Source organism: Mytilus edulis, chromosome 9 (assembly GCF_963676685.1).
Source record: "Mytilus edulis chromosome 9, xbMytEdul2.2, whole genome shotgun sequence".
NCBI lineage: Eukaryota > Metazoa > Mollusca > Bivalvia > Mytilida > Mytilidae > Mytilus > Mytilus edulis.
Genome location: NC_092352.1, coordinates 27,181,944 through 27,250,391, shown reverse-complemented (window position 1 = coordinate 27,250,391; position 68,448 = coordinate 27,181,944). Strand labels below are relative to the sequence as shown.

At 34.2% G+C, this 68,448-nt stretch overlaps 1 protein-coding gene and 1 long non-coding RNA gene across 2 annotated transcripts; both read left to right on the top strand.

The window, feature by feature from the left end:
- Positions 1-8,594: 8,594 nt before the first annotated feature.
- Positions 8,595-67,524, top strand: LOC139489892 (testis-specific serine/threonine-protein kinase 1-like). Its single transcript, XM_071276738.1, has 8 exons — positions 8,595-8,950; positions 9,483-9,723; positions 10,222-10,353; positions 11,321-11,434; positions 13,342-13,485; positions 61,490-61,613; positions 66,368-66,517; positions 67,088-67,524. Exons 1-8 carry the CDS (start codon positions 8,654-8,656, stop codon positions 67,509-67,511), a joined length of 1,626 nt encoding a protein of 541 aa, XP_071132839.1. The 5' UTR covers positions 8,595-8,653; the 3' UTR covers positions 67,512-67,524.
- LOC139487961 (uncharacterized) lies at positions 14,447-27,335 on the top strand. Its single transcript, XR_011655904.1, has 3 exons — positions 14,447-14,830; positions 17,970-18,086; positions 27,177-27,335. It is a non-coding gene; the product is annotated as an uncharacterized lncRNA (long non-coding RNA).
- Positions 67,525-68,448: the final 924 nt, after the last annotated feature.

Here is a 68,448-nt window from a genome sequence, read left to right as displayed (position 1 = left end):
ATAGTTACTAAGTTATAGTAAGTACCACTTATTAAGGTTCTGGTATGTTTCTATTATCAAGGTTATTGTATGTACTAATCATCAAGTTTATGGTATGTACCAGTTATCAAAGTTATGGGATGTATCACTTATCAAGGTTCTGGTATAAAACAATGAATAGTTACTAAGTTATAGTAAGTATCACTTATCAAGGTTCTGGTATGTTTCTATTATCAAGGTTATTGTATGTACTAATCATCAAGGTTTAGTTATGTACCAATTATCAAAGTTATGGGATGTATCACTTATCAAGGTTCTGGTATAAAACAATGAATAGTTACCAAGTTATAGTAAGTATCACTTATCAAGGTTCTGGTATGTTTCTATTATCAAGGTTATTGTAGGTACCAATCATCAAGTTTATGGTATGTACCAGTTATCAAAGTTCTGCTATGAAACAATGAGCAAGGTGTTGGTATGTTCCACTTATCAAGATTATGGTAAGTACAATTTATCAAGATATTAGTATATACCAATTATAAATGTTATGGTATGTACCAATTATCGAGATATTAGTATACACCAATGCTATGAAACAATGAGCAAGGTGTTAGTGTGTTCCACTAACATAGTTACCAAGTTATAGTAAGTACCACTTATTAAGGTTCTGGTATGTTTCTATTATCAAGGTTATTGTAGGTACCAATCATCAAGTTTATGGTATGTACCAGTTATCAAAGTTCTGCTATGAAACAATGAGCAAGGTGTTGGTATGTTCCACTTATCAAGATTATGGTAAGTACAATTTATCAAGATATTAGTATAAACCAATTATAAATGTTATGGTATGTACCAATTATCGAGATATTAGTATACACCAATGCTATGAAACAATGAGCAAGGTGTTAGTGTGTTCCACTTATCAAAATAATGGTAAGTACCAATTATCAAGGTTATGGTATCTTACATTTATCAAGATATTATTATATATACCAATTATAAATGTTTTGGTATGTACCAATTATGAAGGTTATGGTATGTACCAATTATAAATGTTATGGTATGTACCAATTATCAAGATATTAGTATATATCAATGATATGAAACAGTGAGCAATGTGTTAGTATGTTCCAGTTATCAATATTATGGTAAGTACCAATTATCAAGATATTAGTATATTACAATTATAAATGTTATGGTATGTACTAATCATCAAAATATTAGTATGTACCAATGATAAAAGTATTGGTATGTACCAATTATCAAGGTATGGTTATGTACCGATTATCAATGTTATGGTATGTATTAATTATCAAGGTTATGGCATGTACCAATGATCAATGTTATCGATTGCAGCAATTATCAAGGGTCGATGCCACTGCTGGTGGACGTTTCGTCCCCGAGGGTATCACCAGCCCAGTAGTCAACACTTCGGTGTTGACATGAATTTCAATAATGTGGTCATTTTTATAAATTTCCTGTTTACAAAACTTTGAATTTTTCGAAAAACTAAGGATTTTCTTATCCCAGGCATAAATTACCTTAGATGTATTTGGCACAACGTTTTGGAATTTTGGATCCTCAATGCTCTTCAACTTTGTACTTGTTTGGCTTTATAAATATTTTGATATGAGCGTCACTGATGAGTCTTATGTAGACGAAACGCGCGTCTGGCGTACTAAATTATAATCCTGGTACCTTTGATAACTAATTATGGTATGTGCCAATTATCGAGATATTAGTATATACCAATGCTATGAAACAATGAGCAAGTTGTTAGTATGTTCCATTTATCAATACTATGGTTAGTACCAATTATCAAGGTTATGGTATGTACCAATTATCAAGGTTATCGATTGCACCACTTATCAAGGTTCTTGTATGTACGAATTATCAAGCTTTTTGTATGTTCGAATCATCAAGATTTTTGTATGTACCATTAATCAAGGTTTACGATTTACCAATTATCATGGTTATGGGATGTTCAAATTATCAAGGTTATTGTTTGTACCAATTCTTAAGTTTATGGGATGTACCAATTATCAAGGTTTAGTTATGTACCAATTATCAAAGTTATGGGATGTATCACTTATCAAGGTTCTGGTATAAAACAATGAATAGTTACCAAGTTATAGTAAGTATCACTTATCAAGGTTCTGGTATGTTTCTATTATCAAGGTTATTGTATGTACTAATCATCAAGGTTTAGTTATGTACCAATTATCAAAGTTATGGGATGTATCACTTATCAAGGTTCTGGTATAAAACAATGAATAGTTACTAAGTTATAGTAAGTACCACTTATTAAGGTTCTGGTATGTTTCTATTATCAAGGTTATTGTAGGTACCAATCATCAAGTTTATGGTATGTACCAGTTATCAAAGTTCTGCTATGAAACAATGAGCAAGGTGTTGGTATGTTCCACTTATCAAGATTATGGTCAGTACCATTTATCAAGATATTAGTATATACCAATTATAAATGTTATGGTATGTACCAATTATCGAGATATTAGTATACACCAATGCTACGAAACAATGAGCAAGGTGTATCTTACATTTATCAAGATATTATTATATATACCAATTATAAATGTTTTGGTATGTACCAATTATGAAGGTTATGGTATGTACCAATTATAAATGTTATGGTATGTACCAATTATCAAGATATTAGTATATACCAATGCTATGAAACAATTAGCAAGGTGTTAGTATGTTCCAGTTATCAATATTATGGTAAGTACCAATTATCAAGATATTAGTATATTACAATTATAAATGTTATGGTATGTACTAATTATCAAAATATTAGTATTTACCAATGATAAAAGTATTGGTATGTACCAATTATCAAGGTATTGTTATGTACCGATTATCAATGTTATGGTATGTATTAATTATCAAGGTTATGGCATGTACCAATGATCAATGTTATCGATTGCAGCAATTATCAAGGTTATGGTATGTGCCAATTATCGAGATATTAGTATATACCAATGCTATGAAACAATGAGCAAGGTGTTAGTATGTTCCAGTTATCAATATTATGGTAAGTACCAATTATCAAGATATTAGTATATTACAATTATAAATGTTATGGTATGTACTAATTATCAAAATATTAGTATGTACCAATGATAAAAGTATTGGTATGTACCAATTATCAAGGTATTGTTATGTACCGATTATCAATGTTATGGTATGTATTAATTATCAAGGTTATGGCATGTACCAATGATCAATGTTATCGATTGCAGCAATTATCAAGGTTATGGCATGTACCAATGATCAATATTATCGATTGCAGCAATTATCAAGGTTATGGTATGTGCCAATTATCGAGATATTAGTATATACCAATGCTATGAAACAATGAGCAAGGTGTTAGTATGTTCCATTTATCAATATTATGGTAAGTACCAATTATCAAGGTTATGGTATGTACCAATTATCAAGGTTATGGTATGTACCAATTATCAAGGTTATCGATTGCACCACTTATCAATGTTCTTGTATGTACGAATTATCAAGCTTCTTGTATGTTCGAATCATCAAGATTTTTGTATGTACCATTAATCAAGGTTTACGATTTACCAATTATCATAGTTATGGGATGTTCAAATTATCAAGGTTATTGTTTGTACCAATTATTAAGTTTATGGGATGTACCAATTATCAAGGTTTAGTTATGTACCAATTATCAAAGTTATGGGATGTATCACTTATCAAGGTTCTGGTATAAAACAATGAATAGTTACTAAGTTATAGTAAGTATCACTTATCAAGGTTCTGGTATGTTTCTATTATCAAGGTTATTGTAGGTACCAATCATCAAGTTTATGGTATGTACCAATTATCAAAGTTCTGCTATGAAACAATGAGCAAGGTGTTGGTATGTTCCACTTATCAAGATTATGGTCAGTACCATTTATCAAGATATCAGTATATACCAATTATAAATGTTATGGTACGTACCAATTATCGAGATATTAGTATACACCAATGCTATGAAACAATGAGCAAGGTGTTAGTGTGTTCCACTTATCAAAATAATGGTAAGTACCAATTATCAAGGTTATGGTATCTTACATTTATAAAGATATAATAATATATACCAATTATAAATGTTTTGGTATGTACCAATTATGAAGGTTATGGTATGTACCAATTATAAATGTTATGGTATGTACCAATTATCAAGATATTAGTATATACCAATGTTATGAAACAATGAGCAAGGTGTTAGTATGTTCCAGTTATCAATATTATGGTTAGTACCAATTATCAAGATATTAGTATATTGCAATTATAAATGTTATGGTATGTACTAATTATCAAAATATTAGTATGTACCAATGATAAAAGTATTGGTATGTACCAATTATCAAGGTATTGTTATGTACCGATTATCAATGTTATGGTATGTATTAATTATCAAGGTTATGGCATGTACCAATGATCAATGTTATCGATTGCAGCAATTATCAAGGTTATAGTATGTGCCAATTATTAGGTTAATGGGATGTACCAATTATCAAGGTTTAGTTATGTACCAATTATCAAAGTTATGGGATGTATCACTTATCAAGGTTCTGGTATAAAACAATGAATAGTTAACAAGTTATAGTAAGTACCACTTATTAAGGTTCTGGTATGTTTCTATTATCAAGGTTATTGTAGGTACTAATCATCAAGTTTATGGTATGTACCAGTTATCAAAGTTATGGGATGAATCACTTATCAAAGTTCTGGTATAAAACAATGAATAGTTACCAAGTTATAGTAAGTATCACTTATCAAGGTTCTGGTATGTTTCTATTATCAAGGTTATTGTAGGTACCAATCATCAAGTTTATGGTATGTACCAGTTATCAAAGTTCTGCTATGAAACAATGAGCAAGGTGTTGGTATGTTCCACTTATCAAGATTATGGTAAGTACCATTTATCAAGATATTAGTATAAACCAATTATAAATGTTATGGTATGTACCAATTATCGAGATATTAGTATACGCCAATGCTATGAAACAATGAGCAAGGTGTTAGTGTGTTCCACTTATCAATATTATGGTAAGTACCAATTATCAAGGTTATGGTATGTACCAATTATCAAGGTTATCGATTGCACCACTTATCAAGTTTCTTGTATGTACGAATTATCAAGCTTCTTGTATGTTCGAATCATCAAGATTTTTGTATGTACGATTAATCAAGGTTTACGATTTACCAATTATCATGGTTATGGGATGTTTAAATTATCAAGGTTATTGTTTGTATCAATTATTAAGTTTACGGGATGTACCAATTATCAAGGTTTAGTTATGTACCAATTATCAAAGTTATGGGATGTATCACTTTTGAAGGTTCTGGTATAAAACAATGAATAAGGTGTTAGTATGTTCCACTTACCAACATTATGGTATGTACTAATTATCAAGATATTAGTATATTCTAATGATAAAAGTATTGTTATATACCAATTATCAATTTTATGGTATGTATTAATTATCAAGGTTATGATATGATATAATGAACAAGGGGTTATCATGTTCCACTTATCAATGTAATGGTATGTACCGATTGTTAAGGTATTGGTGTGTACCAGTTATCAAGATATTGGTATGTAACAATTATCAAGAAATTGGTATGTACTAATTATCAATGTTATGGTATATATTAATTATCAAGGTAATGGTTTGTACCAATTATCTAAGTTGTCGATTGTACCACTTATCAAGGTTTTTGATATTTTGTATTTACATTGTGTCATAGATCAAATTTATTCATTCGGTGTATGTTCACTTGTTTTTGTTACTATGTCTTTTGACTCAGTTGAGCAATTTCGATTTATATTTTATAATGTGTCGTTCTATGTTATAATGTGTCTCTATTGTTCCAAATAAGGGTGAAGGTTGGTGACTATTAAAATTTTTAAACCCGCTGCATTTATTTGCACCTGTCCTAAGTCAGGAACCTGATGTTCAGTAGTTGTCGTTTGTTGATGTGTTTCGCGTTTCTTGTTTTTTTATGAATAGATTAGACCGTTGGTTTTCCTGTTTTACACTAGTACTGTTTGTGCCCTTTATAGCTTGCTGTTCGATGTGAGCCAAGGCTCCGTGTTGAAGGTCGTACTTTGATAATATAATGGAACTTTATGGGACTGTCATACAAGTAAGAAATGTCTGTTTTAAGGCTGGAATATGACCGTTGTTTTCCATTCGTTTGATAAGTGTTTTTAGATTTTGACTTTGCCATTTGAAAAGGTACTTTCTGAATCTTCCTTGTAGTTTTTATTTTTTTTTTTTTTTTTTTTATACTTTTTGTATTTCTGTGTTGCATGTTTATAGTATCGGTTGCTGGACCCCAATCATTGTCATAATAACCTGTTATGTCTGTTTTGCTAGTTCATATGATCAAATTGTCAATAACTGTCATACACGTTTGGGTTAAGTTAGCTGTAAAACCATGTTAACCTTGGAGCATTTTTGTTGCATTTTTTTATTTTTCATTGTGAACAACTGACAATAACTTTGGTTTTAACCCTTTTACGTTCAGCCAATTTAGAAAATAAACTAAGAGAACATGCTTTATCCAAAGGTCACAAAATAGCCATTTTGGATCCATATGAAATATGTTTGATTGAATTGGTAGTAGTCTAGTCTACCATTAACATAGTGAGAGGGGGACGCATTTTTCGTTCAGAAATTCTGAGTTGAGATAATATATAATTGTTTCCAATTCCATTATTTTATGCAAAAATAGGAGGATACATTGTCTATCTTTAACAACATATTGAATTCAATGAAAATCTATGAATTAAAATTCTGAGAACGCTTTTCAGCGATTTTATTTGACGTTCTTTACCCAATGTGCATTATATTTTTTCATTCTCATTGACTGATATTTTACCCGATTAAATGTTAAATGAAATATTTATTCCTAATTTCTAACTGAATATAAAAAAAGAAGATGTGGTAGATGAATTTCAGGTCAAAGTAGTCATGTGTAAATCCTTGACATCGCCCAGTTTTAAGCCTAAGTATATTTATTCAAAATAAGGGTTAACAGTGAGTGTTTTGGTGGGATTAAGGCCACAGCAAATCTATTGCTGTCTACAATCTAATTGGCCCCCAATCAACAAAAATGCTTACCTTAATTGTATTGAGATGATACCCTCCCTCGAAGAGGACACAATGAGAGGATTTTCTAATCTGCCAGTGCGTGTTAATCTCAATATTGTTTTGATGACTTGGTACAATTTTATAGACAAGGTTCGTGGTCATTAAATGGGGATTAAATATGAACATGAAACTGAGACTTATTTGCGGTGCTAAAAATGAAAAATATCAACAGCGAAGGATTAGCGGATTTCACGATATCATTTTTCAAATAGGTGTGACATTTTCTATAATTTATCATATATAATTTAAGCTTAATTCGTAAACTAGTAGAAATATCTAACCATCGTTAACATAATTATTTGGAAGTGCTTGCCTACCAATTTTGTTCCTACAAGCAGTCGATATGTCGTTGAACTTCACATTTGCACTTTTTTTTTTATAAACCTTGCATTGCTGATCATTTTCCTGTTAAACTGTTCTGCTCCTCTTATATAACTTTCATGATGACAGGCAAAAATGTTAGAATCAGTTTTTAAAAAATGGTAATGTGAGGACAATAATTCCTTTAGAGCGTCAGTCTTATATGATCTGGATGGGGTTTGCAGAAGAGAGAAGATACAATGCCCTAATGATATTATGAATAGAGACAAATAAGCAAAAAGAAAAAAGAATAGAAAACACTGTGGCAAATAAAAGAATACATTGATACAATACTGATTACAAAATGAACAATATATAGAATAAAGAAATCATATAATTGCAGAAAAATTAAAAGTAAAATCATTTTTATAAGAATTTTGCGAATAAGTTTTTTTTTTTTTTTAAACTTAATGACAATATCCTATTTTTTATTTAATACAGAACCTCAATCCAGAATCTCATCTATATCAGTCATGGTGATCATTTGCTTATTGCAATTTTATTTATCTCGGTGCAAAGATATATAAGTATATATTCGGTAAAAAACATCAAAGTATATTGGCAAACACTATATTCAGTGACAACTGCATCTGGACCGTAACACATCATCATTTAAGTTTTTTCCAGATGACGCCTTTTCACTCTTTTATCGGGATAAATTGATTTTTACTGAAAATTTTCATTTTATGACTACATAAAAATTTAACAAATTCAATATCTTTAAAACCAGAGACATATAATTGTATTATATGTCTCTGTTAAAACGGATATTTTCATAGCAATAGCTTGTTATATTTATACGAAACTCTGTCGACATGTTTTCGAACAACCATATAACTTGTTTTTCTTTATCTACATTCTACACACATACATAGATCTGTTTTCGGACTTTTCCATTTTCAATTTGTTTGTATATAAGGGAGTTCAAATGCTACATATATCAAAATAAATGTTCGATATTTCTTAGCTCTTGATACTTGCACAATTTCATATATATCCGAAATATTGCGAATCTACATATTCTTTGCCAATCTTTTTCTTAATCTATTTTTGTTGCGTCATAAAGCTAGGAGACGTCACATAACGTTACCTAGAAGCAGGTCTTGGGGAATGAGGGAGCACACGAAAGAATGGCGAAATGGGACTTATCAGTAACGAGACTTAACAATGTACTGGCGTTAAAGGAGAAAAATGGCGGATGGAAACCAGATAAAACTAACTTAAACATACTGGAAACAAAAGGATTTATCATAGGAAAAACTATTGGCGAGGGGAAGTATTCAAAAGTAAAGAAAGCATTTTGCACCCGTACGAAAGAGACGGTTGCAATTAAAATTATCCACAAGTCCCGATTGCACCCAGGAGATTGTCAGAAGTTCATCCCAAGAGAACTAGAAATTTTGAGAACATTGCAGCACCATGGATTGGTAATCCTAGTTTTTACACTTTACATATATGATCCTACACTTTTTCAGTTCACAAGATATAATATTCTACTTTGACCAAATTTAAGTGTGTGCATTACTCTTGAATCTCTTACTGAAACTATATTTTCTTTGTTTGGTAATTTTAGAATCTGGCAGTGATTCAGCTGCAGCTTTTATTTTTTCTCTATTTCACTTTCATTAATACATACAAATAGAAGGAAAACATTGTGTATCTATAAGACAACAACTTAATAGTATACTAGCACAAACGACATGCATGTGAACTCTAGATTGAACCCCGAGTCTTTTTGGTTTTATCGAAGAATAAGAAAATAAAAGTTGTTATGGTACCCGATTATACGATTTGGTCAACTTCAGATAACTGTCAAGAGAAATATAGTTTCATAAGTTATTCGACAACTTTTACAAATTTTTGACAAAAAGGTGGAAAATATGGGGGATATGCTACTATACCCTTTACTCTGCCACCTATTTGAGCACTTAGAGTGATATCATATTTATTCTTTTTCAGTTAGATGTAATGCAGTTGTTTGAATGTGACCGAATGTTCTACATCACTATGGAATATGCACCCAATGGAGACTTAACAACTTTCATAAATAAACTTGGTTGTTTAGGGGAAGCAGATGCACGACGTTTGTTCAAGCAACTGCTAGATATTGTTGCTTACCTCCATGAGAGTGAAATATGTCATCGTGACATTAAATGTGACAATATTCTGTTAGATAGATATTTTAATGTTAAGCTGGCAGGTACGTCTCTCACAAATAATTTAAACACATCATCAGATACTTAATTATAACTAACATATTATAATTAATTTGTAATATTTTAGAACTTAACTACTCAACCATGATTTCTTATTTTAAAAATGAAAATCATATTTGTAGAGTGTTACTGTAGTAGTGCACATAAGTTAATGTGTCTTCAGGTTTTGATTTATTTTTTTTGCTACTTCGTGTATACTACAATACGCAATAAGTATTTTAGGGCTTGAATAACATTTGACTATATTTGTTGACAGCTTCTCAATCAATTCTCGTTACATATTGAATAAATCACCAAAAAATGTTATGAAAATATAAAAAAAAAAAGAAGATTTGGTATGATTGCCAATGAGTTAACTCTCCACAAGACCCAGACATTAACAACTATAGGTCATCGTACGGCCTTCAACAATGAGCAAGGCCCATACCGCATAGTCAGCAATAACATTTTATTTCATAAACTGATCATTTTTTTTCATTTAGATTTCGGTTTTGCGAGGACTATGCCAAGCAACGAGTTGCTGGAAACCAATTGTGGTTCTTATGTTTATACGGCACCGGAAGTCATGGATGGCAATCACTATGATGGAGTCACAGCGGACATATGGAGCATGGGTAATAAATAATACACATATGTTCTTTTCTAAGGATTAATTGCATTGCAAGTTCGCATAAAAAATAAATAATACATATTCAAAGCTGACCTTCTTATCTGTTATGATTAAAATGCTTCTTTCTGTAATTTTATTGAGGTGTAAACGCGTTGACCAGAGCTGATTCGTATGTTCATTCTGTTTGTTGTATAGTATTTTACGATTTACTTTGCGAGGAGTATGTTTGATCTGTATGCTCTGTGGTATATATGCGTGATTCATATGTTCATTTCTTGTGTTATATAGTATTTTCTATTTACTTTTTCAGGAGTATGTTTATTCTGTATACACCGTGGCATATATGCGTGTGTCTTGTGTTCATTCTGTGAGATTGTATACTAGTAGTATTTTACAATTTACTTTTTTCAGGAACATGTTTGTTCTGTATGCTTTGTGGTATAAATGCGTGTTTCTGATGCTAGTTCTATATGTTGTATTGTATTTTACGATTTACTTTGCAAGGATTATGTTTGTTCTCTATGCTGTGTGTTATAGATCTAAATGCGTGTTTCGTATGATAATTCTGTGTGTTGTATAGTTTTTTATGCCCCACCTACGATAGTAGAGGGGCATTATGTTTTCTGGTCTGTGCGTCCGTTCGTCCGTCTGTCCCGCTTCAGGTTAAAGTTTTTGGTCAAGGTAGTTTTTGATGAAGTTGAAGTCCAATCGACTTCAAACTTAGTATACATGTTCCCTATGATATTATCTTTTTAATTTTAATGGCAAATTAGAGGGTTTTACCCCAATTTCACAGTCCACTGAACATAGAAAATGATAGTGCGAGTGGGGCATTCGTGTACTGGGGACACATTCTTGTTTTAAATATACTTTTTCAGGAGTATAATTGTTTTGAGTGCACCTTGGTATATATGCGTGTTTCGTATGTTCATTATGTATGTTGTAAAGTATTTTGCGGTTTACTTTTTCAGGAATATGTTTGTACTCTATGCTGTGTGGTAGATTACCGTATCGTGACGAAGATATCGATATCCTCAGGTGTTGCATGTCAGAAAAGTTACAGTTCTTCAAATATGTTTCCAAAGGTGAGTGGATTTTTTTTTATTGCTTGATAAATGTAATTAACAAAAGTCTGAATATAAACTTACTTTACCAAAAGCAATAATTTAGAGCAGTTGTTGCAAAGCTTGCTTATACTCACAAAAAACATCCTCTTACTCCAATTAGATCAGGTCTTTTTTCTTTCTTTTTTTTCAAGTAAAATTTTTAAAACAGCCAATCAGAAAATAAAACACACACACAAAAAAAACCTAAACATATCATACAATTTGAAAAGCAAAATCTCTTTCATTGTATAAATACAAGTGAAAGGGGAGATAATAACTAGCGTAATATAAGCAAATTCTTCTTTTGATTCCAATCAAGTTATCTTTTAACAGTTTAATGTGTTTATAAAATCATTAATATGTCATTTTATTTTTTTCTCATATATTCACACACTAAAGTAAATAAAACCACTTTGTCCATTTTATTTTTAAAAATAATTACCAAAAACAAATCAGTCCGTAAGGGTACTCTATTAGCACATTGGCGAATGCTTCGGTGTTGATATCAATCGTATGATACGTAAAAATCTATGTTTAAACTTTGACCTTACATTATATCTCCTAATAATGGCTACAACTGAGAGATATTAATCTGCTTATTAGGAAGAAATAATATATCTATATACTAATTTAATAGCATTTTTATATGCAGTTGATTAAGCAAGTTGTTAAATGCAAGTTTTATTCCCTTTTTTTTTTATTACCTTCACGAATTTTATATATAACATCATTAATTTTGTTTTATAACAATATTCGAGATCGTTATTTTTCTGAAGAAAATTAGATATTTCATGTCTATGAGAAATACCATGATATCAACAGTACGTGTATGATGGAGATATAGTAAGCATAACTGTAATTTTAAAGCATAACGTCAACATAAACAAAACTATAGAGAAAACAAATTGCCTGATTTCATTTACTTGATAATTTTTTTTTACTGACGACATACTACAACAACCACTGGACTTAACGCTTCTGTATACTAAGATCAGATGTGACAGTAATACACATGCTTGTGACCATGCACTCACCTCACACCTTGCCTCATATAGCAATGCGACAGCTTAATACCACACCAAATGGTAAAAAATACTCACCAATTCAGTTTACAAAGAAATAACAACACAGAAAGACACAAAGTACCAATTTACGAGTATTCTTGGTCGCCAAAAGCAATTCCAGACTTAAACTTCATTAAACAAATAGATCATGGTGTTCTTATCCCAGGCATAGATTCCCTTATCCCTATTTGGCACAACTTTTTGGAATTTTTGGTCCTTAATGCTCTTCAACTTCATGCTTTTTTGCTTTGTTAAATATTTTGATCTTAGCGTCACTGATGAGTCGTATGTAGACAAAACGCGCGTCTTTAATTATAAGCCTGATACCTTCGATAATTTATCAAACAGATATATATCAATCAAAACGCTTCTAATGGATTCAGCTCAAAAACATCAAAAGCCCAATAAAAGTAGATCTCTTGCAATGCCAACATGGAAATAACGACAAGACTCAAAATAATAAGTATCAACAATTGGACATTTGCATACGTCCAGTCATGATTTTTAAATTGTTGAAAACATGATCAATGTCAATAAAGAAAATATTAAAAAATCTGCCAACAGTGCTCTTAGATTTTGTTTACCTTATTTACCAATAATTCTGCGTGAATCATATCTTAATTCACTAACTCTTTAAGCAACATCAGCACCGAAAATGAAATATTTATTGAAGCTTACATATAAGGGACTATTTTCTTTTTTTAATTTTGACTTATTTGATTAAACTTTAACTTTAGGACCAGTTTAAAGTTGGTTATATCATCTTGTCCATCGTCGTCTTCAACTTTTACTAATATCGTTCTTGGTTTATTTTTCCTTGAGATGGTCGGGATTTGATAAAGCAGATGTTGAACATCGAGCCTGGAAAACGTCCACTAATATCTTCCATATACAAACACAGATGGATGTGTAAACCTCTCAAAGGAACAGGAGATTCGTCTGTGTCAGCTATGGCTATGAAGGCTGGTAAGTGTAAATCTCTTTAAAGGAAAAAAAGAACATGAGAATCGTATGTTTCATCTATGACGACGAAGGCTGCATGTTAAGTTTAAACCTCCAAACGGAACAGGAGAATCATCTGTGTCACTCAGTTATGGCTATGCAAGCATGTGAGCAAAACTCTATTAAAGAAACATGAGATTTTTATGTGTCAGGTATGGATCAGAAGTCTGGTGTGTTAACATATAAAAGGAACGGGAGATTCGTCTGTGTCAACAATGGCTATGATGGTTGGTAGGTGTAAACCTTTAAAAGGAGCAGGTGTATCTTACAGCCGATTTCATTGAGTGTGTAGCTATAAAGATTTTATCTTTTTTACCTAACCTAATGATGACTTACCGGTTCAGTTATTACCTTTAGCTACACACTCTATGAAATCGGCTGTAAAAGAAATTCGTTAATGTGTTATTGTACAGGAATATGAGGCGATGAGGCAAAGACAGAGTGATACATTCAACTAAATATAATGGAAATCACTATTCAATAAATAAAATACATTTTTAATGATAAAATTTCTGAGGTTAACCTTGTACATTAAACCCAAATCCGAGCAGGCAAAAAAGTTGTTAATAAATAAAATTGAGAATGGAAATGGGGAATGTGTCAAAGCGACAACAACCCGACCATGAAGCAGCATGACGTGGCTGTTTCAAGGTAATTGTACTTGGTAATTTCTACATACACATTCTGGGTAGTTTGGCACCGACTATTCAACTACTGTGTGAGAAGGACATGTTTTGTGTTTGAATAAATGGTTTGTCGCGAGATAAAAAAAAATGTCGTGAAGGAAATAATTTTCTATTATCTACAGCAAGGTACGAGTCTAAAAACAAAGATACTCTATATAAATTTGAGGTAGGCACTTAAAGTTAACCATCGAGAGACGTTAACCACCGAGAGTCGGTTTTTAGACCCGCCCAGTGCACCTAAGCACGCCTACTTTTGAAGCTCTTTAGTATGAAGATAAGAAAAATATACGAAATTACGGAACTGTATACCCTGTTTTATGCTTGTTGTTGGTGTTTCTTGCGCATGCGCACAAAGCACGGTGATAGTTACGGTTACTGACTCAGGAACCTTGTATATTACATACGTTTACTAAACTGGATCCTTGTTGTGTTCAGTTATCGATACACTACGATGGAATTACGGACCAGTTTAACATAAACATGGTAAATAGATAGACAGCTGATAATCATAATTGATTAAGAAATAACCTGGAAGAAGAAATGAGTTAACTATTGATTACAACAGAGACGAGAATGCCATCGTGTTTGTTCTCCTAAAAAAAGCAGGAACATTGGAGTTTATGGTTAGATTTTAAATATTTATTGTCTCCAAACTGGGTAAATTTGATATAGTAACACCCCCCCCCCCCCCCCTTTTTTTTTTAAATAACTCGAGAACCACACATCTCGCTCGCTTAATAAAGTAACAATAAGAAATAATTATTGTTAGTTTCAAGAATAATTAATCGTCAAAACTCATCCCCTCCCCGACATCAAAGGAAGTTAAATGTATTATCCCAAAATTAGACCAAATTTTTATACGACCGCAAATTTTGAAAAAATTTTCGTCGTATATTGCTATCACGTTGGCGTCGGCGTCGTCGTCGTCGTCGTCGTCGGCGTCGTCGTCGTCGGCGTCGTCGTCCGGCGTCCGAATACTTTTAGTTTTCGCACTCTAACTTTAGTAAAAGTGAATCGAAATCTATGAAATTTTAACACAAGGTTTATGACCACAAAAGGAAGGTTGGTATTGATTTTGGGAGTTTTGGTCCCAACATTTTAGGAATTAGGGGCCAAAAAGGGCCCAAATAAGCATTTTCTTGGTTTTCGCACTATAACTTTAGTTTAAGTTAATAGAAATCTATGAAATTTTGACACAAGGTTTATGACCACAAAAGAACGGTTGGGATTGATTTTGGGAGTTTTGGTCTCAACAGTTTAGGAATTAGGGGCCAAAAAAGGGCCCAAATAAGCATTATTCTTGGTTTTCGCACAATAACATTAGTTTAAGTAAATAGAAATCAATGAAATTTAAACACAATGTTAATGACTACAAAAGGAAGGTTGGTATTGATTTTGGGAGTTTAGGTCCCAACAGTTTAGGAATTAGGGGCCAAAAAGGGACCCAAATAAGCATTTTTCTTGGTTTTCGCACCATAACGTTAGTATAAGTAAATAGAAATCTATGAAATTTAAACACAAGGTTTATGACCATAAAAGAAAGGTTGGGTTTGATTTTGGGAGTTTTGGTCCCAATATAATAAGGGGCCCAAAGGGTCCAAAATTAAACTTTTGTTTGATTTCATCAAAATTGAATAATTGGGGTTCTTTGATATGCTGAATCTAACTGTCATGACTGTGTATGTAGATTCTTAACTTTTGGTCCCGTTTTCAAATTGGTCTACATTAAGGTCCAAAGGGTCCAAAATTAAACTTAGTTTGATTTTGACAAAAAATGAATCAGTTAGGTTCTTTGATATGCTGAATCTAAAAATGTACTTAGATTCTTGATTATTGGCCCAGTTTTCAAGTTGGTCCAAATCGGGGTCCAAAATTAAACTTTGTTTGATTTCATCAAAAATTGAATAAATGGGGTTCTTTGATATACCAAATCTAACTGTGTATGTAGATTCTTCATTTTTGGTCCTGTTTTCAAATTGGTCTACACTAAAGTCCAAAGGGTCCAAAATTAAACTTAGTCTGATTTTAACAAAAATTGAAATCTTGAAGTTCTTTGATATGCTGAATTCAAAAATGTACTTAGATTTTTTATTATGGGCCCAGTTTTCAAGTTGGTCCAAATCAGGATCTAAAATTATTATATTAAGTATTGTGCAATAGCAAGTCTTTTCAATTGCACAGTATTGCGCAATGGCAAGAAATATCTAATTGCACAATATTGTGAAATATCAAAAAAAAAATTAATTAGAGTTATCTTTCTTTGTCCAGAATAGTAAGCAAGAAATATCTAATTGCAAAATATTGTGCAATAGCAAGATTTTTTTTTAATTGGAGTTATCTTTCTTTGTCCAGAATCAACTTAAATCTTTGTTATATACAATATACAATGTATATTCACTTTTTACTACCAACTGATAAATTAAAATAATCTTTACCATTCAGTGATAACAAGCAGTTTTTTTACATCTTAATATTTTATGATGTATTTAAATGAGTAGTTATTGTTGCAAACTCCATTAGAAATTTTAATTGAGATTAGTTTTGGAATAAGGGAAAGGGGGATGTGATTAAAAAAATTGGGTTCAATTTTTCTCATTTGAAATTTCATAAATAAAAAAGAAAATTTCTTCAAACATTTTTTTGAGAGTATTAATATTCAACAGCATAGTGAATTGCTCTAAGAGAAACAAAAATTTTAAGTTCATTAGAACACATTCATTCTGTGTCAGAAACCTATGCTGTGTCAACTATTTAATCACAATCCAAATTTAGAGCTGAATCCAGCTTGAATGTTGTGTCCATACTTGCCCTAACCGTTCAGGGTTCAACCTCTGCGGTCGTATAAAGCTACGCCCTGCGGAGCATCTGGTTATGATATAAGGACGTCTTGACAGGCTATTATTTTATTTTGTTTTGTTGGGTTTTTTTTTGCTTTGACGTCTTCCTCCTGTATGAAAAAAAAACCATAATAGACCCCCCCCCTTTTTCCCCATAATATAGCTTTTTAAGAAGTCATAATTATTTGGACTACCCCTGAATATATTTCAGACAGACTCTTCTCTAAAAAAATGTAAACATGATTTGAGAGAAATCTTTGGAATAGTTTTTTAAATGATTTAATTATTATGTCATGTATATAATTGACATTAACATAGTTATAAACTGAGACTACTAGTATAACACATAGTGTTATAGTAGTCTCAGCTATAAACTTTCCATTGTATTGACCAATATGACTAACTCATATGCTCTTTCCCATAAATTTCACAATATCAATATATTACAGTAAAACTCATAGTTTGATGACATTGTTTAAGACTATTGACCTCAGGTCAGCCTAAACTGAGTTTAAAACTGTAATTTATTCATTAAAACAGTTCAAGACATGTACCTTCTGAAATGTGATTGCATCAAAATTAAACCTAAGGCATAACATACTTAGTGTGCAGGAAGTGCCACCAAATAAATACTGATTTGTAAAATTAGATGATGATATTTGTGAAGTCAAAGATATTATAGCTAGTTATAACTGGTTTTAGATATAAATCTGAGTAAAAGGTTGATTTATATGTGCTCTTTCATGTTTTAGATTATAATTTAAATTTAATCTTTTGAAGTTTTTTTTATAATATTAAGACATTAAAATCACAATTATTTATTTATACACAAAAAAATAATTTTTGTCCTTTTTTAGTTGAATGACTGTACACAAACATTATACACACATAATTTTGATAATTCTGTAATGTTTTTTTTCTATAGCCCAAGAATGTGACAAAAGACTTATTAATCCAGATTTACAAAAAATAGAAATAGTTCAGCTACCATAAGCATGATAAGACTGCTATGACAAAAATTTTGCATTTTCCAGAATTTGAGGTAGAGTATAGTTAGGAATAGTTTGATTATGCAGATGCTTAGTTTGCCATAAACAATTATGCCCTTGATACAAAAGCAGAGGAAACAAAAAAGTATGAAAATAGTTGAAAAAAGTAATCATTATTACCTAGTCATATACTGTAAATAGAAAAAGAGAAAAGTACTGGTTATGATTTGGTATTTTTAATAGCATTATCATTCGTCCATAACTTGGAATATATACTGGATTGAGCTTGACATTTATTTAATATCATTGACACATGGTTGCAAGAAATGAAAGATGGTAATTTAAACCTAGCAATTTTATTAAGATTTAAAAAAAAAAGCTTTTGATTTGGTAGAATATGACTTTCTTTGTTTAAAGCTCGACATGTATGGATTTAGTGAGACTACTGTTAGTTTTTATAAGTCGTTCCTGAATAACAAAAGGTATACATTTGTAATGTTAACTCTGAACAACAACATGTAAAATTTGGTGTTCCCCAATGTTCTATACCTTGTCCTCTATTGTTTGTGCTATTTATAAATGACCTTCCCTTATGCATTAAAAATTGTGAAACAGACCTATATCGTTGTATATGCTGATGACACCACTATTCATAAATCAAGGGGAAACATCTAGAAAATATAAATGATGATGTTCAAGAAGATTTATACAGGGTTGAAGAGTGGTGTAAAATGAATAACATGATCATAGATGCAAATGAAACAAAATGTTTGATTACTGGAACAAAGCAGAAACTATTCAGACTTTTCAACCAAACTTGATAATAAATTAAAGTATTACAAAATTCTTCATGTGAAAAAATATTAGTTTCAAAATTGACAGCCCACTAAGCATGCTAAGTAACTGGAGAAATCAAATTGACCAAGGTTGTGCTAATATATCATCCAGAATATACCATCTTTCTTAAATACATTTTTTTTTATATAACTGCAAGAAAACATAATACAATGGGTGTTCTGCCTCTAATTGACTACTGTTGTATTATTTGGGATGAATGTAAAAATTTAGGGATAACAAGAATTTTAAAAATCCAAAAAAAGGGCAGCATGATAAATTCTAGATGCAGATCCGTTATCCCTCTTGGTATATAGGAGCACTATATTCTATGTTAACCCCCGCCAGTAGGTATCAACAAATACTGTTGATAGACGGTATATAGGAGCACTATATTCCATGTTAACCACCGACGGTAGGTATAGACAAATACTGGTGATAGACGGTATATAGGAGCACTAAATTGTATGTTAACCACCGACGGTAGGTATAGACAAATACTGTTGATAGACGGTATATAGCACTATATTGTATGTTAACTACCGACGGTAGGTATAGACAAATACTGTTGATAGACGGTATATAGGAGCACTATATTGTATGTTAACCACCGACACTAGGTATAGACAAATACTGTTGATAGACGGTATATGGGAGCACTATATTGTATGTTAACCACCGACGGTAGGTATAGACAAATACTGTTGATAGACGGTTTATGGGAGCACTATATTGTATGTTAACCACCGAGGGTAGGTATAGACAAATTCTGTTGATAGACGGTATATAGGAGCACTATATTGTATGTTAACCACCGACGGTAGGTATAGACAAATACTGTTGATAGACGGTATATAGGAGCACTATATTGTATGTTAACTACCGACGGTAGGTATAGACAAATACTGTTGATAGACGGTATATAGGAGCACTATATTGTATGTTAACTACGTATACCGGCAATAGATATAGACAAATACTGTTGATAGACGGTATATGGGAGCACTATATTGTATGTTAACCACCGACGGTAGGTATAGACAAATACTGTTGATAGACGGTATATAGGAGCACTATATTGTATGTTAACTACCGACACTAGGTATAGACAAATACTGTTGATAGACGGTATATGGGAGCACTATATTGTATGTTAACCAACGACGGTAGGAATAGACAAATACTGTTGATAGACGGTATATAGGAGCACTATATTGTATGTTAACCACCGACGGTAGGTATAGACAAATACTGTTGATAGACGGTTTATGTGAGCACTATATTGTATGTTAACCACCGACGGTAGGTATAGACATATACGGTTGATAGACGGTATATAGGAGCACAATATTGTATGTTAACCACTGACGGAAGGTATAGACAAATACTGTTGATAGACGGTATATAGGAGCACTGTATTGTATTTTAACTACCGACGGTAGGTAGAGACAAATACTGTTGTTAGACGGTATTTAGGAGCACTATATTGTATGTTAACTACCGACAGTAGGTATAGACAAATACTGTTGATAGACGGTATATGGGAGCACTATGTTGTATGTTAACAACCGACGGTAGGAATAGACAAATACTGTTGATAGACGGTATATAGGAGCACTATATTGTATGTTAACCACCGACGGTAGGTTTAGACAAATACTGTTGATAGACGGTATATAGAAGCACTATATTGTATGTTAACTACCGACAGTAGGTATAGACAAATACTGTTGATAGACGGTATATAGGAGCATTATATTGTATGTTAACCACCGACTGTAGGTATAGACATATACTGTTGATAGATGGTATATAGGAGCAACTACCGATAGTAGGTATAGACAGATACTGTTGATAGACGGTATCAAAGAGCACTATATTGTATGTAAACCAGCGACGGTAGGTATAGACAAATACTGTTGATAAACGGTATATAGTAGCACTATATTGTATGTTAACTACCGACAGTAGGTATAGACAAATACTGTTGATAGACGGTATATGGGAGCACTATTTTGTATGTTAACCACCGACGGTAGGTATAGACAAATACTGTTGATAGACGGTATATAGGAGCACTACATCTTATGTCAACCACCGACGGTAGGTATAGACAAATACTGGTGATAGACAGTATATAGGAGCAACTACCGATAGTAGGTATAGACAGATACTGTTGATAGACGGTATCAAAGAGCACTATATTGTATGTAAACCAGCGACGGTAGGTATAGACAAATACTGTTGATAAACGGTATATAGTAGTACTATATTGTATGTTAACTACCGACAGTAGGTATAGACAAATACTGTTGATAGACGGTATATGGGAGCACTATTTTGTATGTTAACCACCGACGGTAGGTATAGACAAATACTGTTGATAGACGGTATATAGGAGCACTATATTGTATGTTAACCACCGACGGTAGGTATAGACAAATACTGTTGATAGACGGTATAAAGGAGCACTATATTGTATGTTAACTACCGACGGTAGGTATAGACAAATACTGTTGATAGACGGTATATAGGAGCACTATATTGTATGTTAACCACTGACGGTAGGTATAGACATATACTGTTGATAGACGGTATATAGGAGCACTATATTGTATGTTAACCAGCGACGGTAGGTATAGACAAATACTGTTGATAGACGGTATATAGAAGCACTATATTGTATGTTAACTACCGACAGTAGGTGTAGACAAATACTGTTGATAGACGGTTTATGGGAGCACTATATTGTATGATAACCACCGACGGTAGGTATAGACAAATTCTGTTGATAGACGGTATATAGGAGCACTATATTGTATGTTAACCACCGACGGTAGGTATAGACAAATACTGTTGATAGACGGTATATAGGAGCACTATATTGTATGTTAACTACCGACGGTAGGTATAGACAAATACTGTTGATAGACGGTATATAGGAGCACTATATTGTATGTTAACTACCGACAATAGATATAGACAAATACTGTTGATAGACGGTATATGGGAGCACTATATTGTATGTTAACCACCGACGGTAGGTATAGACAAATACTGTTGATAGACGGTATATAGGAGCACTATATTGTATGTTAACCACCGACGGTAGGTATAGACAAATACTGTTGATAGACGGTATATAGGAGCACTATATTGTATGTTAACTACCGACACTAGGTATAGACAAATACTGTTGATAGACGGTATATGGGAGCACTATATTGTATGTTAACCACCGACGGTAGGTATAGACATATACTGTTGATAGACGGTATATAGGAGCACAATATTGTATGTTAACCACTGACGGAAGGTATAGACAAATACTGTTGATAGACGGTATATATGAGCACTATATTGTATTTTAACTACCGACGGTAGGTATAGACAAATACTGTTGATAGACGGTATTTAGGAGCACTATATTGTATGTTAACTACCGACAGTAGGTATAGACAAATACTGTTGATAGACGGTATATGGGAGCACTATGTTGTATGTTAACAACCGACGGTAGGAATAGACAAATACTGTTGATAGACGGTATATAGGAGCACTATATTGTATGTTAACCACCGACGGTAGGTTTAGACAAATACTGTTGATAGACGGTATATAGAAGCACTCTATTGTATGTTAACTACCGACAGTAGGTATAGACAAATACTGTTGATAGACGGTATATAGGAGCATTATATTGTATGTTAACCACCGACTGTACATGTAGGTATAGACATATACTGTTGATAGATGGTATATAGGAGCACTATATTGTATGTTAACCACTGATGGTAGGTATAGCCAAATACTGTTGATAGACGGTATATAGGAGCACTATATCTTATGTTAACCACCGACGGTAGGTATAGACAAATACTGGTGATAGACAGTATATAGGAGCAACTACCGATAGTAGGTATAGACAGATACTGTTGATAGACGGTATCAAAGAGCACTATATTGTATGTAAACCAGCGACGGTAGGTATAGACAAATACTGTTGATAAACGGTATATAGTAGCACTATATTGTATGTTAACTACCGACAGTAGGTATAGACAAATATTGTTGATAGACGGTATATGGGAGCACTATTTTGTATGTTAACCACCGACGGTAGGTATAGACAAATACTGTTGATAGACGGTATATAGGAGCACTATATTGTATGTTAACCACCGACGGTAGGTATAGACAAATACTGTTGATAGACGGTATATAGGAGCACTATATTGTATGTTAACCACTGACGGTAGGTATAGACATATACTGTTGATAGACGGTATATAGGAGCACTATATTGTATGTTAACTACCGACAGTAGGTATAGACAAATATTGTTGATAGACGGTATATGGGAGCACTATTTTGTATGTTAACCACCGACGGTAGGTATAGACAAATACTATTGATAGACGGTATAAAGGAGCACTATATTGTATGTTAACTACCGACGGTAGGTATAGACAAATACTGTTGATAGACGGTATATAGGAGCACTATATTGTATGTTAACCACTGACGGTAGGTATAGACATATACTGTTGATAGACGGTATATAGGAGCACTATATTGTATGTTTACCAGCGACGGTAGGTATAGACAAATACTGTTGATAGACGGTATATAGAAGCACTATATTGTATGTTAACTACCGACAGTAGGTATAGACAAATACTGTTGATAGACGGTATATAGGAGCATTATATTGTATGTTAACCACCGACGGTAGGTATAGACATATACTGTTGATAGATGGTATATAGAAGCACTATATTGTATGTTAACTACCGACAGTAGGTATAGACAAATACTGTTGATAGACGGTATATAGGAGCACTATATTGTATGTTAACTACCGACAGTAGGTATAGACAAATACTGTTGATAGACGGTATTTAGGAGCACTATATTGTATGTTAACTACCGACAGTAGGTATAGACAAATACTGTTGATAGACGGTATATGGGAGCACTATGTTGTATGTTAACAACCGACGGTAGGAATAGACAAATACTGTTGATAGACGGTATATAGGAGCACTATATTTTATGTTAACCACCGACGGTAGGTTTAGACAAATACTGTTGATAGACGGTATATAGAAGCACTATATTGTATGTTAACTACCGACAGTAGGTATAGACATATACTGCTGAAAGACGGTATATAGGAGCACTATATTGTATGTTAACTACCGACAGTAGGTATAGACAAATACTGTTGATAGACGGTATATAGGAGCACTATATTGTATGTTAACTACCGACACTAGGTATAGACAAATACTGTTGATAGACGGTATATGGGAGCACTATATTGTATGTTAACCAACGACGGTAGGAATAGACAAATACTGTTGATAGACGGTATATAGGAGCACTATATTGTATGTTAACCACCGACGGTAGGTATAGACAAATACTGTTGATAGACGGTATATAGAAGCACTATATTGTATGTTAACTACCGACAGTAGGTATAGACAAATACTGTTGATAGACGGTTTATGGGAGCACTATATTGTATGTTAACCACCGACGGTAGGTATAGACATATACTGTTGATAGACGGTATATAGGAGCACAATATTGTATGTTAACCACTGACGGAAGGTATAGACAAATACTGTTGATAGACGGTATATAGGAACACTATATTGTATTTTAACTACCGACGGTAGGTATAGACAAATACTGTTGATAGACGGTATTTAGGAGCACTATATTGTATGTTAACTACCGACAGTAGGTATAGACAAATACTGTTGATAGACGGTATATGGGAGTACTATGTTGTATGTTAACAACCGACGGTAGGAATAGACAAATGCTGTTGATAGACGGTATATAGGAGCACTATATGGTATGTTAACCACCGACGGTAGGTTTAGACAAATACTGTTGATAGACGGTATATAGAAGCACTATATTGTATGTTAACTACCGACAGTAGGTATAGACAAATACTGTTGATAGACGGTATATAGGAGCATTATATTGTATGTTAACCACCGACGGTAGGTATAGACATATACTGTTGATAGATGGTATATAGAAGCACTATATTGTATGTTAAGTACCGACAGTAGGTATAGACAAATACTGTTGATAGACGGTATATAGAAGCACTATATTGTATGTTAACTACCGACAGTAGGTATAGACAAATACTGTTGATAGACGGTATTTAGGAGCACTATATTGTATGTTAACTACCGACAGTAGGTATAGACAAATACTGTTGATAGACGGTATATGGGAGCACTATGTTGTATGTTAACAACCGACGGTAGGAATAGACAAATACTGTTGATAGACGGTATATAGGAGCACTATATTTTATGTTAACCACCGACGGTAGGTTTAGACAAATACTGTTGATAGACGGTATATAGAAGCACTATATTGTATGTTAACTACCGACAGTAGGTATAGACATATACTGCTGATAGACGGTATATAGGAGCACTATATTGTATGTTAACTACCGACAGTAGGTATAGACAAATACTGTTGATAGACGGTATATAGGAGCACTATATTGTATGTTAACTACCGACACTAGGTATAGACAAATACTGTTGATAGACGGTATATGGGAGCACTATATTGTATGTTAACCAACGACGGTAGGAATAGACAAATACTGTTGATAGACGGTATATAGGAGCACTATATTGTATGTTAACCACCGACGGTAGGTATAGACAAATACTGTTGATAGACGGTATATAGAAGCACTATATTGTATGTTAACTACCGACATACTGTTGATAGACGGTATATAGGAGCACTATATTGTATGTTAACCAGCGACGGTAGGTATAGACAAATACTGTTGATAGACGGTATATAGAAGCACTATATTGTATGTTAACTACCGACAGTAGATATAGACAAATACTGTTGATAGACGGTATATAGGAGCATTATATTGTATATTAACCACCGACGGTAGGTATAGACATATACTGTTGATAGATGGTATATAGAAGCACTATATTGTATGTTAACTACCGACAGTAGGTATAGACAAATACTGCTGATAGACGGTATAAAGAAGCACTATATTGTATGTTAACTACCGACAGTAGGTATAGACAAATACTGTTGATAGACGGTATATAGGAGCATTATATTGTATGTTAACCACCGACGGTAGGTATAGACATATACTGTTGATAGATGGTATATAGGAGCATTATATTGTATGTTAACCACCGACGGTAGGTATAGACATGTACTGTTGATAGATGATATATAGGAGCACTATATTGTATGTTAACCACTGACGGTAGGTATAGCCAAATACTGTTGATAGACGGTATATAGGAGCACTATATCTTATGGTAACCACCGACGGTAGGTATAGACAAATACTGGTGATAGACGGTATATAGAAGCAACTACCGACAGTAGGTATAGACAGATACTGTTGATAGACGGTATCAAAGAGCACTATATTGTATTTAAACCACCGACGGTAGGTATAGACAAATACTGTTGATAGACGATATATAGGAGCACTATATTGTATGTTAACCATCGACGGTAGGTATAGACAAATACTGTTGATAGATGGTATAGAGGAGCACTATATTGTATGTTAACTACCGACGGTAGGTATAGACAAATACTGTTGATAGACAGTATATAGGAGCAGTATATTGTATGTTAACTACCGACAGTAGGTATAGACAAATACTGTTGATAGACGGTATATGGGAGCACTATGTTGTATGTTAACCACCGACGGTAGGTATAGACAAATACTGTTGATAGACGGTATATACATTGTAGGAGCACTATATTGTATGTTAACCACCGACGGTAGGTATAGACAAATACTGTTGATGGACGGTGCAAAGGAGTACTATATCGTATGTTAACCACTGACGGTAGGTATAGACAAATACTGTTGATAGACGGTATATAGGAGGACTGTATTGTATGTTAACCACCGACGGTAGGTATAGACAAATACTGTTGATATACGGTATAGGCGTATTGTATCTTATGTCAAACATCGACGATAGGTATGGACAAAATCCGACAAATACTGTATACAGACAGTGTATAGAAGTACTGTATTGTATGGTAAACACTGACGGTTGGTATGGACAATTTCTGTATCATGCATCAATTGTAAATAAAAGTATCATGTGAGTGACACAGGATCATTGAAGCCTCTAGTTTTGATATTATTAATGTGGAGATCTGGTCTAATTTATCATTTTCTCTATTACATGCATGATAACTACAACAATTGAATTGAAATAAAAGTGATAATATTTCTGTTGTAGGTTATCAAGATTTAGTGTTTCCATACAAGTGACAAAGATTGAACAACAAAAACATCTCAAACTTTACAGGACAGAGTAGACTTTTTTCACTGTGCTTAGTTTTGTCTTTATGTCTAAATTATGATACCTTTGAAAAAACCAATAAAATATGGAATAACATTTATTTCTATCTTATAAAGTGGAGTGAAGAAATAAGGGGTCATTGAAAACATAAGAATATATTGCTATCATATATGCAGATCAGCAGCCCATACATTTGCTATAGCACATAAATATGGGACCAATAATTTCAAGTTGCCTTTTAAAAAAGACCTTATTAATGTTATGCGAGATACCACCAAAGACCACTAGGTGTTGATCAAATGATATTGTAAATAAGAGGGTTGTCCAAAATATTTCCAACAGCTGTTTGATATACACTACCTTAATCAAACCACAATGGTAAAAAAACAGTTTTGGTCAGTCTTAAAAGAAGCAAATATAATTTAGAAAAAGTGCAAGCTGTTTATAAAAACTACAAATAACTGCCAGTCCTAAATGTGGGTGGAGATTACCATTTAGCACAAATGAGTTTCTGGACTAAAGAAAGTAATTTCGGCACAAACCGATTAATCCCTTTCAAAAACTATGTGTAGTCCCTTTTATAAAAGTGGCAGATTATCTTTCTATCTAGAGTATCTATGACAACTAACTGCTGCTCCTAGTGACGTTAGTCTTTGGTTTTTGAAAAGATTGGATATATTGTCACAATTCTTTTCTAAGGTACCGGTCTGATAAACAGGAAGTAGCCAGATTAGCTACTAAATATATGCACACTGAAATATAGTCCCTTAAAATTCCCATGGCTGTGTACATGTTCAGATACGAACTATGAAAATTTTGTTTATATCTTTAGAGAAGTAAAATCAAGTATGTATGTCTTTAGTTTTGTCAAATTGCTGTCTTGTTTTGTCCTGTTATTAGGTAACAGTACTGATACAATACTGTAAAAATACGGAGATGTGGTATGATTGCCAATGAGACGCCTACATGTATCCACTCAAGTTCAAATAAAGTGGATGTAAGCAGTTATATGCAACCATACAGCCTTCAACAATGAGAAAAATCATATCAAATAGACCCTTGTAAATAGTTGTTGATCAAATGATATTGTAAATAAGAGGGTTGTATATTTCATGACGGTATAATACTAAACCCCTAACAGGAGGGATTGTGCCTGATATTCATATGATGAAGACATAATCTTTCAATCAGTTTAATTAAGGTCTGGTTCTGGCATGTCAATAACTGCTAGTAGTCTGTTGTTATTTATGTATTATTGTCATTTTGTTTATTTTCTTTTGTTTCATATTGTTTTTTGGAAAATGACGCAGTCATTGTTCCATAACTGCCGACCTGAACTTCATTACATTTCTCTGCCTACCGCGCTTGGTTTCGTATTTCCTATTTTCCATACAAACTGGAATCTGCTTGTGTTATCATTATGCATCATTGTGTAGTATTAAATCAGCCAGGACCCAGTTTACACTGGTTTTTGCTTGTATTCCACTACACTCGAACAAAGTGTTGTAGTTTGACGGGAACCAGTTTTCGAATTTGTAAACTACAAAACGTAATCGGTTATTGTTCATTCCGTTTTGGTGTTTCATACCGACTTATATGGTTTGAACAAGCTTAAGACCCTTCAAACATTAATGTGATAGGTATATTAAAGATTGTTTTACAAAAGGATTGAACTGTTTTACTTTCAAAGTCGTACTATAGGGATATCTGTCATATACGGATTTCCACTCTCACCGGTTAATTTCTTCTTTTACACGTGCTTTGGAAACTTCCTGTTTAATCGCAAGTTTTAAAATTGTTTTTGAGTGAATTAAACTTATTTTAACAATCATGAAGCGTTCCAGAATCTTTATAAAGCAGTTTCTTCTTCTCTTTGATGATGGAAAATAGGTTTTCTCAAGAAAATACCGCAAACGATCGCAGAGGAATTGAACCGTACAAGTCAAGTCGGCACCTGGTTAAATTGGCATCTAGTCAAATCGGCACCTATTCGACGTCAAGTCGGCATCCAATAATATTTGTTATAATATTTTCTATTCAATTAATTAATTACTGTTACCAAGTACATAGTGAATATGTTGTTGTGTATTTTGGTAAACCACGAAACGAAAGTGAATATGTAGTGTATAAAGGTAAACAACGAAGCCCTTACCAAAGCTGTTGTTTTAACAATTAGACAATTTGTGTAATTGTAAAAACAAGTCAATTATTAAAATAAAATGGAAAACTATGAGTCCCTTTCAATAAATCAAACTTTCATGCCAAATAATTAGCAAATTTAAGGTGTTTGTTTTTCAGTAAAGTTTAAACAGCATTAAACCAACAATCCTGTAAAATGCTCAACTGGTTAAAATAATGCAGAAAAATACACAATATCTCATGTATTAGTCAAAATAATTATGACGTCTGGCAAGGCTATTTTATTATTTTTCTGGGACGCCTTCCTACGACGTTCGTAGGAAGGCGTCCCAGAAAAAAAATTAACATAGCCTTGCGGTCATAGGAAGGTGTTCCAGAATAAAATTAAAAAAGCCTTGCCAGACGTAATAATTATTTGGACTACTCATATATATATATATATCATTAAAAATACACCAAAAAAGTCATTAGTTGAGAAAAATAAATGTATACAAAATGTACATGAATACCCAAAAATGTGAAAGTTAGTATTTAACTCTTTTTGCTTAAATACTGAAAAAAATTCTGGCAACCCCTTTCTTATTTTTACCCTATTGCTTAAACTACTGTTAAAAATATATATTTAACATGGGTGACGAATTGACTATATCAGGTGTCGATTTTAACCAGGTACTGATTTGTCCAGGTGCCAATTTAACTAGTTGCCAGTTTGACTAGAATTCTTTGACAAATGTTTGAAACTATCTGAGTTTCATTAGACCTTTGATAGCAGTAACAAAAAGATTATTTACTTAATATTTTGTGGGAGAAGGGGGTTCAGACTGTGTGGTATCAGGTCTGTTTGTGCCCAATACATTTTCGCACCCTACACGTTCGCACATTCACACTCTACTCATTCGCGCCCAATTTTAATTCAAATTCAAGTTGAATAATTTGAAAATCATGGTTGTTGTTTTTAATTGCTTTGGTGTAAATACTGAATGTATTTATAGCTTTGTATGAGTAAAACATTGAAGATTTTAAAGGAAAAAACACAAAAGATAATTGTTTTTAACAGCTTGGTCCCATTGATCTGAAACAACAAAACAATAAAACATAGAAACCAAAATATAGCAATCCACTAATATAACCAAAACATGATAAAATTTATTGAACACACAGAAACAAACATAGTCAGAATCTCACTTCATTTTGAAACAAGTCAATGAAACAAGTTATAGCAATACACTAACCAAAACATGATTAAGAGTTATTCAACACAAAATAAAACGTTGACAAAATACCACTTTATTTAGAAAGGATTATTATTATTTTTAGCAATACCTTATCCAAAACATGATTAAGATTTATTCAACACAAAAAAAAAAATTGCTGTCTCACTTTATTTTGAGACAATGACAACAATTATACTTATAAGAAAACACTTGCTTACAGAGTTATTAAACACAAAACCAATTAAGATTGGGTGCGAACATGTAGGGTGTGAAAGGGGTGAAAATGAGTGGGCGCAAACGTGAATGGAAGCGAACGGACCCAGATTCAGACTATGTACCAGTGAGAAATATACAAGCCTTTCTACGGTATTTATTTGTACAATTCAGCTAGTCTTGACCTATTCATTTGTCTTAAAAAACCCAGCCAGTTGTCACCTTCACTTCACACACACACACATATACGAATATCAATTATATGCTCACGATACATGTTGCATTGTTAAACTAATTACAGTATGTGAAAATCAAGACTTGCATAAAAACTATCCCAATATTAGAGACAGTGGCGTCATTTTTCTTCAGAGCTTTCAGCTCTTTGATTCTACATTGGCTACAGGTATAGGGGAGGGTTGAGATCTCAAAAAACATGTTTAATCCCGCCGCAATTTTGCGCCTGTCCCAAGTTAGGAGCCTCTGACCTTTGTTAGTCTTGTATGATTTATAATTTTAGTTTCTTGTGTATAATTCGGAGGTTAGTATGACGCCCATTATCACTGAACTAGTATACATGTTTAGGGGCCAGCTGACGGACACCTCCGTGTGCGGGAGTTTCACGCTACATTGAAGATCTATCGATGGCCTTCGGCTGTTGTCTGCTCTATGGTCGGGTTGTTGTTTCCTTGACACATTCCCCATTTCCATACTCAATTTTATAGTATGATTTACATCTGCAATAATCACGAAACAATCAGAGACAAGTTTGGGTCTAAATCTGTATGTCCCACATAATCAAATTGACCGAAGAGAGAGGTGAAAGATACTAAAGGCTTATTCAAACACATAAGTCAATAATAAAATGACAAAACCACGGCAAAAAAAAAAAAGAGAAAGATTAAAAAACAAACAACAGAATGCAAAGAACATCACAGACTGAACAAAACGAACCTCGCCAAAAAACTGGTGTGACCAAATGACTAATTTATCTCAGCCTTACATTATTTAGCAGACCTTTTATTATACCAAACCAAACAAAGTTCTTTATGGTACAATGTTTTTGATCCATCGGTCTGTCAGTCCTGTTCTCGTCATTGCAACTCCTCTGAAACCACATAACAGAGTTTTATAAATCTTTGTAGATAATGAGGAAATTATGAAATTATCAATTCATTGATTTCCTATATACTCCTACAACAGTTTGTCATAAAATCTGTCTAAAGACCACAACAGAGTTTCATGAATTTTTTAGATAGTTAGGACATGCTATGTAAATGTGCATATTGGCAGAAAATCATGATTAATTTTTTATGCCCCACCTACGATAGTAAATGGGCATTAGTTTTCCGGTCTATGCGTCTGCTCCTTCGTCCGTTTTCTTGCTTCAGGTTAAATGTTTTGGTCAAGGTAGTTTTTGTTGAAGGTCAGGTCCAATAAACTTGAAACTTAGTACATATGTTTCCAATAATATGTTTTTTTCTAAGCTTAATGCCAAAGAAGGTTTTTTCCCCTATTTCACGGTCCACTGAACAAAGAAAATGATAGGGCAAGTGGGGAACGGTGTACGATGGACACATTCTTGTTTTTGTCGAGCCTGCGACTTTTGTCGCAGAAAGCTCGACATATGAATGGTGATCCGGCGGCGGCGGCGACAGCGTTAGTTCACTTCTTAAAAGCTTTATATTTTAGACGGCGAACGACCTGGATGCTTCATACTTTAAATACAGATGCCTTAAGTTTGGAAGTTTCCGTCTGTCACATGTCCATTGTCCTTGAACTCATTTTCATGGTTCAGTGACTACTTGAAAAAAAGTTAAAAGTTTTTGTAATTTCTCTCATATTATGGGTAACTATGTTTAGTATTTGCGTACCTTGGTCAGCATGCCCATCAGACAGTTTTCACTTGACCTCGCCATCATTTCATGGATCAATGAAAAGGGTTAAGTTTTTGGTGGTCAAGTCTATATCTCAGATATTATATGAAATATGTCTTGTATATTTGGTGTATGGAAGGATTGTAAGGTGTACATGGTCAACTGACAGGTGTCATCTGATCTTGACCTCATTTCCTTGGTTCAATGGTCAAAGTTAAGCTTTTGAGTTTTGTTCGTTTTTTCTAATACTATATGCAATAGGTCAACTTTATTTGGTGTCTGGAAATATCTTATGATGTCAGCCTCGCAAGTCTCATTTGACCTTGACCTCATTTTCGAGGTTCATTGTTCAGTGTTTAGTTTTTGTGCCAAGTGTCATCTGACCTTGACCTGATTTGTATTGAATGATTGTAAGGTGTAAATGTATTCCTCATTTTGGTCATATGACCTTGATCTCATTTTCTTTGGTCATGTTATTAATAAGTTTATGTGATAATTGTAGTAAAACTTTATATTTAGGTCTATCAACATAAATAAGGCGAGAAATTTCAACGTGTGTACTCTTGTTAGGAATTAGGAACTATGCATTCTGAACTTAAAATTTCGGCCTAAATATACTTCTGCATATCTTCTGAAATTACACAACAGAATTCCATGCGTGTTTGAACTAAATAATCTGTTGAAAGTTTGTTTGCTTAGTGACAATGTCGGGCTGTGAAGTATGTGAGCGTGCTCACAAAGGTTCTTTGATTACACACAGTCAACGCATTGTCTGTGCTTCCCAGATACAGTCTGTATGCATTTTCTTTCAGTCCGATATGCGGTTTAAATAGAACAAAAGAATTCGACCTCTTGTGTTTAGAAGGTAGAAAAGTGAAATGAACTTTGTATACGGTTGTCAAGATGTCACAAAAGTTAATTTCCGTAAAGTCATTATAAATATTTGCATTCACGTTGTTTAATTTTCATATTGTACAATTGTTGACAATGCAACTTGCAAACAATCGTTTTTAAAACGACCATAAGTCAAGCTGTTACGTCATTTAGGGGGTCTCCTTATAAACTGCTACTTTTTTTTGCTGGACATAGAAAAAATCTGGGAAAAATTACAAAAATTGAGATATGAATTGCCAATCGTTTAAGACCATTCCCAAAGTGGCACACCTAAATTTGACATTTGGACGCAATTTCAAAGTTGGATGTTATATGACGGGGTTTTGTTAATTAATTTACGAATCGAACACACCCGTCCTATATATGTAACATCACATGACTTTTAAGTGATTAAAACTATTTTTTTTAAATAGTATTTACATGTTTGACATGTTTTTTTTCTTTAACAATTACAATTACACCGACAGTCATAATTTCTGTATAATTTAAAAAAGTTTTGTTACACATTTTGTTACACCTTAGTTATACAGTAACCCGGATTGGTTGACCATTGTGAAGTTGAGTTTTTGGGGGAGCATAAATTTATATCGTTGTATTCCTTTTGTTTGTGTTAACCAATTGTTGTCGGAATTATTTTTATACGTCATTTATTTATCTTGCAATTTCTTGTAATTTAGTTTGCGTATTATTTCTTTGGTGTCATACTCACCGTACGGCCTTCATCAATGAGCAAATCCAATATCGCATAGTCCGCTATAAAAGGCCCCGACATAACAAAGTAAAACAATTAAAACGAGAAAACTAACGGCCTTATTTATATAAAAAAAAATGAACAAAATCAAATATGTAACACATAAACCAACAACAACCACTGAATAACAGGCTCCTGACTTGGGACAGGCGCATACATAAATAATGGTGGGGTTAAACATGTTAGCGGGATCTGTGTTTGTGTCCGATCATACAGTATAATAAGTCGGTAGTTGCCCGCGAATGGATTTTTTTTTATATTCTTTGCGTCTTATTTGTTGATTGCAGTTGCTTTTTGTTTTGTGTCATGTGGAGATATGGTGTGATTTTGTTTTGATGTGTTTGCATCTTAAATTGGGATTGCACCGAGTTATTTCATGATTTCTTTTGTGCTATATTTTCGATACATTTTTAGTCTATCTTATAGCATCTTACAATTGTTCGGCGACATGTGATGCTTTTTTGGTTCGCCAATATTATTCATACGATTTGAATTTACTATTTATATCTTTTTCTTTTCTTATTAGTTTACCTACAGTCGAAAATTTGCAAGACATTAAGAGTTTTTACTTATTTAACCGTTTTACATTAGACTCAATTTTACTATAGTTTATCACATAAGGACTCGATTGTATTATAGTACTTTACTTGAATAACCGTCCCACTGTTAGTTGTATGTTAATTCTTCACAACTCAGAAACAGATTCAAGAATATCAAAGTTCCCTTATATTAATTTTCACCGTATACGGTGGCTCACTATATTTTTTCTCATACTTGCTCACTATTACAAGTCAAGTACTATAGTAGTACACCGGTGTCTTCATATTTAATGTACTGCACATGCGTATATGTATATTACTCGAGTATGAAACATGCAGACAATACTCTACCAAAGCAAGCCAGGAAACAATCCATCAACAAGGAATTAAGACTGAGCTAAGGGGAGCTCGCTCCAGTCATGCTCCAGTGATTTCCTGTTTAATCAAACATATTTTTCAGACGAAAGACACCCCCCCCCCCCTTTCCCCCGCCTATATTCTTGAAAACGTTGTTCTTATACATACTTATCTCCATGTTATTGTCTCAAGTCTTCAGTTTCTACACCGAACTCTTACAATCAACCATTAAGTCGTTGCTAAGACGGTGCGTAAAAGAGCAGCGGTTGTACTTACGAGACAGTCTTTGATAATCTGTTACAGTTTTGTTCAAGAGTAATGTTTGGGATGCTTAAACATTTGGCATATTTTGTAAGTTGAAAAATGAAAATACTAAAGACCTTTTTTGGGTGTTAACATTTGCGGTTGACTGGCATACTTTATGTAGAATGTACAACCTGTTTTATTAAAAAAAAAATATGACTGTAAAAAATAACGAAAATTAAGCATATGCTAAAATATTTTAACTGTTCTTGAACAGGGCTCCAATTTAAAAAAGAAAGAGTTCAGATGATCAAGTTCTTTGAAGAAGGAGAAAGGGGAAACCAATAGCACTGCTATATCATCTCAAAAATTATATAAATTATTACCATTAGTATTACAAGACTATGGAGGATGCATTCACATCTCTTCTGTTATGGAGACGTTTGACAAATTCTGTATATAAAAAAAAACAAGTTCCTTTTGTGACATAACTTTATTCATATAGATTATTTCTCCTACATATCTTTATATATTGCTTCCTTTAGTTCAAATTGGAATCTCAGATAAGTATCTGGTACTTTAAAACCTCTCCTCTCTGTTCCATGCCTCTGGTTGACATGTTTCCTGACTGCCAAATGTATAGCAGTACGTACATAACTTCTTGATAAAACTGCTGTCTAGCTCCCTTTTCGACACTGCAAAAAAAAATCGAACAGGCAATTAAAGAGGGGGTTGCAACCACATGTTCCCCGTACAAACGGATCGGAATTCAATTCTCATTCTGTAAACAAATATTGTAGGATTGTTAAGGTATTTTGGTGTTTTTAAAAGCCCCTCCCTCTTTTTTGTAATATACACCACACAAAAAAAAACCATTTAGTTAGGATAAAGAACTAATAAACGATAGTCCTATAATGTAAGGCTTCAGAGTTTCATATCTTTAAGATTCAACATGTTTATCGGATTGTTTTTTACTACCAATGAATGTTGAACCGTTAATTTTTATCGGATTTTTTTAACTACCAATGTTGAACCGCTGAACCGTTGAACATTGATAGTTAATAACAAAAATTCGATGAAAAATGTTGAATATAAATGATATGAACCTCCGGTCTTATATTAAAGGTCAATATATAACACTTCTGAGGTTCATATCATTTACATTCAATGGTTTTATCGGATTTTTTTTTTACTATGACCCGTTCAACATCAATAGTAAAAAAAATCCGATATAAAAACGTTGAATATAAGTGATATGAACCTCCGAAGTTTATATAATAGCATTACGGTAAATAGAATAATTGAAATTCAGTTAATTTAGTGTGGGAGGCTATTTTAATCCACTTTCTGAGTGTGTATTACATAATGTTACAATGTAACAAACCTATCAAACACACCGTAAAAAATAACATTATCTCCCCTGGAAATGCTTAACAACAAGACACAAAAAACTGCTACCTTTTTTTGCTCTATATCACATAATTATGAAAACACATTACATAGGTAGGGAATATTGTGCTTGTGTACACGTTTGAATGTGTAGGTGGCACACTCAGAACGATCGTCTCTAGATTTTTTTTTTAAATTCGTCCCGGCCTTTCCGGGTTCACGTAGCAACACGTGTCTTTCCTTTCCAGCTATTCCTGATTATCAATAAAACCAAAACATGCATTTATCACAAAGCAACAACTATTAAACAACTCACCTATACCAATGGTGATCGTCTAATTCCTAGCGGATTCCTTTAATCGTACCCTTTTCGACGACACCCATCGTTGTAGCGTCTACCATTGGAGGTAGCGAAATTACATGATTTGACAGGAGAGCGAAATAAACAAGGGGAGCAATTTTATCGAACCGCATTCCGGACTGCTTTGTTGTAAATTAAATTAAGTTTATGTATTGTACGTCGTTCTTAGTCTTTATACATTGTTTATATGCTTTGACTATGAGTCTAAGATACTTCTATTGTCGGTATATCTTGGATTTAGTCGGTTAACACTGTCTATGGATCAGAGACACAGTATGTATACATTGTAAGTTGTTCCAGGTTGAAATAAAAGTCTGTATGTTTTGCCTGTTACTGCAAGATAAAATGTGTGCACTGCCTGTGGCTCTTATATACAGTCTGTATGCATTTTCTGTATGCTTTATCTATGGGTCTAGTTTTTAGATACAGTCTGTATACAAACTGTATCTCTGACCCATATACAGTGTCCAAAAAAACTCTGTTTTAAGATGTCTAACCCATATACAGTGTGAAAAAGATCTTTGGTTCTAAGATGCATTTTGTTTGATTGGCTGAATGCTTAGTATATATTGGTTTCGATATATGGTCTGTATGTATTATATGGATCTTATATATTTGTATTTTTTTCCATCTGATGAGTAAGCCTTTTTCAACTGATTTTTATAGTTCGTTCTTATGTTGTACTGTTACACCAAAGTCCCAGGTTTTTGGAGGTTTGGGATCCCGCTAACATGTTTAACCCCGCCACATTCTGTATGTATGTGCCTGTCCCAAGTTAGGATACTGTAATTCAGGGGTTGTCGTTTGTTTATATGTTACATATTTGTTTTTCGTTCATTTTTTGTATATAAATTAGGTCGTTAGTTTTTTCGTTTAAATTGTTTCACATTGTCATTTCGGGACTTGTTATAGGTGACTATGCGATATGGGCTGTGCTCATTGTTGAAGGCCGTACGGTGACCTATAGTTGTTAATTTCTGTGCCATTTTGGTCTCTTGTGGAGAGTTGTCAGTAGTGTTTGTGGGACAGAATGAACCCATAAAGGTGGACGTCGGACGCTGACGCTATATTTGGACCTGGGTGTGAACGCCGACGCCATATTTGGGCCTTAACGCGGACGCCATGGTCGACCATGAAATCGGGACGCGAATTTGAGGTTGGACCGTATGATTCGGACATCGAGACACCGACGCCATATTTGGGCTTTAAACTTGGACGCTATACCTTAATGTTGCATCAGAATACCCTTTAAAGTGACGTCATACCCTTACAAGTGGACGGTATATTCTCGAAAATGGACGAGAATTTGTCTTTGATAAACGCTTACCCAACCCCTAGGTAATAAGTCTGTGATAATTCTGAAAAGAATCTTCTACCTCTTAAATAATTAACTGCTTATACATGTTTATAACAACTGTAAGAATTCTCCAAGATATACTATTTATATTAATCAGAAAAACTGTCACCCAATGCAGTAGGCGGAACTATTCCCGTGTAAAGAGAATTGGATTAAAATGTTTGATATCAATACATAAAATATTTGTCTTTATCTTTTTAATTTTTGGATTTCTTATCTTATTAACATGACAATCGTGAAACATTCAGTAGTATTGCTTTCTACGGAAGCCCATTTAGGACCTCCCAAAAATATAAAATTATTTGAATTCGAAATCACGAATTTAAATTGGTATCTCGAATTTTATAATTCGTTTTAACAGATTAAATTTGTGATAATGAATTGGTGAAAATCGTTATAACAGATCTTGTAATTCGTTATTAAGAATTAAATTCCTTATCACAATTTTTTGTAATTTGTGATAACGATAAATTCGTTATAACGATTTTATCGTTATAACGAATTGTAGAATTTGTTTTAACTGATTAAATTTGTGATAACGAATTTGTGGAATTCGTTACCACAGTTTTTATTGTAATTGGTAATTTCAGATTAAAATTCATTATCACAGATTTTTAGCTCGCATGGCACACAGAATAAAGAGAGCTTTCTTCTTCATCTGCACCCATCGCTGTTTATTACTTTTACAAAAATCTTCTTCATTAAAACATTTTGACAAAGTGAAACAAACTTGACCGCAATCAATTTAGTTTTAACGCATTTTACACTATACCTAGAAATTTGTGTCGTGTAAACGGGTGGGTTTATTAGCCAGTGACCCAGTTTACACACCGAAACTCTCCGGGGGAAAATATGTCTAATTCTCATATTTCTTGACCGAAATATTTTTATTTTTTATTTTCTACCAAAGTTTTTTTAAGCGGTGAATATCATTAGTGTGTGTACCTGGATACAGTTTACACAGATGCGACGGAAATAGTTTCGCCAACATGGTTTATCGAAATGTAAACCTAGGGATGAAAATCTTAGGTTTTACACTTCGATTAACCATGTTGCCGAAACTAATTCTTTTGCTTCTGTGTAAAATATATTAATTGGCGATACACACGAAGGAAATCGCCTGTCTAAGAAGACTTTAAATTAAGAAAAAGGAATACAAATGTTACTGTCACGAATTATGGGTATCAAACACATTTGTTATGCCCCCGCCACTAGGCGTGGGAGAAGTTTAGTCTAGCCCTTGTCCGTCAGTCCAGTCCGTTTGTCGGGTACGTTCCCAGAAATGGTTTCCCTTTGCCTCAACCAAATGTTATAATATCAACTTATACACTATGCCAATTACTAAAACACACAGATAAAATTTGAAATTGAAGGACGTCTCTTTTATAGTTCGTGAGTTATGCCCCTTTACAAATGGTCAAAGACGTAGTGTTTATTCTGTAATTTCCGCTCTTTACATTTAGTTTGCCTCAACCAAATGTTATTGAATTAACACACAATGTTTATTAACACAAAACACTGAGTTTGAAATTGGGTGACGTCACTTTTACCGTTCTGAACTTGTGCCCATTCAGCGCTAATTTACAAAAACAAAACAAAACCAACAAACAAACAACCAAATTAAGTGTCCAATCAATTTTGCTAATTTTTAAAATAGAAATCGTTAAAACTAAATTGCTCGTGGTCAAGTTTGTTTAACTTTGACCAAAAGGTTTCAGTAAAGAGAAAAAAGCTAACTTAACCCTGTGTGCCAGGTGAGGTAGTTCAAATTTAGGTGAAAATGTTTTTAATCTGGAATCACAAATTACATTAAAAAAAAATGTGATAACAAATTCCACAAATTCGTTATCACGAATTTAATCCGTAATAACCATTTATACAATTCGTTATAACGATTTTAATTCGGTATCACACATTACAAAAAATTGTGATAACGAATTTAATTCGTAATAATTCGTAACGAATTACAAAATCTGATATAACGATTTCCGACAATTCGTTCTCACAAATTTAAGCTGTTATAACGAATTATAAAATTCGTAATAACGATTTAAATTCGTGATTTCGAATTCAAATTATATTCGTGGGAGGTCCTATGGGCGTCCGTAGCTTTCCGACTTATTTGAACCACTTAATTAATATCCTATGGTCCTGTTTAACATGACATCTCAAATTATTAGATTAAGAGATAAAGCACATCTGGTGATTAAAAATAAGTATCTTTATACACTTTCTTTCAATAACATGTTTACAGGTGTACACTTTTTTATTTGGTTCTAATTAACGGACACCAATTATAAAAATGTAGTCTGTGACATTAAATAACTATCTTTATCTTTTAGATAAGCATGACAACCGTAAACATTGAGTAGTATTGCATTACAACTCATTTCAACCACATATAATTACTATCATATGATTAGGATTTCAACCCAAATGATTAACTAAAACCACGTCTGGTCATTAAATTGTTTCTCATTTAACATAATCTGAACTATATATTTGAAAATTCCACGGTCGTAGTTGGTTTTTATCTTCAAAAATACACGGATAATATATTTAATCAATCAATATTTATATACAAGGAGTTTGGATTGGGTTTACAGAATAGAGAATAATGGACGAAAAAATAAATAAAAAATGATATGGGCGAGAAAAATAAAGAATAAAGAAATGTGACCAAAATAAATATAAAGAATAGTGAAATAGGGACTGGTAAAATATATCGAATAGAGAAATATACGGCTGCTAAAATATAAGGAATTAAGAATTATGGGATGTTAAACTATACAAAAATTATAAAGAAATACAAACAAATACGACTGTTACAGTATATAATTGCAGTAGCATTTTTTGTTTGTTTGTGCACGTGCAAGAATTATGTCCGTGCAGAGAAACAAGTACCGGTTTGAACCGGTATAAATGAGATGATTATGGCTCTGTAGGTGGCCGGCTCTTAGCATACGGTCCAATCAAACAAGTTGTATGTCTATATAGTCCTTAACATAAAATTATGATGAAGATTACTAAATGCTTAAGGAAGAAAGATGATCAGGATGATTCATTAATTATACAGAAACACAAAAAATTGTATTGACTATAAAAATTATTTCAACCGTATAGAAGATAAATTAGTCTACTGTACTTATACACAACACATTTTAGCCTATTGCAAGGCAAAATTTATGTTCCTATCCAATATACCCTTTATCCCGCGGGGTGGCCTCTTTTACAAGACCTATACCTATTGTATTTATGGTTAACGTGTTCTAAACATTCATGAATTATTTGCCACTGGACGTTAAGCAATCAATTACTATTTCCGTTTATTTCCTTAAATACGGCTTTGAGTATAACAAAGCTGTAAGAGAGATACTAAAGGTTTCACTGGAATTAACACTATGGACGAGTTTTGTTTATTTATTAATAGCGAAAACTCGCTTTCATCCATCGTTTGAAAATAACGTACGTGGCAATTTCAAAATGCGCCTTGCAAAACGCTATATACGTTGGATGGATCGTGGGAATGTGCATTGAAGGTGTCGTTCATACCGGAATTAGAAGCCTAAACGAGACGTATGTACTTCTGTTCCGATTTCGTGCACCAGTCGTACGTTAGGGAAAATCTCTCCATATTTTCCAGTCGATACGATTAAATGAAGATATCACGGACGTGACGTTTGGGAAACCAGTCTATTTCACAGTAACCAGGAATGAATTGTATCACATCGAATTTGTTTTGAGATACGATCATCTTCAAATATGTCGTCTAAAAGATGACCATGTATTTCTCTTGCTATATTTTCGAAGGAAGTGAAGTAAATCTATAAGAGGAAACTACTCACTGTCATTTAGGAAATTACGAGTATGTTTAATTACAATATTTGCTGTAAAGTGTATGTGTGGCCGCACGATCTTCAAAGACATATAAGGAGTAAGCATTCTTCCGATGAGCCACTATACCACCCAGGTGTTACCCAGCAGCAGCAAAAGCAGTAACAGCAGCAGCAGAAAAAGGAAGCAGCAGCAGCAAAAGCAGCAGCAGAAGGTTTTCGTGTTTAGACACCCTTTCACCATGATTGTGTCCGGTCCAACCTCCTGCGATAAAACTTTTTAATTTTAAAAAATTTTATTTTATTTGTTTCAACACATAAAAAAAACTGTGAAGTCCTAGTCCAGACAGGATCGTTTGGTTGTATAAAAGGTGGCAACCTCTTTACGAGGAAATACAACGAACATGCAGTGCTTCCACGCGTTGAATTCATTCGTTGAATTCCTTTTGATCTCGAAAAAGACGATTTTTTCGATCCCAACATTCGAAACATGATCCTATTAGATGACCTCATGTCGACATCAGACAAAGACTCCAGAATAAATGATTTGTTTACGGAAGGGTGTCACCATAGGAATTTATCGGTTGTCGTTTTTAATCAGAATTTATACTTTGGCAAAGACCCCACCCAGAGACGAAACTGTCATTATCTCATTCTCTTTAATAACCCCATTGATCGACAGCCCATCGTGACTCTTGGCCGACAGATGTATCCTTCTCGAGGGGACTTCTTTCTCCGGAAATTTGAAGAGGCAAAGAGGACACCTTTCGGGTACTTTCTTCTTGACCTAAAAGCTAGAACCCCAGAAGCCTCCAGATTGCACACAGAGGTCTTGCAGGTCGGTCAAGGAGAGACATCAGACGGACAGAGGGATGACGACCGTCTCTCGAATACTTTTGAAGACGATAGTTCGGTCTCATCAGACGAAGATATTGCCGACGAGACAACACATATTTCGTCAGAGGATGCTGAAACACGGAAAGATCTCATCGCCTGTCAGGATTGCGGAGTACTTAGTGTTTGCTCACCTACGTGGATGAGAAGCCCAACGTCAGCAAGGTTATGGGAATAAAAACGGCATTGCCCTTAACGATGACCGGGAAAGATGTAGAGGATGCTTTGAGTGGATTGCCCGTGACCGTTTGCTGTGCAAAAGACTTGCCTAGATATGTGAGCGACAGGCGTAGAAGGTTTGTGGTCAATACGGACAACTGTGATCAAAAGGGGAGTCATTGGGTTGCATTTCATTTCCCCGCATCGGGTCCATCAGAATTTTTCGACTCCTTAGGACGATTACCGGAAAAGTACCAACGCTATTTCAGAAATGTACTCATCGTCAATGGACCGAAATACTGTGTGGTTTGCAATCAAATCCAACCCGATGATTCAGATACATGTGTCCTGTATTGAGATGTCGGGACTCGAGACTCGAGATGAAGGACATTATCAACAACTTTTCATCCACTGACACGATTCAGAATGACAGTAAACTCGTAGCTCTATTTGGTTAAATGAAAAATAATGATACAAAAAAAATAATGAAAAAAAACAGAAAAAAAACAGAAGAACAGAAAAAAAAATCTTAAAACACCTACATGGATGTATAGCAGGTCTCAAGTCTTGAAAAACTCTTTCTAGGGTCACTAAAACTATTCACCCTGGAGGGTAGCCTGGTCCAAACATTAAGATATAGCGTCCAGGATTTCAGCCCAAATATGGCGTCGACGTCTCGATGTCCGAGTAACATGGTCCAACCCGAAGTTTGCGTCTTGATTTCAGGGTCGACTATGGCGTCTGCTTTAAGGCCCAAATATGGCGTCGGCGTCTGCGCCAACTTTCGAATATGGCGTCTGCGTCCGACGTCCACCTTAATGGGGGTCATTCTGTCCCACAAACACTACTGTTGTCTAATTGACAATCATACAACATCTACTTTTTTATATTATATATGTATTATCTATACGTATATATTTTCTATATACGAATTTTACATGTTTAGATGATGCAATCAAAATTCAGAAGATATGTGGTAATATTGCCAATGGGAAACTTATCCACCAAAGACAAACGAATGTTAATCAGCTATGAGTTACACATATGTATTCATGTAAAATGCTATTAAAACCCATTCCTGACTAGATGTGACAAAAAACGAAAACTAACAGCCCGATTAATGCTGAAACGATAAACGTAAAATTAATATCAAAGACAGCAACCAATAACAATACAGTGCTCCTATATATCGTCTACCAACACTATTTGTCTATACCTACCGTCGGTGGTTAACATGCAATACAGTACTCCTATTTACCGTATATCAACAGTATTTGTCTATACCTACCGTCAGTGGTTAACATACAATATAGTGCTCCTATATACCGTCTATCAACAGTATTTGTCTATACCTTCTGTCGATAGGTAACATACAGTATAGTGCTCCTATACACCGTATATCAACAGTATTTGTCTGTACCTACCGTCGGTGGTTAACATACAATACAGTGCTCCATTACACAGTCTATTGACAGTTGTCTATACCTACCGTCGGTGATTAACATGCAATATAGTGCTCCTATATACCGTCTATCAACATAATTTATCTATACCTACCGTCGGTGATTAACATGCAATAAAATGCTCCTATATACCGTCTATTATTATTTTTTTTCTAAACCTACCGTCGGTAGTTAACATGCGATATAGTGCTCCTATATTCCGTCCACCAACAGTATTTATCCATATCTACCGTCGGTGGTTAACATGCAATACAGTACTCCTATTCACCGTATATCAACAGTATTTGTCTATACCTACCGTCGGTGGTTAACATACAATATAGTGCTCCTATATAACGTCTATCAATTGTATTTGTCTATACCTACTGTCGGTAGTTAACATACAATATAGTGCTCCTATATACCGTCTATCAACAGTATGTGTCTATACCTACTGTCGGTGGTTAACATACAATATAGTGCTCCTATATACCGTCTATCAACAGTATTTGTCTATACCTACTGTAGGTAGTTAACATACAGTATAGTGCTCCTATATACCGTCTATCAACAGTATTTGTCTATACCTACCGTCGGTGATTAACATACGATATACTGCTATTACAAATACCGTCTATCAAAAGTTTTAGTCTTTACCTACTGTTGGTAGTTAACATACAATATAGTGCTCCTATATACCGTCTATCAACAGTATTTGTCTATACCTACTGTCGGTAGTTAACATACAGTATAGTGCTCCTACATGTGTATATACCGTCTATCAACAGTATTTGTCTATACCTACTGTCGGTAGTTAACATACAATATAGTGCTCCTATATACCGTCTATCAACAGTATGTGTCTATACCTACCGTCGGTAGTTAACATACAATATAGAGCTCCTATATACCGTCTATCAACAGTATTTGTCTATACCTACTGTCGGTAGTTAACATACAGTATAGTGCTCCTATACACCGTATATCAACAGTATTTGTCTGTACCTACCGTCGGTGGTTAACATACAATACAGTGCTTCATTACACAGTCTATTGACAGTTGCCTATACCTACCGTCGGTGATTATCATGCAATATAGTGCTCCTATATACCGTCTATCAACAGAATTTATCTATACCTACCGTCGGTGATTAACATGCAATAAAATGCTCCTATATACCGTCTATTATTTTTTTTTTCTAAACCTACCGTCGGTAGTTAACATGCGATATAGTGCTCCTATATACCGTCTACCAAAAGTATTTATCTATACCTACTGTCGGTGGTTAACATGCAATACAGTACTCCTATTCATCGTATATCAACAGTATTTCTCTATACCTACTGTCGGTAGTTAACATACAATATAGTGCTCCTATATACCGTCTATCAACTGTATTTGTCTAATACCTACTGTCGGTAGTTAACATACAATATAGTGCTCCTATATACCGTCTATCAACAGTATGTGTCTATACCTACCGTCGGTAGTTAACATACAATATAGAGCTCCCATATACCGTCTATCAACAGTATTTGTATATACCTACTGTCGGTAGTTAACATACAGTATAGTGCTCCTATACACCGTATATCAACAGTATTTGTCTGTACCTACCGTCGATGGTTAACATACAATACAGTGCTCCATTACACAGTCTATTGACAGTTGTCTATACCTACCGTCGGTGATTAACATGCAATATAGTGCTCCTATATACCGTCTATCAACATAATTTATCTATACCTACCGTCGGTGATTAACATGCAATAAAATGCTCCTATATACCGTCTATTATTTTTTTTCTAAACCTACCGTCGGTAGTTAACATGCGATATAGTGCTCCTATATTCCGTCTACCAACAGTATTTATCCATATCTACCGTCGGTGGTTAACATGCAATACAGTACTCCTATTCACCGTATATCAACAGTATTTGTCTATACCTACCGTCGGTGGTTAACATACAATATAGTGCTCCTATATACCGTCTATCAATTGTATTTGTCTATACCTACTGTCGGCAGTTAACATACAATATAGTGCTCCTATATACCGTCTATCAACAGTATGTGTCTATACCTACTGTCGGTGGTTAACATACAATATAGTGCTCCTATATACCGTCTATCAACAGTATTTGTCTATACCTACTGTAGGTAGTTTACATACAGTATAGTGCTCCTATATACCGTCTATCAACAGTATTTGTCTATACCTACCGTCGGTGATTAACATACGATATACTGCTATTACAAATACCGTCTATCAAAAGTTTTAGTCTTTACCTACTGTTGGTAGTTAACATACAATATAGTGCTCCTATATACCGTCTATCAACAGTATTTGTCTATACCTACTGTCGGTAGTTAACATACAGTATAGTGCTCCTACATGTGTATATACCGTCTATCAACAGTATTTGTCTATACCTACTGTCGGTAGTTAACATACAATATAGTGCTCCTATATACCGTCTATCAACAGTATGTGTCTATACCTACCGTCGGTGGTTAACATACAATACAGTGCTTCATTACACAGTCTATTGACAGTTGCCTATACCTACCGTCGGTGATTAACATGCAATATAGTGCTCCTATATACCGTCTATCAACAGAATTTATCTATACCTACCGTCGGTGATTAACATGCAATAAAATGCTCCTATATACCGTCTATTATTTTTTTTTTCTAAACCTACCGTCGGTAGTTAACATGCGATATAGTGCTCCTATATACCGTCTACCAAAAGTATTTATCTATACCTACTGTCGGTGGTTAACATGCAATACAGTACTCCTATTCACCGTATATCAACAGTATTTCTCTATACCTACTGTCGGTAGTTAACATACAATATAGTGCTCCTATATACCGTCTATCAACTGTATTTGTCTAATACCTACTGTCGGTAGTTAACATACAATATAGTGCTCCTATATACCGTCTATCAACAGTATGTGTCTATACCTACCGTCGGTAGTTAACATACAATATAGAGCTCCTATATACCGTCTATCAACAGTATTTGTCTATACCTACTGTCGGTAGTTAACATACAGTATAGTGCTCCTATACACCGTATATCAACAGTATTTGTCTGTACCTACCGTCGGTGGTTAACATACAATACAGTGCTTCATTACACAGTCTATTGACAGTTGCCTATACCTACCGTCGGTGATTATCATGCAATATAGTGCTCCTATATACCGTCTATCAACAGAATTTATCTATACCTACCGTCGGTGATTAACATGCAATAAAATGCTCCTATATACCGTCTATTATTTTTTTTTTCTAAACCTACCGTCGGTAGTTAACATGCGATATAGTGCTCCTATATACCGTCTACCAAAAGTATTTATCTATACCTACTGTCGGTGGTTAACATGCAATACAGTACTCCTATTCATCGTATATCAACAGTATTTCTCTATACCTACTGTCGGTAGTTAACATACAATATAGTGCTCCTATATACCGTCTATCAACTGTATTTGTCTAATACCTACTGTCGGTAGTTAACATACAATATAGTGCTCCTATATACCGTCTATCAACAGTATGTGTCTATACCTACCGTCGGTAGTTAACATACAATATAGAGCTCCCATATACCGTCTATCAACAGTATTTGTATATACCTACTGTCGGTAGTTAACATACAGTATAGTGCTCCTATACACCGTATATCAACAGTATTTGTCTGTACCTACCGTCGGTGGTTAACATACAATACAGTGCTCCATTACACAGTCTATTGACAGTTGTCTATACCTACCGTCGGTGATTAACATGCAATATAGTGCTCCTATATACCGTCTATCAACATAATTTATCTATACCTACCGTCGGTGATTAACATGCAATAAAATGCTCCTATATACCGTCTATTATTTTTTTTCTAAACCTACCGTCGGTAGTTAACATGCGATATAGTGCTCCTATATTCCGTCTACCAACAGTATTTATCCATATCTACCGTCGGTGGTTAACATGCAATACAGTACTCCTATTCACCGTATATCAACAGTATTTGTCTATACCTACCGTCGGTGGTTAACATACAATATAGTGCTCCTATATACCGTCTATCAATTGTATTTGTCTATACCTACTGTCGGCAGTTAACATACAATATAGTGCTCCTATATACCGTCTATCAACAGTATGTGTCTATACCTACTGTCGGTGGTTAACATACAATATAGTGCTCCTATATACCGTCTATCAACAGTATTTGTCTATACCTACTGTAGGTAGTTTACATACAGTATAGTGCTCCTATATACCGTCTATCAACAGTATTTGTCTATACCTACCGTCGGTGATTAACATACGATATACTGCTATTACAAATACCGTCTATCAAAAGTTTTAGTCTTTACCTACTGTTGGTAGTTAACATACAATATAGTGCTCCTATATACCGTCTATCAACAGTATTTGTCTATACCTACTGTCGGTAGTTAACATACAGTATAGTGCTCCTACATGTGTATATACCGTCTATCAACAGTATTTGTCTATACCTACTGTCGGTAGTTAACATACAATATAGTGCTCCTATATACCGTCTATCAACAGTATGTGTCTATACCTACCGTCGGTGGTTAACATACAATACAGTGCTTCATTACACAGTCTATTGACAGTTGCCTATACCTACCGTCGGTGATTAACATGCAATATAGTGCTCCTATATACCGTCTATCAACAGAATTTATCTATACCTACCGTCGGTGATTAACATGCAATAAAATGCTCCTATATACCGTCTATTATTTTTTTTTCTAAACCTACCGTCGGTAGTTAACATGCGATATAGTGCTCCTATATACCGTCTACCAAAAGTATTTATCTATACCTACTGTCGGTGGTTAACATGCAATACAGTACTCCTATTCACCGTATATCAACAGTATTTCTCTATACCTACTGTCGGTAGTTAACATACAATATAGTGCTCCTATATACCGTCTATCAACTGTATTTGTCTAATACTTACTGTCGGTAGTTAACATACAATATAGTGCTCCTATATACCGTCTATCAACAGTATGTGTCTATACCTACCGTCGGTAGTTAACATACAATATAGAGCTCCCATATACCGTCTATCACCAGTATTTGTCTATACCTACTGTCGGTAGTTAACATACAGTATAGTGCTCCTATACACCGTATATCAACAGTATTTGTCTGTACGTACCGTCGGTGGTTAACATACAATACAGTGCTCCATTACACAGTCTATTGACAGTTGTCTATACCTACCGTCGGTGATTAACATGCAATATAGTGCTCCTATATACCGTCTATCAACATAATTTATCTATACCTACCGTCGGTGATTAACATGCAATAAAATGCTCCTATATACCGTCTATTATTTATTTTTTTCTAAACCTACCGTCGGTAGTTAACATGCGATATAGTGCTCCTATATTCCGTCTACCAACAGTATTTATCCATATCTACCGTCGGTGGTTAACATGCAATACAGTACTCCTATTCACCGTATATCAACAGTATTTGTCTATACCTATATATATAGCTACCGTCGGTGGTTAACATACAATATAGTGCTCCTATATACCGTCTATCAACAGTATTTGTCTATACCTACCGTCGGTGGTTAACATACAATATAGTGCTTCTATATACCGTCTATCAACAGTATTTGTCTATACCTACTGTCGGTGGTTAACATACAATATAGTGCTTCTATATACCGTCTATCAACAGTATTTGTCTATACCTACACTGTAGGTAGTTAACATACAGTATAGTGCTCCTATATACCGTCTATCAACAGTATTTGTCTATACCTACCGTCGGTGGTTAACATACAATATAGTGCTTCTATATACCGTCTATCAACAGTATTTGTCTATACCTACTGTCGGTGGTTAACATACAATATAGTGCTTCTATATACCGTCTATCAACAGTATTTGTCTATACCTACACTGTAGGTAGTTAACATACAGTATAGTGCTCCTATATACCGTCTATCAACAGTATTTGTCTATACCTACCGTCGGTGATTAACATACGATATACTGCTATTACAAATACCGTCTATCAAAAGTTTTAGTCTTTACCTACTGTTGGTAGTTAACATACAATATAGTGCTCCTATATACCGTCTATCAACAGTATTTGTCTATACCTACTGTCGATAGTTAACATACAGTATAGTGCTCCTACATGTGTATATACCGTCTATCAACAGTATTTGTCTATACCTACTGTCGGTAGTTAACATAAAATATAGTGCTCCTATATACCGTCTATCAACAGTATGTGTCTATACCTACCGTCGGTAGTTAACATACAATATAGAGCTCCTATATACCGTCTATCAACAGTATTTGTCTATACCTACTGTCGGTAGTTAACATACAGTATAGTGCTCCTATACACCGTATATCAACAGTATTTGTCTGTACCTACCGTCGGTGGTTAACATACAATACAGTGCTCCATTACACAGTCTATTGACAGTTGCCTATACCTACCTTCGGTGATTAACATGCAATATAGTGCTCCTATATACCGTCTATCAACAATATTTATCTATACCTACCGTCGGTGATTAACATGCAATAAAATGCTCCTATATACCGTCTATTATTTTTTTTTCTAAACCTACCGTCGGTAGTTAACATGCGATATAGTGCTCCTATATACCGTCTACCAAAAGTATTTATCTATACCTACTGTCGGTGGTTAACATGCAATACAGTACTCCTATTCACCGTATATCGACAGTATTTCTCTATACCTACTGTCGGTAGTTAACATACAATATAGTGCTCCTATATACCGTCTATCAACTGTATTTGTCTAATACCTACTGTCGGTAGTTAACATTCAATATAGTGCTCCTATATACCGTCTATCAACAGTATGTGTCTATACCTACCGTCGGTAGTTAAAATACAATATAGAGCTCCCATATACCGTCTATCAACAGTATTTGTCTATACCTACTGTCGGTAGTTAACATACAGTATAGTGCTCATATACACCGTATATCAACAGTATTTGTCTGTACCTACCGTCGGTGGTTAACATACAATAAAGTGCTCCATTACACAGTCTATTGACAGTTGTCTATACCTACCGTCGGTGATTAACATGCAAAATAGTGCTCCTATATACCGTCTATCAACATAATTTATCTATACCTACCGTCGGTGATTAACATGCAATAAAATGCTCCTATATACCGTCTATTATTGTTTTTTTTCTAAACCTACCGTCGGTAGTTAACATGCGATATAGTGCTCCTATATACCGTCTACCAAAAGTATTTATCTATACCTACTGTCGGTGGTTAACATGCAATACAGTACTCCTATTCACCGTATATCAACAGTATTTGTCTATACATACCGTCGGTGGTTAACATACAATATAGTGCTCCTATATAACGTCTATCAACAGTATTTGTCTATACCTACTGTCGGTAGTTAACATACAATATAGTGATCCTATATACCGTCTATCAACAGTATGTGTCTATACCTACTGTCTGTATTTAACATACAATATAGTGCTCCTATATACCGTCTATCAATAGTATTTGTCTATACTTACTGTAGGTAGTTAACATACAATATAGTGCTCCTATATACCGTCTATCACCAGTATTTGTCTATACCTACCGTCGGTAGTTAACATCATACAATATAGTGCTCCTATATACAGTCTATCAACAGTATTTGTCTATACCTACTGTCGGTAGTTAACATACAATATAATGCTCCTATATACCGTCTATCAACAGTATTTGTCTATACCTACCGTCGGTAGTTACAATGATACAATATAGTGCTCCTATATACAGTCTATCAACAGTATTTGTCTATACCTACTGTCGGTAGTTAACATACAATATAGTGCTCCTATATACCGTCTATCACCAGTATTTGTCTAAACCTACTGTCGGTAGTTAACATACAATATAGTGCTCCTATATACCGTCTATCAACAGTATTTGTCTATACCTACCGTCGGTGATCAACATACGATATAGTGCTATTATATATACCGTCTATCAAGAGTTTTAGTCTATACCTACTGTTGGTAGTTAACATACAATATAGTGCTCCTATAAACCGTCTATCAACAGTATTTGTCTATACCTACTGTCGGTAGTTAACATACAATATAGTGCTCCTATATACAGTCTATCAACAGTATTTGTCTATACCTACCGTCGGTGGTTAACACACAATATAGTGCTCCTTTATACCGTCTATCAAGAGTTTTAGTCTATACCTACTGTCGGTAGTTAACATACAATATAGTGCTCCTATATACAGGCTATCACCAGTATTTGTATATACAAACTGTCGGTAGTTAACATACAATATTTTGTTCCTATATACCGTCTATCAACAGTATTTGTCTATACCTACTGTCGGAAGGTAACATACAATATAGTGCACCTTTATACTGTCTATCAACAGTATTTGTCTATACCTACCGTCGGTGGTTAACATACAATATAGTGCTATTATATACCGTCTATCAGCAGTATGTGTCTATACCTACCGTCGGTGGTTAACATACAATATAGTGCTCCTATATACCGTCTATCACCAGTATTTGTCTATACCTACTGTCGGTAGTTAACATACAATATAGTGCTCCTATATACCGTCTATCACCAGTATTTGTCTATACCTACCGTCGGTGATTAACATACGATATAGTGCTATTACATATACCGTCTATCTAGAGTTTTAGTCTTTACCTACTGTTGGTAGTTAACATACAATATAGTGCTCCTATATACCGTCTATCAACAGTATTTGTCTATACCTACTGTCGGTAGTTAACATACAATATAGTGCCCCTACATGTGTATATACCGTCTATCAAAAGTATTTGTCTATACCTACCGTCGGTGGTTAACATACAATATAGTGTTCCTATATACCGTCTATCAAGAGTTTTAGTCTATACCTACTGTTGGTAGTTAACATACAATATAGTGCTCCTATATACCGTCTATCAACAGTATTTGTCTATACCTACCGTCGGTGGTTAACATGCAATATAGTCCTCCTATATACTGTCTATCAACAGTATTTGTCTATACCTACCGTTGGTGGTTAACATGCCATACAGTACTCCTATATATCGTCTATCAACAGTATTTGTCTGTACCTACCGTCGGTGGTTAACATGCCATACAGTACTCCTATATACCGTATATCAACAGTACCTGTCTATACCTACCATCGGTGGTTAACAAGCATTACAGTACTCATATACACCGTCTATCAATACTATTTTTCTCTACCTACCGTCGGTGGTTAACATATAATACAGTGCATCTATATACCGTCTATTATCAGTATTTTTCTAAACCTACCATAGGTGGTTAATATGCAATATAGTGCACCTATATACCGTATATCAACAGTATTTGTCTATACCTATCGTCGGTGGTTAACATGAAATATAGTCCTCCTATATACTGTCTATCAACAGTATTTAGTCTATATCTACCGTCGGTGGTTAACATGACATATAGTACTCCTATATACCGTATATCAACAGTACCTGTTTATACCTACCATCGGTGGTTAACAAGCAATACAGTACTCCTATATACCGTATATCAAAAGTATTTGTCTATACCTACCGTTGGTGGTTAACGTAAAATATAGTGCTGTCTATTAAAATTATGTGTCTATACATACTCTCGGTGGTTAACATACAATAAAGTGCTCCTATAAACCGTCTCTCAACAGTTTTCATTTATACCTACCGTCGATGGTCAATATAACGTATTATATGGTCCGTATAGAGTGCTCATATATACCGTCTGTCAAAAGTATCTGAATTTACCTACCGTCGGTGGTTAACATACAATATAGTGCTCATATATATACCGTCTATTAACAGTATTTCTTTATACCTACCGTCGGTGGTTAACGTAAAATATAGTGCTCCTTTATATACCGTCTTTCAATAGTATTTCTTTATACCTACTGTCGGTGGTTAACTTAGAATTTAGTGCTCCTATATACCGTCTATCAACCGTATTTGTCTATACCTACCGGCGGTTGTTATCAAAACAAACTATTTTCAATCGACAGTCCAAAGTTTCGTATCTATACTGCACTCTGAATGACTGATGACATTTATTTGACCAGTAACATTCCCTATTGTATTCATTATTTAGTTTTCTCCCTGAACTTGTCTGAAATATTTGCGGCTGTACTGATGGCAAACAACAATCAATCAATTTCTTAAAGTACTTCTTAATCTAAATAATATATTATTTTTTAATCTAACCAGTAATATGTGATCGGTGAATGTACGTATGACAATTACGCCAATTTTGAAAAAGCATATTTTTTTTCATTTGCGCACATTGACATTTTTTAATTTGCGCCAAATTGATTCGAAAGGTTAGGTCTGATAAATTTAGATGATAAAATTAAACTTGTTTAACCAAACGCAGCAATTCAATGAACAAAAGCTACAATATAGATAAATGTGTGTATAGACACATGTTGAGCTCATGGGTATCATCATTTAATCACACTTCTGGTACCCGAACATTTACTTTCATATTGCCATAAAGAAAAAAACAGGCTTTAACTTATAAAAATTTTGATAAAAAAGGGGATGCTTAATTGTAGGGAATATATCACAAGGTTGCAGTTCAACCGAAGTGTTGCATGGCAATACTCAGTTAAAAAAGATTTGTGCATATGCAAATGTGCTTTTTATGTCAAACTGTTACAATCTTATTTTATAAAGTGCTACTTCAAGTGTGATGTACACTTGCAATAAACTTATCCTACTTTCAATCCCCCTCCTCCTCCTGGTCACGTGTGAGCAAGTGGCAGGTGGCAAAAGGCCAGAAGGAATATTTGTGTTATTATATAAATGAATTCTATACATACTTATATGCCTCATGACTTGTGTTTACCTGTTAATTTGTTCAAATGAAGAAAATAAATTTGGCGCAAAGAAATAAAAAAATAGGCGCTAATTAAGTGCAGATTGGCGCAAATGGAAAAAGCCGAAGCAAATATAATCTTTTCTCGTATCAAGATTTCAAGATTTTATTCATAACCTCAGACACATACTTGTGTACAAGAGGACAATAATATATACAACCATATTAAGATAATACATAGCGAGACAGGACAAACGAAACACAAATACATAGTATATTTTAAAAGACAATTGGTATAATTAGATTAAGTATATTATGATTTTCTTCACGAAAATTGATAATTTCCTTTGAACTTGTACGTTACATATAGACAACAAGCCAGTGAATTTCTTCTTGCTTGGATTCATTACATAGTAATTTGGTACAAACTTTGATCTAAGAGCAGAAACATCAGCATTTTTACAGGTAAACAATATATGAAACTCATCCCCTATTCCCTCATTACATAATGTACATATTCTATTTTCCCTCGCGATCCCCGCCCATCTACCCGTCTCAATAGGTAACTTCAAATTCGAGCATCGAAGTTTAGATATGTAATATCTGTCCTTGGGTAATAATCGCAATAGATACGGTTCCAAACCAAACTCGAGTTTGAATTAATAAAGAATAGAATTCACCCCTATCAGATCAAATTGGTGTTTTCTTTCTTTTTTTCGTTCAGTTTCACCTAGTCTATTTGTTCATTTGACTCTGTCTCCATCACGACTAGGATGCATTTTAATTTATAATGTAAAGTCGTTCAGGTTTTTGTTTTATTATATAAAAAAAAAAGAAGATATAGCATGATTGCCAATGAGACAACTCTCTAAAAGAGACAAAGTGACACCGGAATTAACTATTAAAAAAAACCTTTAACAGATCACGGTACGCTGACGGTACAGATGTCTGTAAATTCAGAAATTAATGCGAGGTTTTTATTATTGCGACAATAATTAAGACTCGCATTTTGAAGTATTGCATTTTTTCTTAATCGTTGTAATCAAAATCTCATTTCAGGCTATAATGACACTCATCGCATTAAATATTTAACAATTGTACGCAACAAAATTACATTCAAAGACTATGAATTTGATGTATATTCATTTGACAAGATTAGTTCGTTTAAATTTCTTGTCAAATGAATATACATCAAATTCATAGTCTTTGAATGTAATTTTGTCATTTGACAAGATTAGTTCGTTTAAATTGTGTGTTGGTGATGGTAGTGCATCACAGGGTAATGTTATGCGTCTAGTGTATGGGACTGTCCTTTGGATGTCTTATGCCGCTGGCTAGCAATATTTTTTGCGAAAAGAAAGCCGAGTGAGTAAGTCTTTCCTGCCAGTACATAGCCTCTACATTATCAAGACTTCAGCAGTAGCCTCCCCGCGGTAGCACACGGTAACTGATTGCAATAAATCAGGCGAATCTGTTGGGGATCTCGGAGCAGCAAGGGCCCCAGAAATGCAGTGTGTAGGCCCACTGGTATGTGGACACGCCCTAGCACTCATTAACCTTGCCCCAACTATGGGTAAAATAGTCGGCCAGGAGAGGGTCGCAGCCTGGTTAAGGCAACTTTCCTAAGAGAAGAAAACTCTAACATCAAAATCAACGGGTAGATCAGACTCGTAAGCCAAGGAAGGCATCTATCTTTTGGAAGGAAAACCATAAACAAATAACCCTGGTCCACCAGGTTGGAGGTTGAGCTAGGGGGTAATCTCCCCTACTCATAAAACAGCATCTGATTACGGAAACAAGGATTAGAAAAAATTTAACTCGTCTCGTAACATCAGAATACCAGCAGAATTCTGCGCATATGAATGGGACTAGTGAAAGCCAGCAGGAAGCTAGTCACATGAAAAGTATCCTGAATGCGAGAACCAAACTTAAATTGGGTTTTTGGAATGTCCGTACCATGTATGAGGCAGGAAAACAAGCCCAAGTGTTAAGAGAAATGAAGGAAAACAAGCTGCACATATTAGGTATAAGTGAATGTAGATGGACAGGGTTTGGCAAAAACTTGACAAATACAGGAGACACGATCATATATTCTGGTAGAAACGATGACAAACACCAGGGGGGAGTTGCCATCATCCTCAACAAATCATCTTCTAAATCACTCATTGAGTATAATCCAGTCAGTGAAAGAATAATAACAGCAAGACTAAATACAAAACCTATAAAGACATCAATCATCCAAGTCTATTCTCCAACAAATGAAGCTGATAAAGAAATTAAGATAGAATTTTATGAAATGCTTCAAGCTGAGATAGAGAAAATCCCCAAAAAAGACCTAACAATCATCATGGGAGATTTTAATGCTAAAGTAGGGCAAGACAACAGTGGTTTTGAGAGAATAATGGGAAAACATGGCTGTGGGATCATGAACGAAAATGGAGAACATCTAGTAGACTTCTGTGGACTGAACAATCTTGTTATAGGTGGAACATTGTTCCGACACAAGGATGTCCATAAGCTGACCTGGGTATCACCTGGAGGCAGAGATAAAAACCAGATCGACCACATAGCAATTAATGGCAAATGGAGGAGATCCTTACAGGATGTGAGAGTAAGGCGAGGCGCTGATGTTGGAAGTGACCATCATCTTGTCACAGCAAACATCAAACTCAAACTAATGAGAGCATCAGAACCTTGCAGTGTACAGAGATTCGACACAGGGAAACTCAGACACATGAAAACCAACCATGACTTCAAATTAGAACTGAAGAATCGCTTTCAACTCTTAGAACAACTAAAAAGTAACAACACTGAAGAAAGTGAAACAGTAGATGAACAATGGCAAGAAGTGGAAGATCTGTTTAAAAAGACCAGTGAAAAAATATTGGGTTTCAAACGCCAAAAGCACAAAGAATGGATCAAACAAGAGACATGGTCGCTGATTGACAACAGGAAAGAGCTAAAGAAAAGGATCTGCAACACTTACTCTGATAGACTAAAAGATAGACTAATGGGTCAATACTCCAACTGTAACAAGGACGTTAAGAAAGCCACCAGAAAAGATAAGAAAGATTTCATCGAGGGATTGGCTCTAGAGGCTGAAAAAGCTGCGTCTGAGCAAAGAATGGGCGACCTTTACCAAATTACGAAGAAACTTTGTGGTCAAAAAAGAAACACCAACATGCCAGTAAAAGACAAACAGGGTAATCTAATAACATCTGAAAGAGAACAAGAGAATAGATGGAATGAGCACTTCAAAGAAGTATTAAATAGGCCAGAACCAGAAACAACAGCAAACATACCCATAGCAGAGCACGACCTTGAAGTAAATATAGAAATTCCATCAAGATCGGAAATTATCAAAGCAGTAAAGAGTCTTAAAAACAATAAAGCTCCAGGAAACGATAAACTATCAGCAGAACTATTTAAATCAGATCCAACCTTAACAGCAAACATTCTTCATACACCATTCAAAAAGATTTGGCAAAATATCAAGATACCGAAAAACTGGTCAGAAGGTAACATCATAAGACTGGCTAAGAAAGGTGATCTCACAAACTGCAACAACTGGAGAGGAATCACCTTATTACCAATCCCAAGCAAAATTTTCACCAAAATCTTAATAGACAGAATTAAAACAGCAATTGATAACAAACTCAGAAAAGAACAGGCAGGCTTTAGAAAAGGAAGGAGTTGTTGTGACCACATATTTGTGCTACGAAACATCATTGAACAGTGCACCGAATGGCAGAGACAATTAATAATCAACTTTATAGACTTTGAAAAAGCCTTTGACAGCATACACAGAGAAAGCTTATGGAAGATTTTACGATGCTATGGAATACCAGCAAAAATAGTACAACTTATCAAAATGTTCTATACAGAATTCAGATGCACTGTGGGAACTTCATCAGACATCAGCTTTCTAGTAAAATCTGGAGTTAGACAAGGCTGTGTTATGTCTTCCCTTCTATTCATTATAGTTGTCGATTGGGTAATGAATTCCACCATCAGTAACAGCAACAACACAGGCATTAGGTGGACTCTTTTTAACTACCTAGAAGATCTGGACTATGCAGACGATCTGGCCTTATTGTCGCATTTAGAAACACACATGCAAGACAAAACCACTAAGTTACAAAAGAATGCAAGTTTGATTGGATTAAACATCAACATCAAGAAATCAGAAGTCATGCCTCTTAATACCACAGAGCCTCCTTTAATAGATTTAAATGGAACACCCCTAGACTGCACTTCATCTTTCACCTACTTGGGCAGCATAGTAACATCTGAAGGAGGAGCAGACAAAGACATCAGAGCCAGAATAGGAAAAGCAAGAACTGCATTTTTAAAACTAAGACACATCTGGAAGACAAGCAAAATCAGTAAGAACACCAAAATAAGATTATATAACAGTTGTGTACTAGCAGTGCTGCTATATGGGGCGGAATGCTGGAGAATGACAGAAAAAGACATCAACAAGCTCTCCAGTTTTCACAATGGTTGCCTTAGAAAGATCTTAAGGATATTCTGGCCGCGTAAGATTACCAACAAAGACCTCCATGAAACAACAGGATCCAACAACATGGAGACTTTATTGAAGCAGAAAAGATGGAGATGGATTGGCCATGTTCTTAGAAGACCAGCAGAGGACTTGACCAGAGTAGCCCTAAGATGGACACCTGAGGGGAAAAGGAAGAAAGGACGCCCCAAAACAACTTGGAGAAGAACAGTTGAAGCTGAAATGAAAGAACATGGAATCAGCTGGGGTGTAATAGAAAAGAAAGCACAGAACAGAGATGAGTGGAAAGAACTAGTCCTTGCCCTATGTGCCCCCGGGCATAATAAGGACTAGGTAGGTAGGTAGTTCGTTTAAATTGCTAAAAATTCTGTAATTAGTGTATTATTCTCCCAAGTTTATTTGAAAAGGTATAATTCCTCTATACAAATGGCAAAATCTTTCATAAAATATCCAGTAAGTTGGATAAACGTTTACCAAATCATCCCAATACAGTTTAATTTATATATTCACTTTGCTATTCCGTTCTTGCACAGTGATATGGTTCATTTTGCGTCATCCCATATTCTAGCAAAGGGAGATTATCTCAGCATCCCCGTTACATTAGTAATAGCTCTCGTACATAAAATAGTTAGCTCGAACTGTATGATCCTGTGTGAATCTGATCTTTATATTAAAAGTGCATAAATGGTTCACATATGGGTCTTATTTAAACATTAAACAGTATCAAAACAATTAGTGCATTATAATATAACCAAATAGGCATGCAAAAAAGAATCAATAGGCAAAATATGCTTGTCTACCGTCTAATTCTAATTGCTAATATTTACTGTATTGTACATAGCTCAATTCCATTCCATTCCATTCAATTTTATTTATTTTTTAATTTTCAGCAGAAAACAGTATTTCTAACAATTAAATTGAATTAATTTGATATGACGTTGACACACGGTAATCACTCTCATGTTTTTATTTACATCGCTGTCAATCATCCGGTAAAGATGAATATTCATTACTACCCTCGGTAGTTAACGTCCCTCGATGGTTAACTTTAAGTGCCTACCTAAATTTGATAGAAGTTATCAGTTACTTGACGAAATATATATTCATACATTTATTTCTTTTAAGTTACTGAAAACCATGTTGAAATTGATCCATCTGCTGAACATGGTTTCAACTGTGACCAACACAAAAATAAAGTTAGATTGTCACGTGTTAAGGATGTTTTATCAGCTGTTGCGGCGGTTCACGGGTAAGTAATATTAGTATTGTATGTTACTTTAATTGCATAGTAATTGATATGACTTACATGCATTCTATATGTTAGAATCATTTTCTTAAGTTATGGCAGAAAGGACTACTGACTAATTGATCTTTTAACCTTTGATAATGTCATTGAAAAGATTTTGCTTTTATGCTTCAGAAATGTTAGATGCTGTAATAAAAGATATCAATATCTATCTCTAAACCAGTAAACTACATGCTTTGGTGTATCTTTTTGGCTAGCTTTCGAAAATTACAAGGACATGTTTCAATAAGCGTAGAAAAGAAATCCGTATGGTTCATTTTATGAAAAAGGTTTGAATGAATAAAGCATGCATTATCGTATATATATAAAAGAAGATGTTGTATGATGGATTGCCAATGAGCCAACTCTCCACAAGAGACACAATGACACAGAAATTATCAACTGTAGGTAACCGAACGGCCTTCGGCAATGTGCAAAGCACATACCACATCAAAGCTCTAAAAGGCCCCGATCGCATTCCTTACGTCTAAAAGTGACATATCAGTCAGCTTTGCAGCCAGAGAGAAAGTTTTGTTGGGTCGAATTTCAAATATAATTCAGCACTGTTTTATGCATTACCATCATTAGTCAGAATAAGTAAATTATACAAAAATGAAGATGCAACATGATTGCCAAAGAGACAACGCTTCACCAGTTAGCAAGTTAGAAACTATGTGTTGTCGTACTCGTGCTGCCTTCAACAATGAGAAAATCCCATACTATATTAACTCATTCGAATATCAAAGGAAAAATAACCATTCATGTTACAAATATGATATCAATGTACAGCAAACAAACTGCAGTTATTGAATAAAAGACTTTGGAACAGGCACATACAGAAAGTAGCGGGGTGGAACCGTTCAATTTGGGACAATGGCGTAACAGCAAAACATAAGACCCGGCCACTTTAAAAATTAATTGAGAAGCCTTTAGTACTGCAACCAGAGTTCATTTTTTAAAACTTTAATGGTCCGGAAGAACACACACCTAAATTATATATCGATGGAAAGAGAACAACGTGTACAATAAGAAAAATTGGGTCGTAAAAATCCAGAGTGGTCACAATTTTGTGAAATTGAGGTCAAAGGTCAGACCTAAAAATATCAATATTTCAAACACAAGAACAAAAAGGAGAAATATTCTGATATTTATTCAATAGAATGCTACAAAAACGATTCAATCATAAGCATATGCTATAAACGATGTTAAAACGACAAATTTGACTAATTATATGAAGAGCTGCCATTACAAAATGGCGTTGATTTGGAACCTTCTGATTTTTTTCCATTTAAGACATAGCAAAAGAAAAAGTGGCCTTGACCTTTTCACATCCATAAACTTTCATATTGTGTATAGTTTTTCACTATAGTATATTACAGAATTATTTTCTAAAGTATAAAACACCACTTTATCAAATTATTTCAATATTTTTTCTATCTTTGAAAAAAACAAAATTCAAGCGCTGAAACAGTGTATTTAATTTTGCATCTTAAAGGTTTTGTATTTTGTGAAAATTAGTATCTAGTTATAGATAAATACATATTGTGTATTTGCAAAGTCTGGACAGAGCAGTAATAACACAAAATATACTATAGTCACTCGAGGCGAATGCGAGGTTTAAAAAAAAATTGAGTGTAAAACAAAGTCAGTTTGGTGCATGAACATTTTTTTAGTAGGATAATCCTGGTAAAAAAGTTAACTCATTGATTTTTTAAGGGAAGGATGAAAAATTATACAATGCAATGCCAATTTTCTAATGTTGTAATTCAAATTCAGTCATGATCCTTATATAACTTTTAAAAGCGACACACAATAGCTCAAGTATTCATAAAATAGGGACATGAATCAATCTCTTAGTCATCATATGCGGATTCAGTACGCGTATTAGCATACAAGACACTTCCTTTTTTTATAAGAACAAGTTCGGCGCAGGACATCGTTTGTTCAAAGCAAATACAGTTTTTTTTAGTACAAATGCTATCTGGAGCGTAAATACCGTCATGATTTGGTCAAACTCGTCAGATATAGTCTTCCCTTTGCATAGGAAACACAAAAGAAATGTGAGTACAAAGTTTCGATCAATGTTCGTGACCCATATTCCCATATGCATATGCATGATGTATCTGCACTGCCAGTCCCAAATGTAAAGGGGCGAATGTTGCTATAGAAACGATTGATTTTGTAATAGCCATACATTTACGAATTTTTGTTATCTTTAGGGACAATATACGGTTCAGAAGCGCCTTTGTGTTGTTTTTCATCGATAAACTATCAAATGAACTTTTGAGCCTAGGCTCTGTGTTGAAGACCGGACCATGACCTATAATGGTTTACTTTTATAAATTGTGACTTGGTGTGTTGTATCATTGGCACTCATACCACATCTTCCTATATCTATTAACAAGTTATGCGGGCATCATTTCCATAGAAATACCAAAACGAGGACATAGCTCATAAGACCACTGGTGGCAGGATAAAGTAATTGTTTTTCTTTTAAAGTATAGACTTCAATTTTCCGGCAGCAGATATGGCATTCCCTAAATTGAGTTCAGAGCTAAACTCTATAATTCATATCCCTTGGTCCCACTGTGTCTGAATTGTAAGGTGTCACAATATCTAGTTAGTTCTGGAGTTTGGCAGTTTGGTAAGCATCAGAGACAATCTTGGGTAAAATTGATCGGTATATATAGAGGATGTGCTACATGAGAAAGGCTTTTTCTTATGGAAAAACAAATCACATCACTAACAATCGTTATTAATGAACTGACAGCAAGTTCAAATTCTATTTTTCAGTGACTGTTTTACTTAATTGCACAGGTGTTGACTTCAATAAGTACTTGGTTATGCATGGATAAATAATTACTCACATTAATAAGCACAACTTAAAAGACTGTTAACACGTTTAGAGGACTCAGTTTTGCGTAGTTTTCTGTTTTTTTTAAAGGTTTTTCTTTTACACAAACACCCTGTTTTCATATCCAAACTACAAGGAAGAAACTGAGCGCGAGATCGTATAAAAGTGTCAGGTTGTGAGGTTACATGTCGATCAGTTTGATCACATATATGGATTTCTGTTGTTTCTAATTTAAAGTTCCCCAAGGGTGACTGGGGAAACGAAATATGGTCACTTGGTCTTCCCCCGACCGGCAGTAAAACGAAGTTGGGAGTCCGTTTGGCTGTGCGGGATGTATCAAGTTCGCAGTCACGTCCGGTCAGAATGGGGACGTTAAATCCGCTGCCTCGTGTAAAAGGAAAGTCACGTTCTTTGCACGTTAAAAACCTTTGCATCAACTCTTTAAGGGGTCCGTAGATGGCATGTTGCAATGGAAAATTTCTGTCCCAATCCAATATCCCATCATTTTCCAGTGGCAGTCTAAATTTTCCAGATCATCATCCCGAATGGCCTCTATTATGACAAAACCTACCTATTGATTTTATTGTTAGCTTGTTCTCGTCCTGAACATGCATGAAATATTTGCCACTGGACTTTAAGCAACCAGCAATCAATCAATCAATGTAATTTAAAGACGCACCAATGTTGCCTTCTGGTGCAAGTCTCATAACATCACTGATGATTCGCCCACGGAAAGCAGAATATCAAGAGAAGTTGGTTTTAGCATTACCTTGTCACACACCAAATCTCTGCGAAACTTCAATAGTACTTTTCCCCCGACCACTTGCATGCATATTAATTGCTCTGAGGTTAAACATTGACATGTATACAATGTATTTTCACACAATGTCAACTATAGTCATTATCCGGAAAAACCTCTTATCCGAAGGATTTGGTTAACTTTTATATAAAGTCAAAATTTTATTAACAAAAATATAACTTATTTACAGAAAATACACGAAAGAACTACTATATATATTCAAATCACTCAAAAATAAATTAACTTCTCCTACAAAATCTACATAATCACATCGAAACTATCAAATTGATTGTGAATGAAAAAATAAATGGTGGAGCTGATTGACGGATAGGAAATTTCCGTAATTAAAAAAGGTACAAATGATGTTTTTATTTTTGAGTTTTTGACAAAATTGTTTGGAACTTGCCCAACACAATTTGCATGCAGTATCGCAATAATATGTTGTGTCCTCTCAAATGTCAAATACTGTTTTTGAATCATATGTTTTCTCGTTTTCAAAGAAAAACGCGTTAAATTTCTATCTAAAAAACAGCCAACTTTAAGTTTGAAAGTTTTACTTGGAGATGGTATAATATTTATGTCTTCATCATTCCGATGATCCTTGATGATATGTGCATAGAAAATATTTATGAAAATAGCGGGAAATTTAACCAAAAAATATATTTTTGGATTTTAAGGTAACTACCCAAAACCTTAAATTGAGGGGTACCCCCATTAAAGGGATAAAATACAAAAATGTGACCATAGAAACTTTTTACGACCCGACGGAAATTAAAATATAGATATTATTCTATCATTTAAAACAATTTGCAGCCGTGTGTTATTCCGGACCATTAAACTCGTTAACTAAGCGTCTTTTTCGATGTCAGTTGCAGTACTACTTTGAGGATTTAAATCAAAAGATTGATACAAATTTAAACAACTACCAAAAACACAAAAGAAACACAGTACAGAACTGAGAGTACTCACAGTTACGGAAAGAAAAGCCAATAACCACTTGTATCATTCATCTAAGACTAAAATAATTACTATATAGTAGTCTATAATATTGTCTATCTTTTACAGCACTGGTACTAGTTCAGTTGACCTCACTAAAATTCCACAGATACCAGTTGATTCAGCAGCAGCATTTACAGGTGTAGCTGGACCTGTTGGCAAAAAGCTTAGTGAGCAATTAATGACAATAACTGAAGGTAAATGCACAATACACACGATGTAAACCCAAAGTATTTTGGGCATACATGTACTTTGACCACGTTTATTTAAAGTTGTGGGCATTGGTGCTAATGTAAAAACAAGATGGTCACTTGTGAATACATCAAATCTGAAACATTTAAAAGAAGTTAAAAAAGCTTTTTAATTGAGAGGTCCTTAGGAGTACATGCTGTGAAATTCAAGTACAGGAGTATCTTAACATGCTTAAACTGAAAAAAAAATGAAATGAAAGGTCTTGAAGTAGGAGTCTTTTATCGTATATACATGTTTTTTTTTATTGACTTTAAATTGAATTTTAGTAATTCTAAATATTTTGTTATTCGTTTTTTTCAACTCATTATTTATATTGTTATCATTGCATATTCATTAAACTCCAATATATAATACAGGATCGAAGATAAATTAATGTATGCATGTACTAGATGTTTATCATCAAGTTTTCACTAATGTAGATTAAGGTACTAGAATATAATTATATTGTTGAATTATTGTAGTATCCTTATATGTTGTTTTAATTGTTAAACATCTTGCAATTTTTTTTTCAATCAAACAATTTGAACTTTGAAATGATTTAACAGGTTCTGCTCTCGATGTAAAACCAAACCAAAGACCTGCTATTGGCGGCAAAAAATTCAGCAATGCCGTCAAAACATTGAACAAATTCAAGAATGCTGCAAAAGTCGTCACCGCTATGAACCGGTTCCGACGTGGTCCATTGGATTCTATTTTAAAGATGCCACAGGAAAAAGCATTGCATATCATAGTAGAAAAACATATTGAAAACACCGAACACGACAAGAAATTACTACACTCTTGTCTCGGTGGTAAAGTGGCTAAACAGTGTCTTCAGCAGAAACAGGAAAAATATGAAATCCAAATGAGACCAGTAAGAGAGCAAATTGAAAAGGTGAAAGAAGAAATCGAGAAAAAAGATTTGTTATTCTCTACTGTTGGTCATTTAATACCCGATGAAGCAAGTTCTAATAATAAATAAAATGTTAATCAAACGGCGTTTTTTGTTCAATTATTTGTAAGCCCTAGCTTATAACGGGGCCCTTATAACGGATCCCAAATTGTGTTGGCACTGGCTACGATTACATGGAAATGTAACAATAATAAAAATATTAATGGTTCATTGGAGACTAATTGCCGGAATACAGGGTTGGGATAGGATCTGATTACGAATGTAACAATAATAATTGAGTCTACGATTACATTGCCGCGTTATTGTTACATTAATGCACCTCAATGTACTCTAGATTTATTAAACTAAAATCTTCTATAGTTGTGTTTTTTCGTTTTTCAATAAGAATGAAATTACTATCACAAAATACCTAGACTCTGAAAATGAAAACACCGATCTGATTCCACCAGTTTCAACATGTCGGCAGATGTTAACATCAATTGCTTTCACTTGTATTTTTTATTGGATTTTTAAGCTATGCTAATATGGAAATCGGAGATGAAGATAAACTCAGTAATGGACGATAATGAAATCATATAACAACCTCACATTTGCTTCCAACAAAAAATTGGACGAAAATATAAACATCGCATCAAGGATATTTAATATACAAATCCTTGATCGCAGGAGTAAAAAAATATTTTTCAGCTGAAGCATGACAGACATTGAAAGTTTCTTTAACTTCAAAAAAAGGTATAATACAGAATGGAATTGTACAGTATGAAATACAGACGTGCATATTGCTGCATCACTCGTTTGACATGGCTGCTTGGTTTAACCAAGATTTGTCGGACTAAAACATGCTACCAAAATTTTTATGCAAATTTGTAAAATTCAAATAAAAGTTTTCAAGTTTTATTTTAATACATATATTACTAGTCCCAGCGTACACATGACTGAAGTGTAACAATAACGCAATGTAACCGTTGACTCACTAATTATTGTTACATTCGTAATTAATCGGTTC

Bases quoted from the DNA above. Each gene is read 5' to 3' on its own strand.
- LOC139489892 (XM_071276738.1), top strand. From the start codon at position 8,654: ATGGCGAAATGGGACTTATCAGTAACGAGACTTAACAATGTACTGGCG. The intron at 8,951-9,482 runs GTAATCCTAGTT...ATTCTTTTTCAG, and splicing joins CATTGCAGCACCATGGATTG to TTAGATGTAATGCAGTTGTT. The intron at 66,518-67,087 runs GTAAACCCAAAG...ACTTTGAAATGA, and splicing joins AAATGCACAATACACACGAT to TTTAACAGGTTCTGCTCTCG.